Source organism: Glycine soja, chromosome 11 (assembly GCF_004193775.1).
Source record: "Glycine soja cultivar W05 chromosome 11, ASM419377v2, whole genome shotgun sequence".
NCBI lineage: Eukaryota > Viridiplantae > Streptophyta > Magnoliopsida > Fabales > Fabaceae > Glycine > Glycine soja.
This window is the reverse complement of record NC_041012.1, coordinates 37338874-37410962: the sequence shown is the minus strand read 5'-3', so window position 1 is coordinate 37410962 and position 72089 is coordinate 37338874. Positions and strand designations below refer to the sequence as shown.

General features: G+C 31.3%; 5 protein-coding genes across 7 annotated transcripts in view; 2 read left to right on the top strand and 3 right to left on the bottom strand.

Annotated features, from left to right (window-relative positions):
- Positions 1-8124: 8124 nt before the first annotated feature.
- LOC114373484 lies at positions 8125-12173 on the bottom strand. The gene is made up of 2 exons (XM_028330948.1): positions 11673-12173; positions 8125-8615 (listed from the first exon to the last, which is right to left on the bottom strand). Exons 1-2 carry the CDS (start codon positions 11958-11960, stop codon positions 8436-8438), a joined length of 468 nt encoding a protein of 155 aa, XP_028186749.1. The 5' UTR covers positions 11961-12173; the 3' UTR covers positions 8125-8435.
- Positions 12174-34293: 22120 nt separating this feature from the next.
- Positions 34294-43124, top strand: LOC114375266 (helicase-like transcription factor CHR28). 3 transcript variants are annotated; one of them, XM_028333044.1, is made up of 13 exons: positions 34296-34790; positions 36168-36246; positions 36428-36874; positions 36985-37155; positions 37291-38069; positions 38170-38241; positions 38732-38809; positions 38901-39783; positions 40117-40247; positions 40448-40669; positions 41097-41723; positions 41842-42051; positions 42646-43124. In XM_028333044.1, exons 1-13 carry the CDS (start codon positions 34659-34661, stop codon positions 42748-42750), a joined length of 3936 nt encoding a protein of 1311 aa, XP_028188845.1. In that variant the 5' UTR covers positions 34296-34658; the 3' UTR covers positions 42751-43124. The 3 variants fall into 3 exon arrangements, with proteins under 3 accessions (XP_028188844.1, XP_028188843.1, XP_028188845.1); XM_028333043.1 differs by having other exon boundaries at positions 34294-34790; positions 36476-36874; positions 36985-38069; XM_028333042.1 differs by having other exon boundaries at positions 34295-34790; positions 36985-38069.
- Positions 43125-44787: 1663 nt separating this feature from the next.
- Positions 44788-46063, bottom strand: LOC114375267 (caffeoylshikimate esterase). Its single transcript, XM_028333046.1, has one exon. It carries the CDS (start codon positions 45973-45975, stop codon positions 45001-45003), a length of 975 nt encoding a protein of 324 aa, XP_028188847.1. The 5' UTR covers positions 45976-46063; the 3' UTR covers positions 44788-45000.
- Positions 46064-59808: 13745 nt separating this feature from the next.
- LOC114374554 (serine carboxypeptidase-like 31) lies at positions 59809-64282 on the top strand. Its single transcript, XM_028332214.1, has 10 exons — positions 59809-60192; positions 60606-60713; positions 61045-61140; positions 61296-61388; positions 61490-61572; positions 62186-62473; positions 62887-63017; positions 63154-63249; positions 63431-63536; positions 63956-64282. Exons 1-10 carry the CDS (start codon positions 59859-59861, stop codon positions 64100-64102), a joined length of 1482 nt encoding a protein of 493 aa, XP_028188015.1. The 5' UTR covers positions 59809-59858; the 3' UTR covers positions 64103-64282.
- Positions 64283-65087: 805 nt separating this feature from the next.
- LOC114375850 ((E,E)-geranyllinalool synthase) overlaps positions 65088-72089 on the bottom strand; it is an 8002-nt gene continuing 1000 nt past the window's right edge. Inside the window, exons 1-12 of the mRNA XM_028333714.1 lie at positions 72079-72089; positions 71616-71808; positions 71278-71498; positions 70554-70677; positions 69976-70094; positions 67761-67987; positions 67466-67584; positions 67267-67365; positions 66940-67155; positions 66519-66651; positions 66169-66414; positions 65088-65690 (exon numbers count right to left, since the gene is read on the bottom strand). The exon at positions 72079-72089 is cut by the window's right edge and continues 1000 nt beyond it. Of these exons, the coding sequence (XP_028189515.1) occupies positions 65190-65690; positions 66169-66414; positions 66519-66651; positions 66940-67155; positions 67267-67365; positions 67466-67584; positions 67761-67987; positions 69976-70094; positions 70554-70677; positions 71278-71498; positions 71616-71808; positions 72079-72089 (2209 nt within the window). The 3' untranslated portion in view covers positions 65088-65189. The remainder of the gene's footprint in view (positions 65691-66168; positions 66415-66518; positions 66652-66939; positions 67156-67266; positions 67366-67465; positions 67585-67760; positions 67988-69975; positions 70095-70553; positions 70678-71277; positions 71499-71615; positions 71809-72078) is intronic.

The window sequence follows — 72089 nt, the reverse complement described above, 5'->3', positions numbered from 1 at the left end:
TGGTGGTCAAGTCTCTCAGGGTAGTAAGAAATAGGTTAAGCAAGGGCTTTATGAGTGAAAAGAGTCATAGATTCATTGCATGGTTTTAAATTTTGAGCCCAATAAGTTTCACCCATTTTTAAGACATGAGATAGTTTTTAACTCAAGTGTAACCCTTACGTGTTTATTTTTATGGTGGTATTGGAAAACTCTCATTAATTTCGGAATTCATATCAGGTTAATTTTCTTTTCTTTTTTACTTAATCCGTTCTAATTTGAATCTTTGTGCCCTTAGAAATTTATGCCCAACAAATCAGCTTTGATGAATATTTTGGACATGAAGTTTATAAATCAGCCAAACTCTCTTTTGAATGATAATTTTCAGATTGAAAGTTGATTCTTCATTACTCAAAGACCGAATCAATAAAAAAGAAAATATCCCAAGTAATAACTTCGTATGAGAATATGAAATTTGTTTTTTCGTTTATTTTTAAAACCTTTTTTCCTTTTTTAGGCTATGTCCTTTCCAGCTCCGATGCCGTTGTTGTTTTCATAAACATAATGAGTATAGAAGAAAAAGATGAATTATTAGTCTGGTCCATGTCATCCTCAGATCTGAAGAGGTAGTTAATTGTTTCCTTGAGCTTGATGAGTAGCAGTCACTTCTAAGAAAATAAGTGAGAAATTGAAGTCAAAACTTGTAGTTAAAATAGAATAATCTGATGTCAATTGATTAATGTACTTGGTGATAAAAAATAACGATTCTAATACAGAGGATTTAGCACTCACCTTTGCGGTGTGTTTGCTGTTGATTGAAATATGATTTATTTATGTTGATTCCACAGGTTCTTAAATTTTATGTTTGTCTAAGACAGAGGATATTAGGATAGTGAAATAAAAAAGAAAGAATCACGTACAATTTATTTATTTTACTTAAATATCATCCGTCTGATGCAGGCTGAGTCACTTACCAATTGCAAAATCTAATCTAGATTTATGGTTATACATATGACCAATCGAAAACTCTGACAAAAAAGTATTACTCATTTTTCTTCTTTTTATTGCGTGTTTGTGCACTTTCATTGGCCTCCTAGATTTCAATGCTTCGTTGGCAGGTAAGAAATTCCTTGTTACTACAAGCAAAACACATGCAAAGTGTGTCTTGTTCTTTTGTTCCTCCAAGAATCCAATGCATTGAATCAGTGATGAATGACGAGGTTTTCTGATTAGAACTTAGAAGTGTTTATCGTGATACTTCTAATAGCATATAGAATTTCACACATCAGGAACTCATGACCATGTTTAATGTTAATTATATTAAGAAAAAGAAAAATATTAACATCAAAATTAAAGGATGGCTTTAAGTAACCAACTAAAATTGATAATATTTTACTAGGAAAAACATTTATTACACTTTTTATTTTATTTTAAATATATTCTTCAATAAAATCTTATCTTTTAATTATTTAAATTAGTCATTAAGATTGATGTTAATGAAACTATAAGAAAAAAAAAACACTTTTTTAATATATTTTTTTCATAAATATCGGTCGTAAGAGATCGATAATTTTCTTGAAACAAGTAATTGAACATTTAGGAGTTTCCCCCATAAGGGTTTAATTATAATTAAACTATTTCAAAATAAAATAAAATAATCTAAACTAACACAATCTTCTTCCTTCTCTCTTTTTTTTATCATTTTCTATTCGAATTATCAGAAAATTCATTGTTCTTTTTCTACTTGTTGCATAGATGACAATACTAAGGACTAGTCTTTAGTTCCATGAGGAGAGACACCTCATGTTCAAAAAAAAAAAAAGAATTCACGATAGTATTAAAATAATTAGCTTTATAATTGTCTATTATTTTAATTTATTATAATCCAATCTTTGTTTAATAACATTGTAGGTATATGGGCTCTCATTATCATTGTACATCTCATCATAACTCACACGGGACGTTTCTGAGATTAATCAATAACCATTATCACTGAACTTATACCTTAAAATTGGACATCTCATACCTTAACATTCGCCGCACCTAATAGAAATTTGCAAGGCATAGATTGGGGCACAGTCACAAGCACCATATGGTAATCATCCTCCGCAGGAGGTTTTATTCACTCTTTTCCAATATTTAAGTACACTTTCATGAGAGCAGGGACGAATATCACGCACAAAACGACACAGTTGCCACCCCATGCCAAATCCATTTAGAAAAGAGTCCCGTTATTTGTTGGCTCAATCTATCCAAGTTCGTGTGCATTTAAACTTTTCCTCATTGTGTCTTGTCTTTGGTATTAAAATGTTTTTACTTATTATCCCCTAGAATTGTTTTGTTAGAGATCAAATGTATCTTTTCACACGAAAAGAAATTCTATTGGAATCAAATAACAACATTATCAATAACAAAACTTTTTTTTTTATTATTTAAGACAATTACACATTCAAAAACTTGAATATACTTATTAAATTGAAACCATTCATTGATTTACATATTTCATATTCCTCTCATAATACTGAAACAACTCATTAATTGATCTACCGCTATTCATTTGATAGTCTCTCACAATTATTAGTGTAGCCGATGGAGATCTCACAATAAATGCACCCTTCCTTTGACCCCAACAATTCACTCTCTTCCTTAACTAACATTAGCTGTACAACCTCTGCCATCAACAATGTTTTTCCTTTGAAGGAAACCCAACAACACTTGGTTGCTAATTGTGCTAGAATTCCAACACAGTAATGGGTTGTTGTGTGAGTAGTAGTCACAAAACCTCAACCTCATCACTAGCAAAATTCCATGATCCACCAAAACCTCTCACTAAACCTTCAGAAAGCAATAGTACTGTAGAGGAGACAGTGAAGGAAGTGCTCTTGGAAACCCCGACAACCTTTGCCAAATCAAAACCACAAAAGCCAAACCAAAACACAAACTTTCACAAGTTTATGGAAGAAAAAAGCAAGGTTGAGAAGAGGGCATTGACATTGTCCATTTACAAAGCCGAAGACACCACCACCTCAGAAGAAGTTTGCAGCTTGAGCAGAACCGTGTCCAGAGCTACTTCAATCACCGACCAGAGAGAAGAAATGCGCAAAAGGGTATATAGATCTCATCCCAAATTGCAGAAAAATCGTTCCTTTCCCGGTGAAAGAAGAGAGAGAACGGTGGTGCATGGTGCAAGGAACATTAATAATGTTGGGTCTGTGAGGTTGGTTCAGTGCAGAGACCAAACGAGTCAGAAAATTGGTAACGGCGGAACGGGTCGCCGGAGAGATGCCGCCGAGAATTATCTCCGGCGGTCAAGGTCGCAGGCCACCGTCGCCGGCGCCGGAGCAGCTAGGCCCGTCATGGGTCGGAGCCCATATGTGAGAAAACCTAACCGGTCCACTGCGAGTATCGGAACCGGAACGGCGGAGAACGGTGGCCGGAAAACGGAGAAACCGGCGACGACGGAGAAATGGCCTTATGCGGGTGAGTCACTGGAGAATCCACTTGTGTCATTGGAATGCTTCATCTTTATATAGGGTTTTGTGAATGTGTCCGGTGACGGTGGTTGTGGGTGGCGCCACAAGTGAGGCACCGTCATGTTGTTATTAGTAACTAGTCCTCATTATTATTTGTGTACTTTGTTCAATCTTGTTAATGGGTTTAATGCAGTTTTGGTGTAAATATGGTAAGTCAAAGGGCGAGTGTAGGACATTGTCTCGACTTTTGGGTTCAATTCTAGACATAATATCACTTGTGATGGGGTTAGTAAAAACAGAAAAACTGAGAGGGTAAAATGTACAACCAAAATTTTTTTATAAAAATAATTTTTGAGAATATAGAAAAAATTGAAAAAACTTGTTTGATAACAACCAAAATAAAAACTAGAAACAGACATAATTCTTCCCACTGTTAGTATTTTATAATGGCAAATGCAGTGTTTTGTGTACATGTTTGGTAAATAGACCTAATTAATATATAATTAAATTATTTATTTTATTTCTATAATTTCACGATTTATATATTTTAATTTTTATAATTTAAAAGTGATTTTTTTGTCTTTATAATTTATATTTTAATTTATTTTTAGTCTTTATAATTTAATAGTAATTTTTTTTATTTTTTATAATTTATATTTTAATTTTTTTTTAATCTTTATAATTTAAAAGGGATTTTATTTTATTTTTTCTTTTGTCCATGTTTATTTTTCTGCTAAACTTTATCTTTGTTTGGGCTCAAGGTTTCCTCCTAAAACTGAACTGAGTATCACGCACATGGATTTTGCATCTCGAGGCTTGCAAGCCCCAATGGTCCACTTTGATAACATATTTTATAGCACACTAGCTAGAACATTCCATAGACCATGCAGGAGAATATTTCCACAACAAAGCAACAATTCGGAAACTTTATAATTGCTTTTGAATTTTTGCGTGATTAAAATTTTATTGCAACAAAATTTATAATAAAGAGAGAAGTGAATGGTGAGATAAATTGATAAGATAAAAATAAATAAATAAAATAATATAGTAAAAGAATGTTGTATGTTAAGTTATTTTGTTTTTTAAAATTTTGATAATAGTATTCAATTCAATTTTGTTAATCATTGACCTAGGTGTAAGTGCAATGCTTGAAAAATTATTAAAACTAACAGCAATAGTGTATTAATAATATCTAATGTTTCATCTTTTAATAAAATAAAAAAATTATACTTGCATTTCTCTATTTACTTTTGTTAATGGAATGGCTAGCAAAACCATATAGAATTTGATTTGAGAAAGGAGGGAAACTATACACAGTGATGCTAGTGATAGTGGTCCTCATTTTTATTTATTTTTTATATCAAACAGTTACTGAGTTTTCTCTTGGTGGGATTCTACTATGGACATTATTTTATGGTGCAAATCCATATCAACCATTTTGGACACTTAGGTTTCATCCTCTTAAGCACAAGAGACAAATAGGTTATAATCTAACATCAATCATGTGGAATGATATGGTTATGCAGAAAGAAGGAATGTCCATAGGCTCAAAGTTCAAAACTCAACCCAAAAGAGTAGCAAAGTGATTCGATGATGGACAACTAAAAGAATTCTTTAATATTTTCAGATTCGTCAATATCTGCCTCCACTGAAATTCAAAAGGGTCACGATTTTGATTACTCCTGAAATGTACCTGTCCTGAAGAGTAGAATAGTTTTTGGAGAATGTAAATTAATTAATTAAATCAACCAAAAAAATGTTAATTATTTAACATTCTGAGAGATAAAAAAAAACAAAGAAAAAAGCTTCATAGTTTTCCAACAGTTTATAGGAAGTCAAATTCGCCACCATTGCTTTAGAATATAATTACATTGGGAAATTGTAAGAGATTAATTTAAATATATTGCTTTTGAGGATTAAAGAGATTTAAATATAATTTTTTTTATAAGAGACTTAAAACTAAGTTAGTTTAAAATTGTTTTGCGTCGTCTTTCAAATAAATGATACATAGTTCTGCAGAAAATTATTTGAAACATAATTCGACTCCTCTTTTCATGTTTCCTTGTTTTACAGTCTCCCTTCATAATTTTGAGCTGCTTTACCACGCAACTTCCGGTCATTTTCTCGGATTTATTAAGGCTTATTATAAATAGGTATACCACCCTTCTTTTTCACTTTTATTAACCTCAACATTTACAACATTTACAATATCCAGCATTAAGTTCCTTTTACTCTCTCCTCACTTCGCACAATAGCAACGACTCTGGTTTCTCAAAATTTGAATTCGTATTCAATCAAATTTAGAATTTAGTCCCACAAAAGGTCATGGACCTTATCTTGTTCGATAAAATATTTAAGGACCATTGAATCTACATTACATTTATTCCGTTTAGATTTCAATATATTGGCATATTCTGTAATAGGTTTATACCCTTGCTTTTGTTGTAATTATTTTCACCTTTATATTATATACTTGGGTCTTTGAATAGATTTGATTTATTGCATCTCAAATTTTCTTATTGTTCTAAGAAACATACACTGAAGCTTTATAATCTCGTATAATATATTTTGGATATATGTCATCTGTTTTATTACTTGTTAAGGAACTGAGTGTCTGAGTTTACTTTTTCTCCCTTTAACATGATTTTGTCTTGTATGTGAAAATAAAAAACAGTAACAGTTCATTTACATTAATTCACGCAATACCCTATTAACTCAACTATATCTTCCTTAACATGATATGAACAAGTTGGTAATTGAGACCATTTTAAATATTTTATTTTGTGAATGGGGATCCTAAAAACTCTATAAATCTCTAAACTTGAGAATTCTCTCCTTAACTAAATGGATTCACAATTTTTTTCCATAGGAACCCAAAATTAAAATGAATGAAAAACAAACTACTCTCTTACACAATAGAAAGTTCAATAGCCAACTCAACATAAAGCAAGGAAAAAGACTAACAAAAAAGAACGATCACATTCTAAAACATTGTTTTATATCAAAACTCATCCTCAAGATTCATTATTTGAAAAATAATGAACTAAACAACACAAAATTACTATTATTTGATTAATTTTAAAAGTGACCATGAAACAATTAAAACTAACCTATCCCAGTGCCTGAAGACTCTCACTATGCAAATATATGAAAGAGGATCATTATAAAAAGTATTATCCTTGTGCCTGAATTTAAACCTATAACCAACCAATCACCAAGATACAACTTTACAATTGTGTCAAGACTCCCCTCACCGTGAAACAATCAAAGCAGATAAAATTAAACATAAGAAAAAAAAAACATTAACATTATTAATAATAAACCAAGAGACAACTTTTTGTACCCCACATATGATTCCCATCACCATTATTACTCTCTTCATTGTTTTCAAACGATGGCTAGGGCGCACAAGTTTGAAAACTTGGGCTCCATACCAAAGTTTCTTATGAACGGTTAGATTTTTATAACTTTGAATTAATGGTTGTGATATTTTCTCTTTTTTATCTTTTTATTTCTCTTTTTATGACTTTCTTTCCCGATTTACCCTGTAATTATCCTTGATTCTCTCTTTTCTCTCACCACTCAAAATCTTTCCAAACCTTAATCCCAAAACCTTAATCCCAACCACATCCTCATCCTCTCCTCCTCCGGCAACTTCTCTACACTCTTCTCCGGCGACCATGTCTCTCTACCATATATGTCAATGGCTTTCATAAAACCAACAACAACACACATGAAACATAAAAAAAACTTCAAGAAACAAATCTGAAACAGAAAAAAAATGAAACTCAAACTACCATACAAGTCTTGCAGAAATGGATATGAATTAGACCACAAAAAAAACAAAACTTGAAGCACCGTAAAACCTGTGACACCCACCAAAGCGGCAAAGCCAAACGCCAACAAAACGAAACTCCACCCACCGCCACCGCCACTGCCGCGGCCACCACCACCAATGGCTCGCCTCCGAACTCAAACCGACAACATAACACTCCACTTCATCCCCTACCTCAGTGCTTCCGCGAACACCTTCGACGACGTCAACAAAGGCATCATGATGAAGGCGCAAATTGACCACCTCCACGCACCGCCTGCGACGCGTTACTCTTCTGTGTCGTCGTCATGAAGAAAGTGAGGGGTATTCCGGTGGCCGTGATCCACTTCTGGATCTGGATCGCAATTGGAAAGATGGTAGGTGAGACCGTGAGAGAGAAGAGAGGCAGGGACAAATTGGGAAAAACAAGAAAAAATCGAAAATGAAAAATAACAAAAAAATCTGAACTCTTTGATCAAAATGAACGGTTATAAAAGACTTTGGCATGGTGTCCAAGTTTTTTAACTTGTGCACCCTATCCTTCGTCTTGTTTTCATACTAAACTAAATAAACCACAATGGAAATAGTAGAGTTTTTGAATTTTGCAATGTTCTATTTAATACTTAAACATAACAAACACCAAATAAAACAAAGTAGTTTGTGTTGCGTATCAACCACTAAACCAAAAATTGTGTCGTGACTCGGTTGAATTGTGTGTTGATCTACTTCTAAAGTCTCAATGGGCATTAAAATCCACTTTTAGTAACATATAACCAGAGTTGGATTTTTTATCTTCACGTCTTACTTTCTATTATTAATCATAAAGAGATATATTCCTAAGAATACTACATAATATGAAGATCTTTGGAAATTAATGTGCTAGAGAGGATTTACCCAGTTGATGGGATTCAATCTATTGATAATTTGATTTACACAGGAAAACCCCCTGAAAGCTTTTCATGATTCATTTACTTCAAAGACAATGGATATCTAATTGCCAAACCCAGTTTGCCTAAAACTAAATCCTATTTTACATGTCATAAACTGTAAAGAGAGCTCCAGAGGTAAAAATGAATGGAAGGCAAACCCCAAGAAACAGCCTACTCTTCACAGAAAATGAATCCAGCCCTTGATGTAATATGCAGAACTTTTGTCTATGTTCAAATCTCCTCTCAGACTTGGTTGATAGTAGTAGTAGGGAGGGTGTTGGAAGAGGAACAAGGTAATGTGTTGTTATGCTGATGAGAAGGCCAAGAAATTCGTTCCGGATAACATGGAGCAGGATGCGCAATAAATGTAGGAATCTCATCTCCAGGCATTAGAACTGAAACACCACTGGCATATACACTCATCTGCAAAAGTTAGAAGAAAAAATAAAGAGAGGATGAAATTCATATATAATTATTACAAAAATGAAGTTATCTCCTGCAATAGATTAGTCAAATTCTGGGATTCAGTATGTGTAAGATGATTGAAGAAACTTGTTATACCAAAAGTGGACCAGAAATCAAACCGTTGTCCACTGTAAACTTTCAGAGGAAAGCAACAAATGCTTCTTTGGTTGCTCTATGTCTAAGGATGTGGTTTATGCAATAAACTCTTATTACATGATAGCTTATGTCATTATTTCAACCATAAACTTTATTGAATAAGTTAAAAAGAGCTTTCTTAACGCGGTATAACAAGAAGCTTAATAAAATAAGCTAAGAAGAACTTATGAGTCATAAGTTATTTTTATAAGTTCAAATAGATTATGTATAAACTCTTCCAAACACCCCTTTAAAAGCATAACTTTTAGCATCATAATAGAATAAAATGTACTATAAATGAACATGTGGAATCATTCAGGGTAGGCTATTTAGAGTATGCAATCATCTAGGTGGTGTTCATACACATTATGCATCTAGACATAGTAATGCAATAGCTGCATTACTATTTTGTAGTTTGACTTTTCAGCACAAAAAGCAAATTCACCAAGAGGAGCTGGTCAAGAAAAATAGAAGACAGTAACATATCAGAAAGGAGAAAGCAATTGATTAATAATTGTATTATCACCAATTTTTAGCTGAAGATTCGATCAGGTTAGTTGATTATGACGGCTTTTCAACGTAAAAAAAAATGCTCAGTTAAAGATAACATTCCACACAATATCAGACAAAGCAAGGCAGGTATGGATCTATTGGTCAGTGAATTGGTCGGTGCCATTCACAAATTTTTTATAGAAAAAAGTCGCTAAGATAAGTAGGTAAAACACCCTAGAGCCACCCAAATTGACTATTGTTGAACAGAATTTTACTGTGAAGTTATTTGCATCCTATGCTAAACTTGTAAACTAAGATCTAGCTAGTGAAATATATCACATCAGTCATCAAAGTGATTAAATCCAACTGTATAAGATTCACTAGGTTACACAGAATCTTTTCCTAGACTTCTAGTGGCTCATTTCTGTATAAGATGAAATGAAATAAAGTGACAAAAAATAAATACATTCATATCATATATTTGACAATAATATAAACACACAGACGAGACATATGGATCCACAGAAAACAAAGCATGGTACTTGGTAAAGTACCTTGGTAATAAATACAGAAAAGACAATTGTTAAAGAATCAATAGACAAAAGATTTTTTTTTTATGAAAAATCACACGCAATAAGATTATATTAGAAATTATGATGGAGTGGGTTCATAACAAAACATATATAAACTATTTTGATTTTTTAACCGGGCATTTGAGTGTTTCAGATCACTTGCTACTAAGACTACTCGATTAACAATTCAAGAATCACATGCTATATTTCTACCTTTCTGGGAGATTGATTCATATCTAATCCAATTTCCTTCTAGGTATGGTTTGTTACAGAAATGTGAAGCTAGCTTTTATATAAAGAAAATTCCAACACGGTCTCTGACTAATATCATTAGTCATTAATATAAACAATAAAAAAGAATCTCCATGTCAGAAGCCAAAGTGCGTGGAGCATTTTCACCAAAGTCCATATTCTGCAATCTATATTCCATTAACACATTACACTGAGATCCACCTAAGTTGATGAAAATGCCAAAAAAGTAAGCTAGTATTAAATTCTGGATTAGTTCCTTTCAAAATAAAAAAATTTGAATTTGTTGATGAGGGAGCTTTTCTCTCCAAAACCTCATTGGCCAAATACTAGAGAATCATTAAATTAAATAGTTTTGATAAAAGGTGAAAGAAACAAATCCATTAATGTAGAGACAGTGTCCTAATCAAAAAGTTGTGCCCTACTAGCCAACTGAGATTGGATAAGTAGGTGGGCCAGGCATGTTCCACCGAAGGAATGGCACAAGGCAGACAACACAATTGTTACATGGTACTGGTTCATCATAGGATGCTACACTACACTACATTAAAAGAACTAAAATATTATTAAAGTTGGTATAAGCCAAGAAGATATATATGTAGAATAAAATACAATATACCATGTGGTTACTTAATTTCTCTATTGTAGCATACAAGACTAGCATTTAAACTTTGACCAACTGTCTGAGACCACAAACACAAGCCACACACGGTTTCATCAAAGATTTTGAAGGTGCCGGAGCGGATGAACAACAAGGATAATGTGTGGGTCTCAAGTCTCAACTTTAATCACAAAGATTTATTTACAAGGACTCGTGGCAAGGGACCAAGTGTTGAGTAGAAAGCTTCCATGGAGGACCATCTCCTCATAAAACTTACAAGACAATACAGTTCAATCACAAATCATAACCAAGATAATTGACACAACGTGCAAATGCAGCATGAAATCAAAATAAAAAATGGTGGGGTTAGCTTAAAGCTATTAAATTCACTTTCCATTAAGAAAAAAAAAGTTGGGTTTGTCTGTGCTAAATTCAGATTTTTTACAGAAGGGAAGTTACGGATTAAGAATTTAAGATTAACCACCACAGCAAAGTAGCAAACTATTAGTACATATCTATACCAAAGAAAATGCATAAACGTTTGACAATTGAAAAAAGAGAGAAGAGAAGAGTCACTGTGAAAACCTCTAATGGAAGGTCAAAATTGTTGGGAATTCCAACATTGAATATCCAAATTCAAATTCTGAGAATGATCAAGTAAATATAGAAGATGGTGGTGATTGGGATGATAAGCACAAACACAAAAACACTATGAAATTAAATAAAAACACCCCAGAAGAAGTTTATTAAAAAACATAACAAAAAGACTAGTAATTTACAGAAACGCCCAAGATCCAGCATTCCGAGAGCAATTAAATTAAATTAAATCAAAATAAAAATGATAAAACGCTCCAAACACGCCACAGCAAGGAAAAAAAACAACTTTTGGCACGAAAAGGTAGAGGCTTTAACCTTGGAACGAGGGAAAATCACTTTTTTTTAATGATATTATCATTATTTACTTACTTTAGGGGAAGCGTGAGCGAGTTTGCCGGAAAAGCCGATCTGGGCCTCGACGTCGGAGGGGCTGCGTCGGCGGGTGGTGGCGGAGGGGGAGAGTGGCGGCGAGGTGGGGCGGAGGTAGCGCTCAAAGATGGCCATGACAAGGAACATGGAGATGAGAATGGCGGTGGCGACGAAGCCGAAGGAGACGGCGTTGACGGAGCTGTCAAAGTTGGTCCAATGCTCGTCTCTGTGGACGTTCAGAGGAGCACCGATTGGTGGCCACCCATTGGTCTGCTCTCCGACCACCATTTTTGTTGCAAACTAAGGTTGTCTTGTACCGCTATGCTTATGTTGTTGTTGTTTTTGTTGACATTTTTTGTGGCGAGAGAGAGAGAGTGAGTAAAGTAACAGTACTAGAGTGTTACTGTGTTAGGCAATGGAGAAAGAGAGAGAAGGGAGAAGAAGAGAGGAGAGGAAGTGAACTTTGGAATTTGGATAGGAGTATAGGACCTCTCCTTTTCTATATATTTTGAGAGAAACGATAAAAACAGAAACACCTATTTCACAGTTATAGTACTATAATTTTCCTTTCTATTTTTTTATTAGGATGTTCAATCATTAATGATGTGTTCCACCTCACAAATTTATCTAGATGTAAACTTAATTTTAATGAATTCGTGTTTTAAATTATATAAAAAATGTTTATTTTAACTAAGCTTTTATTAAACAGAGTTTAGTTTAATTGATAGAGTTTTTATAATTTTTTTCATATTTGAATTTAATTTTTATTTTTACAAATAAAAAAAATCTTGCTTTGATGAAAGTGAAATAGGTTGAAAAAGAAATGGAAGAAGAGATAAATGAGTGAAAACTAATATTTTCTACTTGATTGGAAAAGTGGGAAATAAATTGATTTTTTTTTTATAAACGTGATTCTGTTATGCATGATTTCTCCTTGAATATGTGAAGATAAGAGGATAAATGAATCGTGACAAAAGACACACGAACACACTCATGTTATTGTTATTGTTCGCTCATGCATGCACATTCTTTTTTTTCTTTATCGACAAAGTGCACCCTAGACACCACGCAAGCTACCATCCTTCACCGCCACAGTTTGCAACATACTACTAGACGCCAATGGAGTATCTATACATGGGGGACAATGATGCACAACAAGGGCGTTAGCATTGTCATTTTTGTTCGTTAGCATTGAGACACAAAAAAGAGGGATGAAACATTTCAAACCCGTATAGATAAAAAGAAATTTAAAAAAACATTAATAAATATATTTTCACTCTATTTCTCTTTCATGTCTCTTGAAGCAAATAATCTTTATTTTCACCCTATTCCTTACCTAATTCTTTTATCCATTTGATTCATCTCTTTTTATTTCCTTCCTCTCTACCAAGCGCACCTTTAAAGAGATTTAATTTTGTTTTGACCTCAAACATCATTAGGGTAACCTCATCTGGTGTATTGTTCACTACATCATTAGGGTCATTGCATCTAAGGAATTATTCTCTTTGATGTTGATTTGAGCCTCATGTTTTGATCCTTAAAAGGTTCATCAGTGGATTAAAGGAGAAAGATGCTTATAAATTGTCCTTAGCCTCGATCCCTAAGCAATATGAGACTACTTTGGTGTTTCAGAACAGTAGCCCTTTGTTGAGACTTAGGGGCTATAAGTCATGACAACCCTCATATTTGGTTTAGACCTTTCTTCTAGTGTCAATGTTCCAATCTCAAGTCAGCTACATTGTCAAGATCATTGCATCTAAGGTATTGTTTGCTTTGGCATTGGTCCAAGTCTCATAGTTTTTTTTTCTTCTTAAAATGCACCTTAGTGAGTTAAGAGATGTGAGTGCTTATAGTCTACTATTAATTTTGACTCCTTAGTGATGTGAGACTTTCTGACATACCAAAAAAGAAAAATAACTAGTATTTTAATTTGTGTATTATATAAGATAAACAAATTATATATTAAAATTTAGGTTAAATTACTTCGTAGGCCTCTAAACCATTTGATCATTTTGAGGAGTGTTATTGACACTTTTTTTAACACTATTTTTTCTAACACTCCTCATATGGTTGAATGAAATTTATTAAAAATTATCAATTTTTGTGGGTCTCACTTTACAAAATCAATAGAAAGTATTATTAAGTGAGAAATGGCATCCACCAAAGTTGGTGATTTCCAATGAATTTTAGTAAATCATAAATAAAGTGTTAGAAATAGAATGTCATTAGTTTTTTAACTAGATACTTAAACTATTTTTCTCAATTGGGTTTTGAACCTGCATTTGTTTTCAAATTGGGTCATTTTGTCTAACTGGTATTACAAAAAATTACACACAAGGACCTAATTAATCTCTATATTTAATATTGTCACTTCTGCAAGTTTATATCGAGTATTTCCACCTTTTCAGATCTCTGCAAGTTTAATGACTTGACTCATCGCTACGATATCACTATTCTAAAACACATAAATTTCAATTTTAAATGAAAACTCCATTAATTTGTTTATGAAAAATGAGAGTAAATTTTTCGCAATACACTATCATCAAACAACACACAAATACTTAATTGAATGTGTGTGTGTGTGTATATATATGTGTGTGTGTGTGTATTAACCCAATATACATCATTCACATGACAAAAAATAAATTAGTTTATATATATATATATAGATATATATATATATATATATATATATTTAAATATATGATTTACATCTCCAAATCAAAAAGAATTACGGAACCAACTACGAAGGAGTTGATTAACAAATTATAACTCTTTTCCCAAAATAATCTCAACGTCATCACGTTGGCTTGGTGGCTCCAACAAAAAGAATCTCCCTCCATGTAATCTATTGTTGTTCATTTGCTCCCACGAACGAAGGTTCGCAATCATCACAGGTATCAATCACATAGTACAACATTGCAAGGCTGAGTTTATTATAAAGAAAACCAACAATTATCAAATGACCATAATTAGCAAGAGAAATAATAACAAGTACCATGATCATACACAATTATTCATCAATTCAGCATACACTTAACAACTATTAATCAACTTTTCCATAATTCCAACCAATCATGTTCAGTATGATACATGCACCTGATCTCAACTCTCAAATGCAATGTGGTATCATTTGTCAGAAAATAGCTTGAGCGTGTCCACGTGACACTTATACTTAGGAAAACTAAGCAACAAATGTCGAGGTCACCCTATCATACATAGATAACTCTCTCCCCCCATGGTGATCATCAGTCTGAATCACAAAGGAGTTCCTAACTGAGTGACATGCCCCAAGTACAAATATTTTTCCCCGTGAAAAACTACAAGTACTTACTGACAAAGTTTATAATATTTCCATGTAGTATGAAGTATGACACATGAACATCATTAATGCACTAACTGTGGATCATTAAAGATTCTAAGTCATTCCTTCACTCCAAAGATGCTTAAAACTCTTTAACCACTTTATTTCCCCCACTAGAGATATCCAACTTGGTCATTGCACTCCCCATGTACATACACAACATACATCATTACAATGACATTATCAACATCAACAACATCCCACCTCAATGTCATTCTCAACATCAGCATCATCTCATCTCAATGACATTATCAACAATAATAACATCATCTTATATCAATATTATCATAAACACCAACATCCTCTCATATCAATTATTATCATCAATAACAACATCACCAATAATCACATTCCACACATACATACATGTAAATTTCATGTATGAGATTCACACTCCCCGGATCTTTAGACAACATAAGTCTAATAAAACGATAATGTCATTTATTAATAACAGATGTATCACATCTCATTAGTCGAAAACATTATCTTTGTTGAAAACCAGCATGCACAAAGATAAACATACATTTTCATAACTGACTTCCCTGACCCCAATTATGGTATCAAAGCCAAAAATTATAATAAACTCCCCTCACTTATGAATATCCCTCTGTCAGCTCTTCTCTACGTTGTTCGTTGGCCTCTCACGTTCACGTTCGTCGTTCCAAATGCATAGTTCTATATACCAAATTGAAGGCAATTTAGTATAGGTTTCAAAAACAAAGTTAATATCAACATTCAAGATCAAATATCCCTGTCAAATTAAAAGGGGCTAAGAGGTGTTTCAGGGCCTACCTCAAAGAGACGTTATTTTGAAATTTCAATCACACCAATGTAACCAAGGTTCAGCAAAAGTCACTAATACAACATCAATTTTATAAAAATGTAACTTTTACAACGTCTCATTTTCAAAGGAAGTGTAAAAATATCCTATTATGATACTCAAAACACAAGAGATACTAAGAGAAACTCAAACTAACTAGGAGAAAGTCATAGAAGTCAAGGTTACCTTAGAGAAACTATGAAAGAAATGATTGAGAGCTTGTTTCTCTACCGAATCCTTAAGGTGAATTCTGAGGATTCCACTCCGATTAAAATGTTCCTCTCCATGCGATGGTTTGGCGGCAAACAACATAGGCTTCTGGTGGCCACCGGTGGTCGTGGGTGGTGGAGAAGAAGGTGTTAAGGTTTGAGAGAGACTTTGGAGAGAACAAGAGTGAAAATTCGTATTTTTCACACTGAAAAACGTATTTATAATCTGCAGACCTCGCTAAGCGAAATTTAACTATTGGTGTTGAGCACGACATTTCACGTTGATTGCAATTTCTCTACTAGTAGTAATTGCGCTTAACGCGCTTGTCTCGCTAAGCGAGATGCCCAAAAGTATTATTTTGTAAATTCCAACGATCAAAGTGTAAAGACGTGGGTTATAAAACCTATAGTCCAAATTTAAAGATGATCTAATGGTTAACCAGTTTGTGATCACAATTTCATCAAAATAGTTTGGATAAAACTTAAAATCTCACAATTAAATATCGATTTTTAGTTAGCAAAATTTTAGGACATTAAAAAAGTTGTTAATCTAATATTCTCACCTTACTTTTTACATCTTAAATAAATGGATTTTTTTTTTTAGTTTGTAACATTTTTTAAAACATTACTTCAAGTAACATTTTTAAAAAACTATCTTTTAACTTCTAAATTTTCAAATTTATTATGTTTTTATTCTTAAAATATTTATTATTTTTTCTTTTTCTCCCTTTTAAAGTAAAATTTATTATTATTTTTATTTCTCTTCTTCAACTCACAAAGTAGGGTTTTATCATTGTTACCCTTTTACATATAAGGCGGACTTTCTTTTTTCCATCTTTTTATTATATCAGATATTAATAATGATATATAATAATTTTTTTCTTTTTATTATTATTTTTATATTATATTACATATTTAAATATCATACTATTTATTTTATAATGTCAACTATATGCTTCAAGATAATTATATTGATAAATGTCAGGTTCATTTTATTTCTTAAATTCTTTTATCATATTATTTATTTTATTTATTACACTGATCAACATAAAACAAAACTATGATGTCTACTTAAAAGCATTTTATTTTAAATTTAATTAAAAATATTTTAATATATAATATAAGATTAATAGTATAATGCATAATTAAAAAATATATAATACTTGGTGACATTATTTTTAAGAGCTAAATAGGTCGAGTGATATTTTTAGGAATCACATGCATCGGGTATATACAGTTTTAATTATTCTTAAAAATTAATATTAAAAATTCGTTTTTCTCTCTCAATTCTCATCTTTTTAGATTTTAGTGTGTATATTATACAAGTCAAATAATTGTTTTATAATTAAATTTTATTGTAAATAATTTTTTTAATATACAAGTTTTATGTTATATTTAGCATTTAGAGTAAATAATTTTAATTTTAAAGAATATTCATAAAGTGTTTACCTTTTTACCTTCCATTTTTGTTTTATGATAGCAGAGTCTCCAACGTGGGACATAGAAGTTCAGTACCCAGTGGCCAGTATACGAGATTAAGCTATATCTTTCATCAATTCAACTTGATAATGACGTGTATTATAATGATGGACTTAACTTTTATTATTTTTCGGTGGAAAGCTTATTTATACAATCATCTATCAAATATTTAAAGAAGTCTTATTATATGTTTAGTTTAATATTTATTTAGGAATAACTTTTTTAAACCAATTTTCAGAGATTTTTATTAAAAAAAATAATCAAATGCGTGTTTATTAGATAATTTTTACCTAATAAAGTAACCTTTTCAGTAATATGGTAATATAAAAATTACAATAATAAAGAATTAATTTAAACTCTATAATAAAATATGTAAAACTTATATTAAGCATTCCAACTTGCATTTAAAAAATATTATTTTTGTTTGCTAAATAATTGTATGAGGAAATAAAGGAACATATTAACCCTTTCGACCTACAATATCAACTTTTGAGTAGCTGCTGGAAAAAGAAGAAGTTAAAGGTTGTGTTTCCCTTGACATGATGAAGCTTTTTACTTTTGATCATGATTTGGACCTTTCCCTTTGTATTAGTGAAAAATAACATTTTTCATGTCTAATTTCTTTGTGTATGATTGAAGTTTGCATGCAAGAGATGGCTGAAGATTTTCCCAATAAATTTCTTCCTTTGAAAGTCTCAATTATTTAAACTTTGTGTCTAATCAGAAATCGACAAACTTTAATAAAACTTAGTGGCTAATTTCTTAATCATATCCAACAAAAAAAATGTCACTTGCATCTTCCTGTATCTGCTAAAAAAAATAGGACATGGAACATCTTATCTGTGAGTTCCCAGCAAAATAAAAAAGCCCAGCACTCAATAGTCAATACTCGTTTAAAAACGATTTCTTTAATTAATTGTACTTTAATATAATTGGAAGAAAGGAAGAAATGGACAAAATGGAATTTTATCTAGACTAATTTTTTAATTATTTTTATTTTTATTTTAATTCTTCAAAAAAATTGATAAAATGTAATTTGATGAAATATCATTTTTCAGCTTATAAAAAAATATAGTTATTATGTGTTAAAAACAAACTTAAATACATTTTAAGTGTTTATAATTTATTTTTTTTGTTTTTGTTCTTATAAATTATATTTATTTTATTTTTAGTCCTTAAGATACTTTAGATAAAAAAAAATATCATCTAAACTGTCTTAAGAGTTAAAAATAAAACAAATATAATTTACAAATATGAAAAATAAAAGAATATTTTTGTAAGAAAAAACATTAAACCTAAAAAGTACATGTGTTGCATAATTAAATTAAAAAATGTATTAGCGAAAATAATTGATTTGGAAAAAGTAGTAAACCATATCATTGATAAGGGCGCTTATGGCATTATTGCAAGAGTTTTATAATAAGGGAACAATCAGCCTTGGAGCATTTTAATGAGAATTTTTTAGTTGGGTGTTCAAGAACCATGTCCACCATATTTATTATTATTTTTTTTTTTAGAGTTTCTCATGTTAGAAGTTAGGTTCCAAGGGAATTTTTTTTAAGAAAGCTTATTTTTTCAATCATATTATTTTTTAATCATTTGAAAGAAAAAAAAATATTTTTTTATCAAATAAAATCCAATAATTCAAATTCAACTCTACCACTAAAGAAAAAGTAATAATTTTTTGATATTTTATATGATATCACGAGACTCATAAAAAATAATTTAAGAAATCAAAATAAATTCTTTCAATAAATTATAATGTCTTGCTTAATTATTTTAAGTCTGTACGATTATTAAAAGAGTTATCTCGTGTCATATTAGCCACACTAAAGAACCAATTTCATTTAGATGCTATATATATATATATATATATATATATATATATATATATATATATATATATATACCAATAATTTAATTAAAATATATTATATGTAAAAATAATTTTAATCATAAGTTATCATATAATAAAATTATTGAATTTATAATAATCATTTAAAAATATATCTAAACTATTTTTCACTGTAAAAAAATTATGCTACTAATATATAAAAAAATAAATTCTATGTTCTAATTTAATTCACACACAAATATATACAGGTGCTATACAATGCATACTTTCTTTAATTTTCGTTGCTGGCAATTAAATAAGCAAAAAAGAAAATTTTAAATTTCCTTCATCATTTTCACTTTTATTAATCAATTTTAAAAAATATTTTTATTCTTTTTCTCTTTCTTTTCAATTTCTTTACGTTGACTTTTTTTTATATATATAATGCAATGACATTTTCATTAATATTCATTAAAAAAAGTGAAAATATAATATACTTTTCTGAAGATGTACTGCGCAGTACGTGTGTTTTAGCCTCCAGGCATTGAGCATATAAATAAAGTTTTTTTTTACTATAGCATGTAAATAAAGTTTTTTTTTTTACAATAGAATATAAATAAAGTTAAGGATAAGGCAATTAATGTCAGAGAAAGAAAAAACAAAAAGGATTTATTTTGGAAGCTGTTTTGTTTTTTAATTGTTATTTGTAAAATGGTTTACTTTGAGAAGGATTAATCAGGACTGCCAAGTGATTACCACTGCCACCACCCGCAGAGGATATCAGTCCCATCATAGGTCCACAACATAAATTAATGAATAATTATTTTAATATGTTATAAATGAAAATTTTATACTATTATATAATTATATACCATGGATAAAATATGCTCAGACAAAAAAACACAGACAAAAAAGAAAGATAATTATAAAGTGTTAATTAATTAAAAGTAACACAATTATTGCCCAGAAAATAAATATTTTAATAATGTCTTTGATTAAACACTCGAATTCATATATTCTTTATTTTAAAATTATCCATAATTATTTTAAATTAACTTATTTTTTGAAATATAAAATAAGTTAATTTGAACTCAATAAAATATTTATCCTGGCGTGAATAAAAATTAAACTACACTAATAAAAAATGCCAGGGCTGACGCCTTCACACAATTACATTAAACTGTAGATAAAATTAAAATCCCTGACTAAAAACTTAAAGTTTACTTTATTATTATTAAATTAAAATAAGGTAAGTTTTTCTCCTACCATTCTTTCTATTGTTTATGGATAGAGCTAGGTATATAGATAAAAGCTCATTTATTTGTTAAAGAGTTTAACTCAATTAACTAATTAAGTAAGATGGGTGAGATATTATAAATTTGTTTGATAATATCTTTGATTTTTACCTATTAAAAAAATAAAAATAAAGCTCATCCATTTGAGCTTCTACCAGCATAACTCGTTAATTGTATAGCTCGTCTGTTAAGCATGTAAAATAAACTAGTTTTATTTAAAGAAGCCTGCAACCATACTGTTTAGCTTGGATAAGAAAAAATCTCAAAGGAGTTATATTTCATGACATCTGATGGGTAAGGCACTCTATTTTTTATGACTTTATTTGTCAAATTCTTTCTCTGTTATATTACACGATTAGCTATACTTATGAAAGGCCAAAGCAATTATATTACATGCCAAATTCTTTTATGACTTTATTACACAAATGACTATACAACTAAAAGCAAAGAACTATTATTTTACTTGTTGTATATTGAATGTCTAAGTTAGACACTAGTCTTATATTAATTGTGAACTTTGCAAACTTATGCAGGCTGTCACATGGTGGGTCAATTCCGTTTAATCCGCAGATTTAACGAGCCAAGCTAAAGAATTCACTTTTTTTTAATGATAATAAATATATTAAATTTTGATGAACAAATGACATTTATTAAGTGTTACAAAGTTTTATGTGTTCAATAATAGAATAGGTATTGTATTCTTCATATCAAAGGTTAAAATTATTTTAATTGAACATGTGTTCAATGTGACAAAGCTGGACTTAGTCCAATGCTTTCACAACTAAACATAAAATTCAATGCACTTATTAACTAAGTTGTGTCCAAAGCTTTATTGAAAGCTCAACATCTAACGCGTTGTTTGTTCTCGTCTAACCTTTGTTCAATCTCAATTCAACGTTGACCTCACATGTAAATAATTATGCATTGCATACTGCCATTTAAGGTTAAATCCAATTAAAAGTGATCTAATAAGTTTGAGGTAATTTGGACTTTAATGTATGTAATAGGATATGAGTCTTTAATGTGTAGAGACAATAAGGTAATTTTTATCTTTATAACAAGTTGAGATAGAAATATCCAAAATATAATCATGGGGTTATCTACAAAAACGATTGATCATCATGAATTCAACATGTATGCTTCCGCCTTCAATTACTTAATATTTATATAACCATAATAATAGGAAGTAACCTTGGCTTTGGAATAGGTATTTGGAGATATCTAGGATGTTACTTTTGTATATAAGTTGGGGTAGCCTACTCATATTTAAATAGTTTTTTTCTGATTAAAAAATCTAAGAAATTAATTTAATTCCAACCACGTTGACTAAGAAAATTTACATAATTTTTTTTTATCTACACTTCTTAATTTATTTTGAGAACTTGTTATTATTGTTGGAATTTTAGAGGGTCCTTATAAAATATTGATATAACCACTAAGAATATACTTTGTTAGATTATCAAGAAGAGTTTTAGAAATATCAGAATTCATAATGATTGATCAAACAAACGCAGTGAAATATGAATTTATATGTAATTTTTGATTTATATACTTCTCTTAGGATCTGTTATGGCTTGGTACACTGGGATCATAATTTTCTTATAGTGCATTAATCTAATAAGGTTCTCATTATTCTTCAATGGACCAATACTAACATCTGCTCATTTAAGTCTATACATTTGATTTAATTGTCTAACATACTCACTTAATTTAATAACATAAAATAAAATCCACTAATAATAAATCACTAATATAATTGTATTATAATATTAACTTACATTAATCATTAGAATAAAAAATTCCAACTAACAATTATCACTCCTATTCTTTGATATTGACTATAGTCTTTAAGATTGACTAATATAAGCTCTATCTTCAATGGAGCAGACAAAACAAGCACAACAGAACTTCTAAGAGATTTTCGAAGATTGCCATCAGTTATTTACGTTGTATTTCAAATTAAAACCAACAAATATATAAAGTCTATAGTAGGTCTTTTTATACACACTCTTCCAAAGAAAGAGAAAACACGTATATATGATTCGTTGGGTAGGGTATCCCCGACCCTATCCTGAATTCGATTCAAATTAAAAAAATATATATTTTTAAAGAAAATATTAAAAATTTGATTTTAAAAAAAATAAATTGATTTTTAAATATTTATTTTTAACTACTTATATATCAATAAATTTATTATAGCGTATGTGTCTACAAAAATCGTTAAAAAAAATGTTAAATTATGTAAAAATTCTAAAATAAAATTAACTAGTAATAAAAATTCTAGGTCTTTTGATTAAATTATACAAAAATTCTAAAAATTTTAAGTGGCGGGACGGGTCCGGATTCGGGGTCGAGGCGGATATAGTAATCTTATACTTGTACTCGACTTTTGATTATCAGAGAAAACCAAAACCTAATCAACTTAAATATTACCCATCAAAGTCGGAATGGATTCGAACGGATACTTATAAGTACGAATTTTCTTGTCATATATATATATATATGATGCCATAATGGAAGATGAGGGGAGAAAATTGAAAACTATTTTGATTGGTATCTTGCCAATGAAGTAGGTCACACCTGCACGGTTGGAACCTACAAATTGTCCTCATCCTATTTCCTTTCATGTGTTCATCGCCTTTTTGGTTTTTTAAAGAGTTCTTCTCTCTTGTGTATTCTTGTGCATGCCAGTATATATGATTTGTGGACAACTATTGTATTATTTTATACATTTGAGTGAATAGAAATTCATTATGAGTTTAAACAAGTTCTATTAATAGAAAAATACTACTTATTTATGTTTAACTTCACGAAATTTCCAGGAATATAATACGAATTGAAGAGTCATAAAATCACACGTATGATCATAACAAACAACACTGTTCAACGTGCAAGGGACCAAGGAGAACAATATGAATCCACTCATAATGCATCATGTCTTTGTGCCCCCTCTTATGCTTCACGTAGAAAATGCAAATGTTTGGAAAAACCGAGCACATGCACTTTGTCTTCCTCACATTAGAAGAATTATTATGAACTTTATCAATAATAAAATTCGAGAAATATTAATAATATATTTTCTAAACAATTCTTTTAAATTTTTTATTAAAAATCACACAACTATATAACTTTTCGTAAATGATAAAATCTTTTTAACGGGCATCTCAATAGCATATGAATAGCATAAGAAATTAATAAAAATAAATTTTATTAAAAAAATACACAAACAATTTAAAAGATCTTTAAGTTATCATTTGATCATAAATGAACATATATGATAAATTTAAGATTTTTTATAATATTTAAAAAAAAATCATGTATATCACATGATTTTTATTGATAAACAATGCAACTTTTTAGTGACAGTATATATAGAAATCAAATTCTAATGGTTTTTTTTATATTTCTTTTCTTAATCAATACTTTATTTTTTAGAGACCACATGTAGTTTTTATAAAAATAATCATACTTAAGCATGATAAAATTATTATTAACAATAAAATTATCTATCAAATTATTTAACACAAGTATATATATATATACTTAGTTTCGAACTCCATTAAGTTGAAACAACAGGTTCGGTTAATTTACGCCTTCGGTGGTTTCTTAATCAATAATTAAAATACACTTTTCTATTTAACAAATCTTATTCATAGTTTTGTCATTTTTAATATATTTTTATTAATAATAAATAAACATGCATTAAAGAGTATTTTTTAAAGCAAAATTTATACTTATATTTTTTGTTTAATATATAAATTTATATAAATGTCTTTCATTTTTTTTTAAATTAGTAATGTATTTTAGATCCCGGCTTAGACATGGAATCATAATTAGAGCCTAGAGGTATCACTTTACCTTAAAATAAACTGATTTGACAGAAGGGAAATCAATTAAATGTTAAATAAGAAGTCACAAATACCTCATGTTTAATAATAATAATAATAATAATAATAATAATAAAGTATTTTATATATGTACTTTGAATTATGCTTCTTTGGTTCTCTACTCAGGCAGTCACATACCTCTCCTGGCTCTAGGCCTTTTGGTGGCAATTTTTTTTCTTCTAATTTATTAAATGGGAATAAGTTTTGAATTATTTATTAACGGGAAAAGTCATATGGAAGGTTACAACTTCTTCTAAAGTTGTATGATTTTTGGGACTTATGTAGTTTTTAATGAAATCGTAAATTATTTTTTGACTTTATTTTATTTTATTAATATTTTTAAAAATTAAATGTACTAAAGTGGTATAGGACTACACGACTTTAAAATTGTTAATAATCATGTAACTTTAAAAGTCGTGAATTGTCCTCCAACTTTATAATGTTATTGACTAATTTAATTTTGACGATTAATCCTACCAAAAAATAAAATAAAATCTTTTAAATAAGAAAATAATTTACTAATAAAAAATTTCTTAAAATAAAAACAACATAATAATATATTAAAATAGAGAGAATAATACAAATTATCAACAGACATAAAAATAGGAAATACAAATGATATTAGGGGGTCAACTTACTTATATAAATAATTATTATTATTATATCCTTTAGTTATATATAATTAACATTTCTTTAAATTATTTAAAATTGATTAATTCATCTTATTATATAAATGATTAGAGATCGACTTTTTTATTATGAGATATCATCCTCTATTAATATTTTTCTTAAAACTACATGCATTACATTTTTTTAATTTAAGTATTTTGTTTACATTTTTTTTAATTCTCTTGCAATTAATAATTAATATTATTAGAAACATAAATATAGAAACTAAATAACTTACAAATAATTAGAAAGAAAAAATACAAGAGATAAACAATACAACTTTAAAGTCTAAAAAAATATATGATTAAAGTCGTGTGCTATTATGCACTTCAAAGTCCTAACATGAGAAAAAAATAATTAAAATCTCATAAATAATAAAAAATTAAAGTGGAAAAAACATATAACTTTTGTATCTCAAATGATAACCATCCCTACCACTTGCACCCATTTAATAAATAATTAAAAAACTATCCCCTTTTCTAAATTAGAAAAAGAAATTATCCCTAGTGATGACTGATCAAAACTCGGTGGCTCTTAATTAAGTAAAGTGTGAAGCAAAAGGTTCCCTACTCTACTCTTTTTCCACGTGTCCCTTACCACATCAGCTCAATATGTGTCGGGCTTTTCAGGCCCCAACCCAACATCTGGCCCACCATAAGATTGTCTCTTATATCCAACGGCTCTGATCGATTTGCAAACAAATCCCTGCCGTTGATTTTTTCTATACGGTGATCAAAGTGTGAGAGGTCAACAGCATCAGATCATCCATCATTGTCCACTGATGTTGAAGGGCTCACTCTGTCACACCTGCATGCCACCCCTCGCACGTGCAAACATCTTTGCGCATGTGTGCCTTCGCTCAACTCAACAGTGCCCACTTTGCTTCTCAACTTTCTCTTCTTTTCATGCCATCTTACAGCCTTTGATTGCTATTCATATGCTTTTGAGCCAAATTCAGAAAAAAAAAGAGAGGATAAAAACTAAGATAAATATAAATGAAAAATATATTTTATTTCTCTATTTAAATAAATAAGAGAGTCAGTGAAAATAAATAAATAAGTCATATACAAATCTTTTTCTATCAAATAAAAAATTAAGTTTATTTCAAACAAATTTAAATTTTTATTATATTATCTTTTAACCATCAATAAGTAGTTGACCCAAATAATGACTAATTTAGTAGTTTGTATTCTTTACTTGAGTGGTAAAAAATTTAAAAGTTGACTCTTATATATGAAGAAAACTTGGGAACAACTTATTTCAGTGCCTTCATATTCCTAAAAATCATAGTTTTAGTGAATAATCAAATCAAATATACTCTTTGTAATTATATGCTTACCCAAAATATTATTCTTTTAAAAATTGATTTACCGTCTATTTTTGTGTTAAAGAATTTATCTAATTTTTAAGAAAACAAAAATAAAAAATTAACTTCATTTTCTGTCTTTCTCTTCTATTGAGGGGGATACAATTTTTTCATTTTTTTAATAACATTCTTTTCTTCTTAACAATCCACTCAAACATATAGTAAAAAAATGATATTTTCATTATATTTCTTTTTTTTTTCCTTTTTATTTCCATTGAACTAAATAAATAGTGAGTCCTAACTACTTGATAGGTGAGGAAAGCTTAAGTAAAGCCTTTCAATGGGGCTGGGCTTTTGCACCTTTTCGGCTCCATGTGTGGGCTTCTAGAGTTCGTGTTTATGCCTACAACAGGCAGTGGGTGGAGCCCATAATATATGACTTGGGCCCACATGACAGATGGACCATTTTATGGGCTTGTCGTCAAAGACATGCCCTTGGTTGTGATGTTTGCTCACTTTGTTGAGAGCTTTAAGACCAGGCAATTAGAATCTTTCCACTTATGGCACAGTTAGTGTGACAGTCTCACAAACACTCAACAACCAAAAAAAGTAATTTACTTCATAATATTTACCATGCTTTTTTTTTTTATCTGAAATATTTATTTAGCATACATTCAACAGAGAGATATCATATGAGAAAAAAATATTTTATATAAGAGTAAAATAATTAAATTTAAATCGGATAATCATGCATGAACTGTCAAGATATAATATTACATAACCATTTAAAAAATCATATAAATTTTTAAAAAAATCACATTACTTTTTGATATTAAATATTAATTTTTCATACATAATTCAGATTTAATATTTTCACTCATATAAAATATTTCCTATATGTCTTCCCTTCCTCAGTGTTTAAATGGTCATAATACTGACGTTTAATGATGTACCAAAAATATACTAACTTTAATAAAGAAAAGTAGAAAACTCGCTCAAAAACGAATATATGTCTAACATAAATACCGAAGAATGATTCTCTAGAAAGAGCTAATCTTTGTGATTAATGATTTGAGATATCATAGATGCGCGTGCCATCTCGTGAAATCACCCAAAATATCAGCATTTTTAGCTTTGGGCCCAACCAAAAGTTGGAAACACATCTCCAATTCCATTTTCTTGTTATGATATCTTGATTCATCAATAAATCAAATTGCATTAATAATTCTGATACAAGCTGTATGGGCACACAAGCTCAGAAAGAGAAAAATAAGAAAAAAAAATATAACTAACATGGATAAAATTGCAACTAACTAAACTAACAAATACTAATTTTGTTTTAATGGATTTATTTCTCCACTCCATTGTATCTGTTTAAATGTTCATTATAAATTTCTAACATATTTATTCATATTTCATTAATCTTTGATTTAAAAATATTCCTTCTTGACAGTTGATGTTATCGATCATTTTTATTCTTTTTAGGTTCTGTTTGATAACATAAGTTGACATTGATTTAGTTATGAGCACAAATGGAATAACAAGGGATTAGGAGGGATAGTTTGTGGGGGAATAGCAAGAAAGTGGCTAGGGATATAGTTTGTCAGGAATTAGCGAGAGATGATTGCAATAGATTACTGCTCTTATGTTCAAAATTGACCAAATACGTACATATATATATAACTTATGCAATGTTTTGATGATAATATAAAGACTATAAGCATCACAAATGAAAACTGATAACATTCAATAAAAGTGGAACGAAAGCAATAAAAATGAAAAAGCTCAATATCAGGAGTGTAAGGATTCGAACCAGTTTTTTTGTTTAAAAATCTTGCATAAAAGTTGTTATCAATAAGCTATATTGATGGATCAACTATTAAAATAAACTCAAGATCTTATAAACCACCGATAATATATCTTTATAAGTTCTTCTAAACACTCTCACAAATATTTATAGTAAAAGATAAATTTAAATAAGTTGTTGATAAGCTCTTTCAAATGGGATCAAACTCTTCTTTCATCATGAAAATCTAATATAAAGGAATATATTCCCGAACATTTATGTCTGAAATTCAGAATGCATTGCCAACACTGATGCACATGGAGTTTTGAAAACTGCTATGGGGATGATTAATGTGCCAAGAAACATTGGCCTAGCGATTGATAACCAATGATTTGGAAGTTGAAACATTAGTTCATTTCTAATTAATTTCTAAACTTAATTAGGAGTCTTAATCACCGATTCCTCCCACGGTTCATTCTAACCCGTCCTTAAATGATGGCTAAATGAGTAGCCAATGATAATGATAATTCACACCCATTAGGTTTGAAATGATTTTGCTGAACGCAATTTAAAAATCTGAAATGATCCTAAGCATCTTAAAAGTCCTATATTCAATTATTCATTAATATAAAAAATTCTAAAACATAACATTCCAATAAATCCAAAAACTTTACACAAGATTTTTTCTTTCTTAAGAGATGAGAAACCAGGCAAAAGTCACGTGGTCATAATCATGCACAAATCCAATCAAAGACAGCTTGCCTTGCAAAATGCATAATAAAATTAGCCAAAAGTCACGCATTGATTATAACTTGTTGTCTACGAGTTAAGCATAAAGATGACTCCACGCGTTTCCCCTTAGTTCCTTCTCCTTGTCTTTTTTATTTTCTGCTTTTCATTTTTAAGGCACATGCATGCATGACAACAAGAGTTGCACAACGCAGCAAAGGCTACTATCTTTTTTTCTTTCTTTCTAGACAATAGGTATCCTTTGTTTAAAGTAATTCTATTCGAGCTAAATATGATGAATATAAGCAACAAAACATTCTCTCATAGCAACTTAAACTAGAAACCTCGTGATTAAATTGGAATAATCCTACACAATTGATCTACACGCTCAGGTGTTAGCAAAGGCTACCAATAAATTAAGTTCATTCTCACCCTACAATTAATTAATTTCATTGGCTCAAGGCTCTTCCACGCATTTGTTGTCGCTGATGTGTCAAAAAATATGGACAAGGGACATTATATTGTTCTTCCCTACCCCTTTGATCATTACTTACCCTGAAACCTGCCAAGAGAAATAATTGAGTCCCAATTGGTGCCATAGTTAGGTAGTCGTTGGTTGGGAGGCCAGTGATAACAGTTGGTCTCCATTGTGGAAAAGGGCTTGATTATGTGATCCATCAACTTCATTCCAAAGCTTGTCACCTTATGTCTCAACATGCCCCTTCCATGCATTCAAGCAATATGAATGTATATCCTCAGAACTGAGATAAGAAGCATTTATTTGCTGCAATATGATTATTTGACACTTCCAATTGCCACAAAGTCCCATCCTTTTGCTTGTTTGTCATACACCTAAGCTCTGAGTCTTTTTTATTTATTTATTTAAATCAGGATATTTTTTGATAAAAAATCAAAAACTAATCTCTCAAGATATTGAAATTCATGTTGATCTCTCCTAACAAGCTTTTTTCCATACCACACCTTGTTGGTTGAATCTTTTATTTTGATAATGAATAAACTTATTGTAACATTTTTGGTGGTTTTAATATTATTTTCTTACTAGTATATAGTTTATGTATCGTATAAGACAAACATTTTTTTATACAATTAAAATTTATAATAAATAAGTATTTTTAATATATGTAAGTTATATTTTGGATTTATAAGGAATAATTAAAATTATAATGCAAGGTTATTTTTAATTATTTATTTTTTTAAAAACAATATTAACATTCAATTTAGAGACAAAGATAAAAAAGATAAATTAAAAGAGATAAATAGTTAAAAAAAATTAAGTATATAAATAAATATAAAAAGGTAGTTTGAGATGATTGAGAAATTTTTTTTTGATTAATTATGAAGGTAACATGTAAAACGTACATACAAAGAAGATTGAGAAGAGAAGGGATATTAAAAATGTCTAATTGTGGGAGTGAAAAAAAAATGAAAATTTCAATCTCTAAATTATATATTCTAATTTAAAATACATAAATTAATTAGAATCAGGGTTTGACACTAATAAGTTACATAATAAAATTTGTATTATGAATTAGATGAGTTAAACCCTAATTTTAATTATACAATATTAAAAAGTTACAAAACTGCTTTAATTAAAGTTTTTTTTAACTATATGTACACATTCCCTATCCATGTGACATTACACATTTGTAATTGTACTGGCTAACTAGCCAAATGGGTCCACGTGTCAAGATCAGGATGGTCCACCTCAGCAAATAAGATTCTGGCAGCATTTGCCAACATAGACTTCCCCCTGCCACGTGGATTTTATTGTGACTAATGGTGCAGGAAAAATCATACCTGGCCACACCAAGTGGAAGTGGTGCACAATTGAACCATTAATTGATTGGTTCTTAAGTTGCAAGTGAGAACTGTTCTGTTTGTACAACTTGGATGCCTACATCAACCAAATCAGGTGATTTATCAAAATTAAGAAACCTCTCACTGTAACAAAATTGTCCACCAATTATGAAAATTGAATCTCTAAGGAAGACAGTAGCTAACCCTTTCATTTTCAAGTGACTGTTGCTTTCTGCACTTCCCAAGATATTTCTTGTACTCTTTATGGAATATTTTTTGACCTTTCGGATTCATCATTCTAAAATCCAAAAAAGAGAGTGCATTCCCAAATGTAAAATTACATTTCAGATTGACTATTTTGAAAAGCAAAATGGGAGTGCAGGAGGCAATAACTTTTTCAAGACTTGCCCATCCATTGGGCCTGGGATTGAGCTCACACTCCATCTGGTGTTGGTGCCGAGGGAGCGAACCCATTTGGGTCTATTTATGGGAGAAAAATGTAGTGCCACTTCCACTAATGGCTGTTGGCTTCTTTTTTTTGTTTCAATGGCAAGTGGGAAAAGTAATAAGAAAAAAAGTATGTAGCAATATTTCTTTTTCTTCAACTACATAGGGAGAAGGAAATAGTAAGAAAAAACAGAAATAAGTTTTTTCATAAGTTAATATTAATCTATACAATTTAAAAATAAACTTTATGAGAAACTAACGTGAGAAAATTTCTATAAATTAATTTGTACATAAGATAATTTTAACTTGTGAAAAAATTAATTCATTTTTCTTTTTTATTCTTACAAGTAACTTTTAAAGAAGTTTTTTCAACCACACCTAGAGGAGTCATGACATATGCAAGGCTGACAGAGAAATTTATGAAGATTTTTTTGCTTGTGATTTGTGAGCATCGCCTATGCATAACGCAAGGAAATGAAAAGGTGTTTTTGGTCATTTTTATTTTTATTGGTCCAAAATTTTATTTTCTGGTATTGCTTGTTTAGTTTTTCTTATTTTTTGTGCACCCTTTGTATTGGGCTTAAATTCTGAAATGACCCAAATCTAGAATTAATATTTATTTGTTAATAGGAATGAAAAACAAAGATAAATAGAACATATGAGACAAAATTGGATGTTGACATCTATTAATTTAATATATGCAAAATTTTATAATTATCTTTCATTTGATGATATGATTATTATTAAAAGTAAAGGAGCTTCTCTGGTTTTTTAAAAGATTTAGCCTTGGACAAATTGCTATTTTGTATTGAGAAATGATGAAGCTACTTTTTGGTGGTTTTAAGCTCACTACTAGTATTTTTACTAGAAAATGATGAAATTATTATTAATAATTTGAAATCAACACAAACTACTTTTTTTTTTTGTCAAATTTTTAATTCTAGGCCACCGCAATTTGTAAGGCTAAAAAAAGAAGAAAAAACAAATTGTGACGGAACATGAGATGAATCATAAAGAAGACCAAGTCTCGCGTGCGTGCTCTCGAAGAGAGAGGTACCGTACGCACCTCCTGTTTATAAGGTGTTGCACGGTACGAAAGTAATTAAGGCCGTTAGATATTTTTAAATTTTAATCGACGACTGATATATTTTTTTCATTTTTCTTTCTCACTTTCCTTATTTACCCTTCCTCTTCTCTATCTCGTTTCCTTTCACCACTCACCAACCTCCACCGCATAAAGGAACCATCGCACCGGCGCACTGCGACCATGACCCACCGTACGACGACGATGACCCACCACACGACGCCGATGATGTTCATCGCATTGCCGTTGAAGGTGCAACCCATTTATTCTTGTTCTCTATCTTCCTCCTTGTAGTTGCAACATCGGAGATTGTTGCGTTTTGTTCTAGGTCTGAGGAATGAGTTGTGGTTTGTCGATTTTTCTGTCTTGGATATTCTTATTTTAATAAAATACAAGATCTTTTCTAGTGTAAAATAAGTTAATGAAATTTAAAATCTTCTGTAAACTATTCAAAATTTCACTGGTAGACCAATTCCAGTGAGCTTTTACAAAATACAAGATATAATATTCAACCAATTAATATAAGTTGACACAAATCAGTAAGAAAAATAAATAAAAAAAATAGAATAATCTTCGATAGATATAATCGCAACGTTTATTTTTTTAATCTTGAGTCGTTTACGTGAACAATTGAAGATGGTTGAAGTGTTATTCTCAGTGAATATGTTTTAAAAAAGCACGTAACGTTGAAGGCATATTTTGCTTTGGAAATTGTAACGTCCTTTGGATATAGACAGAAGGCGAAATTAGAGAAGAGAAAAGGTGCGAATCCGACGCAGCAGCCACGCAAGGGCAACACAAATGATAGGAAAAGTAGCACATTTTATCCGAATAATTATAAAATAGTAGTGGGGTCCACACCACCAACACCACCGACTTGTCCATATTAAGCAACTAACACAAACACTGTTTTTTCCTTTCCTTTTGACTGGTAGCTAACTTCTGCACGTAAAACACCCGTGATCATTTTCCAACTCACCCTTTTCTTTAACCCCCATCCTTTCACACTTTCACCTGCCTTGCGTGATCTTAATAATAACGTCCCATAAATAACCATCTAAATGCTAACTTTTACTCAACAATCAACATAGTAAACATCTAAAAACAATAGTTTTGTTTTAAGGCTAAATAGTTTTAGTCATAATTTAGTTCGAGAAAAAAAATTAAAAAATTAATTTAACTATTTTGTCTTTCAACTTTAATGTTAATGACCAATTATTTTGACATTAAAGTATTAAATCTTTATACTAATTTGATATTGAAATTTCAAAGAGACTAAATGTGTTAAAATTGCCTCATACTTTGTGCTGAAACAAAATTTGTCAGAATTCCAAACACATACTCATGTCGTGCATACAAAATTAAGATGACACAGACAAAAATGCAGGGGAGAGGGTTTGATAGGTCATATTTTGATAGGAAATAAGTTCCTAGCTTGTAGGCATGAGACACTAAATGTTCAATTTTATTCATACTAATTTTTTTAATATTATTTATACTTTATTTCTTGTCTATTTTCTCTTAAAATAAATAAAAAAATATATCATTTTAATTTTACTCTATTTCTTCGTTTTCAAATGATTTCTGTTGTATCTTCATCTACTTTAATTTTTCTCATCTAAATCAAATATAACCTAAATTGTGACCTTATTATACTTTTAGGATGAAAGTCACCTGTCCCTTCAAAACAAATGAAAGTCGCCGTTTACCCATATATTTAATTTGGAGAAAAGAGGGCACGCGCGCATAGATCGCGTGAGGGAATCTGGCTGTATATTTCTGGTCAACAATATTGAACTAGCAGTGTGAAAAAACATCGTAAGCGAATTAGAAAAACAAGGGAGGGGAACAGACCAATGATAAGGAGCGGCGCACGACTTCTTAACATGCGCACCCTTCCGTAACGAACCCAAATCGTATTTAAACTGCGCACACTGCGTTCTTCACCTTCAACCACTCTCTCTCTATAATTTTTTTTTTTTTAATCTTTTTGATTTGATTCGCTTCTAGCTTTTTTCCTGACTCTAAATTGGGACGAAAAGTCGAACCTTCGAAGAAACTCAGAAAACTCAGAAACCATCGCTGACTCCGCAATTTTCGTCGATTCCACACACACTCTCTCTTTTTTTCTCCGCTATGCGATTCGATGAAGTGATTCTGAATTCGGAGCAAGAGTTTTTGTTTCTGCGGAAGTGTAACAGCTTAAGAAAGCGCTTTTAGGGTTTTTTTTTTGGTTGTTGTTGTGGTGGTGCTGTTGTGATGGCGGATGCTGATGTGGACCTTTCGGGATTGTTCACCGGTAATGCCGACGAAGACGACGACATGTTTTATATAGATATGCAGACGGTCCAGAAGGTTCTTGATGAAGACGACGATTGTTACTTTCAGGAGGTAGGGTTTCTTCTTTGCCAAAAACAGAGTGAAATTCCGAATGCTGTGATTGTGTAAGGTTTCTCTGAAAACCGAATCAGTTATTGAACCATGCCGAATGAAGTGTCTTGTGATAGAAGAATTGAAGCTTTAGTGCAGTGGCAACGTTAATTTAATTTTTTTCCTATTTATTTATTTATTTATTTATTTATTTATTTTACTCTTTTGAGTTGAAGATGTAATCTGCACAGAATCAATCCGAAGGTCAGTTGTTTTTAATTTTTTTTGCCACTAATAATTAATTTTCTTTAGATAACTATAGTTTAATTTGCTACTGTATTTGATTATTTATTTATTGTCTAGTTCATCTAAAGTAAGAAATTCATGGCAAGGTTATTAACAATGCAAAATTATATAGTTGGACTGAAGTGGTAGGAATAGGATCCAAACTTGTCAGCACTAAGGTTTTCTATTGCTGATTGGTATAACTCAATGAAGCATGCGGTGTGTATGACCTAGGAATGATTTTTGTAAAAGAAAAAAAATGGTCAATTTTCATGCAAGGACATGGAGTGTGTTTACCGCTAGGCAGATTTGAAGTGATTTTGTTTAGAAAGAAAAATGTGATGCACAAGTTATTTATTTAGTTTTTGAAGCTCATTGCTTCTGTATTTTATACTCACAGTCACTGGACAATGGGAAATGGCAGTGACGTGTCAATCTAGTGTCACTTAGTTCCACTTCAAGTGTGAAGGTCCTGATTACCTTCCATGCCTAAAACCATTTTTTATATTTAAGAAATGATAACTAATCCATGTAATTATCGTTACAAGTGAAAATGTGTTATAATGTCTCGGTCCTGGGTCATGTATGTGTTACTCTGTCAGGTTCAACATTTTGGATATCAGGGTATATTTCTTTAATATTGGGCTGTTAGGAAGAGAAAATGTTGTAAATTTTTTCACTCCTTTCATTCTTTTGAATTGCTTACTAAAACAATGAAGGATATTTGTTTTATAACTGTTTTGCCCTGCTGTCAAACTTATCTTTGCAGATGGCGTTGTGTGATCCTTGTAGCCAACCTCACCTAGTAGGATAAGGCTTTGTTGTTGATGTTTGTTGTTGTTTTCATATTGATGAGTTGGTGTTCTGCTTGGAGTTTGGGAAGCTGTATCGTCTATCACTTTATGTTATTCATAGAAAAATAATTGGGCCTATTTTGTATTTAATTTTTTTTATTTGAAAACAAAATTTAAAGGATTGTCTTATTTTAAATCCAATCCTGTGATTTTAGCTCTTTTCAGTATCATTTTATGCTTTGGTACTAGTTTTTTCAATTGCCCTGACTTTTGTATGCTTGATATTATCCTTATACCTTTTTATTTTATGTCCTAGCAGAGTAGTCCCGAGGATTCTTCATCAAAAGATGTTTCACCTAGTGAATCCGGCATTCATGACACTTTTCAGATACAAAATGGTATGTAAACTTCTGTGGTTTTTCCTGTAATATTATTTCATATACTTGTTGGTTGCAATTGGTCTGTCAATGACGAGAAATGCACATCTTGGTTCTTGAGTTAATTCTTATTCATGGATGTAATATGAGATTGCTGATATTAATGTCTTGATTTGGATTGATTCCTTTGCATATTCATTAGGGTCTCAAGTGCAAGAAGAACCTCATTTTTCTAGGTTGGGCCTTGCAGATTCAGTCACGAGCTGTTCTCCATTCTTCTCAGATGTGTCAGATTCTGGGGTCAGATGTTCAGTTGGTGTATCTGATTCTGCAGCAAATTCTATGCTAGATTGTGAACGTGAAAGTGAACGTGAAAACCGGGGACCTCAATCTCAGGCTTGCTCTTCCCCAAAAGCTTTTCCTGGTAATTTCAGTGACTCATTCTCTCCAGGTGAAAGTCATGAGGTTTTCTGCACAGAAAGGACCGGAGTTTTTAAACACGAGATACCTGCTTATAGTGTAGAAGCAAGTTTCCCCAAGGCACAGTCAAACAAAATATCAATTTGTGGAGATAATTTGAATCTGAGTATGTGGATTGGTGAAAATGAGAGTCAATTCAAGCATGTGGGAGAGGATGTTGAATCTGAACGTATGTGAAATCTTCACTGGGTTATCATTGTGAATACTCTCAAAATTTCACTTTAGATCATTGTATATCTGAAACTTGGGCAACAATCTGATTCAATTTTCTACTTGCAGATGCTTCACTCAGTTCTATTGTTGACAATGATGATGTAAATGCTGAAGACATCATTACCGGAGTTTCTGGGCAACAGGAAAATGACTCATGTACATCTTTTGAAGCATCATTTATGGATGCTGATAGATCTTTGCATGTCACTACCTCAACTGATTCTACTATTGGTCAAGGTTCCCATGTTTCCAGTGATTTCATTGACTACCATGTATCTTCAAACTGTTACCAGGGAACATATCATGGACCCTTTGTTGCTGACTCTTCTCTTGGTTTTGTGCCTAATGGTATTTATTCTCAATTGTGGCCAGATGAAGAAATGATGAATAACATTAAGGCTGAAAATGTGGAGTTAAATGCTGATATTGCATGTATGAGTAATGGCTTGCCCTCAAGCACTACTGGGTGGATGCCTTTTCAGGATAGTCAAATTATGTTAGCTGATAATGGTTATCCATCATTTCATTCTGGTAAAGTTAATGTTGATGACATGTCATCACTGTCTCTTTCAGCTTGTGCTTCATACATGTCATATGGAGACCATTACCAAAACAATTTTCACTGTGATGATGCTGAGTTCAATGTAGGCCAAGAGGTGAAAGAAACACCTGGTATTTTTTCTTCTGTAGGGTGTCAGGCTTACCAATGTTTTGAGAATGAGAATAATTTTGCAGTTATATCTGGGATATCCAATCAATATCAAGATAGCATTGGTGGAACGGCTAGTTTTCAAGGAAACTTGGACAATTTGAATTTAAAAGCTGCAGATATATCTTGGACCCATCCCCAAGCACTAATTACCAATGAGCAGCAGTTTGGTAGTGTTAAGAGCGAAGGAGGGATTCAACATAACTTTATTAATTCTCATCTTTCAAAAGGAAGAACTGAGAATTTCTATGTTGAGGAAGACCCTGATGTTTGCATTATTGAAGACATCAGTCATCCTGCTCCGACGAGTCGATCTGCAGACATTGGGAATTCCCTTAATATATCTCAATCTTCTAGATATGTTGATTCCCAGTCTTACACGGTTGGAAGTACAAGGATGAAGGCATGTGATGAACGGAATATATTACGAGTTGCATTGCAGGTTGGCTCTTTTATTTTATTGTTTTTATCCTTGGTAGCTGTTGGAAGATATGGGAATATTCTTCTCCCACTGCACATAACTCTTGTGTGGTTCATTGTAGGATCTATCTCAGCCAAAGTCAGAAGTTAGTCCACCAGAAGGATTGCTGGCAGTTCCTCTTTTAAGACATCAGGTTACTATTCTTGTCCGTTTTTTTATAAATATAAATCTTTTTTATTATTTATTCAATGAATGAATGAATCAGTCATATCGATACTTATGCTATGTCACACACTCACACACTTGAGCACACTCTCCTTGTGTTTAAAGATCTGAAATTTCTAAGTTGCCATTATCCTAAAGTTCATTGTCATGTACTTTGATTCAATTCCTTGACAATCAATAATTATTTCCTCTTATAATAAAAGAAAATCAAATTTTCTCAGGGATAAGATTGTTTAGAAAAGAAAATCATCATATATACATGTAAATTGTTTGGAAAAATTGCCTTGTTGGATTATATGTGACAAGAACTTTGGCGTACTTTTCAAGTGTCGAATTCTGACTGCTGACTGGATCCTGTGTATATTCAATCCCTTTTTTCCTGAAATGTTCTGATAACTTGCTTTATCTGTATATTTGGGACATCCAACATTTCGACTAATTGTAGTTGTCCTGGTCAGAGAATTGCTTTATCATGGATGGTTCAAAAGGAAACATCAAGTTTATATTGCTCAGGAGGAATTCTTGCAGACGATCAGGTTAGTTGCCTGCATTTTTAATGTGAGATTATAACTAATTGTTGATGTGATTTTCTTGTGCCTTGGTGAGTTAAAAAATTTTCTCTTGTAGGGACTTGGAAAAACAGTATCAACTATTGCATTAATATTAAAGGAAAGACCTCCATTACTTAATGGGTGCACCAATGCCCGAAAAAGTGAATTGGAAACTCTGAATCTGGATGTGGATGATGACGTGCTTCCTAAGACTGGTAGAGTAAAGGAAGAATCTAATATGTGTGAGGATAATCCAAGTAGATATCCAACCAAGAGCATGAGTTTGTTGAAGCAAGACAAGGGAAGGCCATCTGCTGGGACCCTTATTGTTTGCCCCACTAGTGTCCTGCGCCAATGGGCTGAGGAGCTGCGTAGCAAGGTAAATGGTCAGGCAAGTCTCTCTGTGCTAGTATACCATGGAAGCAATCGGACAAAAGATCCTTTTGAGGTGGCTAGGCATGATGTTGTCCTAACAACTTATTCCATTGTCAGCATGGAGGTTCCTAAGCAGCCTCCAGCTGACAAAGATGACGAGGAAAAGGAAATTTTTGAAGACCCTGCCACAGCAAGTAGGAAAAGAAAAAGCCCTTCCAATTCTAGTAAAAGTGGCAAGAAAAAATTGGATGGCACAATTCTTGAAGGTGTTGCTCGGCCACTTGCAAAGGTGGCATGGTTTAGGGTTGTCCTGGATGAGGCCCAGAGTATAAAGAATCACAAAACTCAAGTTGCAAGGGCCTGTTGGGGTCTTCGTGCTAAGCGCAGATGGTGCTTGTCAGGGACTCCTATCCAGAATGCAATTGATGATCTCTACAGTTACTTCAGATTTCTAAGATATGACCCTTATTCTGACTATGCATCATTTTGTACTAGAATTAAGAGCCAAATTACCAAAAACCCAGAAAATGGGTATAGAAAGTTACAAGCTGTTTTGAAGACAATAATGTTACGCCGGACCAAAGGTTAGATTTGATTTATCTGAATGCATGAATTTCACATTGCCAAATTAGTTGGCTATAATTATTAGTTATTTCCTCAGTTTGTCGTCTTAGTCATAAAGTATAATTCATTTGACTTTCCAATATGTTTATCACTTTAATTTGTATTCTATGCTTTATTACATTACATGGACAGAAATTGTAGGCATTGGATTGAATTATAGAATTTTTCATTTTATCGTTTCCTTTTCTTGTCTTGTTAGCTATTGCATTGTTTGTGGGCTCATTCCTCTAAGCAATCATCAGTTGTGCTAATTTTGAATTTCCCTGGAACCATGTGATGATCATTCTCTGTAGGTACACTTCTTGACGGGGAACCTATTATTTCCTTGCCGCCTAAGTATATAGAGCTGAAAAAAGTTGATTTTTCTATGGAGGAACGTGATTTCTATTCCAAACTAGAGGCTGATTCACGTGCACAGTTTCAGGTATGGTTTGTCTTTACAAAGGAATCTCATGTGACTTCTATAATATTTTATTTGTAATGTGGTTGCGCCTATTTTTCCAACTCAAATCAAGTGGGAGCATTTGATAATAGTATTGTTCATGACTTCATGTAAGTATATTTTCTTGGTAAGCTATTTTTGAAGTCCACTATTGACATGTGCATGATGTCATGTCATGTTAGGAATATGCTGATGCTGGAACTGTCAAGCAAAATTATGTAAACATTTTGCTGATGCTTCTGCGCCTTAGACAAGCTTGTGATCACCCTTTGCTTGTCAAGCGATACAATTCAAACTCTCTATGGAGATCTTCGGTTGAGATGGCAAAGAAGCTTCCTCAGGAAAAACAGATCTCTCTTCTGAAATGTTTAGAGGCTTCCTTGGCCCTCTGTAGCATTTGTAATGTATGTATTTACCATCCTTTAGTATTTAAAAATTTGGATTTGTGTGACTGCACATTTGTGTGTGAATTTGTTATTTGTTAGCTTGAGCGTAAACTGGTTAGTTGTAATTATATATTAGTTGTTAGGGTCATAGAGTCATAGGTTGTGCTTGGAATGGGTTAGAGTAACTGAAGAAGTTAAACTCAAGAGTTGAGTAAAAATGGATGGAGATGAAAAAGGTTTTGTTTGGTCTTGTATTATTATTCCCTTGCAGAAAATGGGAAAAGATGACTGAGGATTATTTTTATCCTCCTTGCTTACTTGAGTGTAAAGGACTTCTATAATTGTTGTATGCCTGTATCATCCACATCAACCATATTTATTGCCAAAGTGTATGTCCTCCCTGACTCCTCTGCTCTACCTTTCCCATCACTTGTTTTCTGGACAGGATCCTCCTGAAGATGCAGTTGTTTCAGTTTGTGGCCATGTTTTCTGTAACCAATGCATCTGTGAACATCTTACCGGCGATGACAATCAGTGCCCTGCTGCAAATTGCAAAAGTCGACTGAGCACATCTATGGTATTTTCAAAAACCACACTGAACAGTTGTCTTTCTGACCAGAGTTGTGATAATTCACCCAGTCGCTCTGGTTCTGAAGTGGAAGAATCTGAGCCTTGGTCTGAAAGTAAGCCATATGATTCTTCAAAAATAAAGGCTGCACTTGAGGTTTTGAAGTCATTGTGTAAGCCACAGTGCTGTACACCAAAAAGTACTTCTGAGCATGGCACTTTCAGGGAAGATAATGATTGCCCTAGGAACCCCTCCATTGCTAACAATGGGAAATCCTTAAAAGATTCTCTGGAGAGTCAAAATTTGTCTGATGAGAGTAGAAGCTCTAATGGTTCAGTTACTGTTGTAGGGGAGAAAGCTATTGTGTTTTCTCAGTGGACGAGGATGCTAGATTTGCTTGAAGCGTGTCTCAAGAATTCTTCGATTAACTATAGAAGGCTTGATGGAACAATGTCAGTTGTTGCAAGAGATAAAGCTGTTAAAGATTTTAACACTTGTCCCGAGGTTAGTAAAATTGTAGATCCCTTAAAATCATGATTGAATTTCTGGTTCCCATGCCATAAAATTGGTGGCAAGGTAGGTACATTGAGTGATGAGGTTTGACATGTTTCTTATCTTGTAGGTAACCGTGATAATTATGTCTTTGAAGGCCGCCAGTCTTGGTCTCAATTTGGTGGTAGCTTGCCATGTTCTTATGCTAGATTTATGGTGGAATCCTACAACTGAAGACCAAGCAATAGATAGAGCACATCGAATTGGGCAGACTCGTCCTGTGACTGTTTTACGGTTAACCGTGAGAGATACAGTTGAAGATCGTATCCTAGATCTGCAGGTAATTTTTTTGCCATATAAAGTTGCTTTTAATAATTTTACATTGTGTTCTAGATTTATATTGTTCTAGTTAGCACCTAAGTGACATGACTATGTCAAAAGCCAGTTTAATACCTGATATTTGAAAGTGTGTCTGCAGTTGGTTTATTAACCTAGAATGATTTGTTGTGGGGGAAGTTAGTGAGCTAAATAATGTTCCTGGCAGCGGATTAGGATGCTTCTGAACATACATCTGCACTTCTATATGAATATGCTTGTTTCACTATCAGTTCACACATGAAGACCTTTTTTGTTTTTTGGGATGAATGGCTTAAAATATATTATGTGTAAGGAATTGTATGAGCTGAATAATGTGTGCGGTCTTTTGCATAACAACGATTCTTAGTTGGAGCTGCTCTATCTGGGCAAATCTTGAGTCATGTGACGTGCTATCTGACAACTGTTTTGGTTTAAATGTTTTGATCCTTAAAATGCTAGTTCGCTAGCACACTCTTTCTACTGAAAATTTCGCTGCAACACATTTAGAATAGTTATAAAAAAAAGTGTAAAATGTAGTGTGGTTGCTTATGCAAGAAAATCTTACTTGTTCTTGCAGCAAAAGAAGAGAACGATGGTTGCATCTGCATTTGGGGAGGATGGAACTGGTGATCGTCAGACTCGGCTTACTGTGGATGATTTAAAATATTTGTTCATGATGTGATTAGACATACATATTTACAGATATAATTACATTTTTTGGATTGGTGATTTTTTGACCTGGGGACAGGTGTCATCTTGGGTGTCTTTCCGGTGACTGCTGAAGAAACAGAAACAGAAAGAAACAGAAACAGAAACAGAACATTTTCTAACAAAGGATTGGAAGTGGTAACAAGGTTGCATTTGACTTTTGACATTCAGATTATATGAAATGTTTATATGGTGCTAGAATGAGATGTTTCATTCTTTGACCTGGAAATTTTAGTTTAATCTCACATCTTTGTAGGATGTAGAGAGCAGTAGCATATATAGCAACATAGAAATTTTTTATGGATTGTTCTTTTCATTGTAAATAATATAGAAATTTTTGCTTTACCATTTTGCTCCTTTTTATTGCTCCATTTCGTGTCCAGTTTTTAAGTGCAATGTCGCAGGTGAAAATCGATATCACTGTTACCATTGTGTGTGTTGTGCCCGGGAGCGGGTTGTTCCAATCCAAGGTTTGATTGTTAAAAGGGTAATGCTCATTCAAATAGAATTATTGTTCAGAAAAAATTTATTGGGTTATGAATTTAATTTAAAACCCTTGTACATCTCCTTGCTCCATGTATACATTGAGATTACGTGGAGCTGAACAACTGAATGTTTTTGTAAACCTGCATTTTATCGAATAATTGTTGATTTATTGTTACTGGTTACAGGAGTTTTGGATAATTTTAAGTCACATTAGGAATTTCTTGTTAAAGAAAACTGGTCCAGATTTGGAATTAGTAGAAAATTAGCAGTAGTTCTCAGCTGAGATGCATCAGAAATGCATGCTACCAGCGCATGCGATTTCCTTGAGGGAAACATTACCTATATGAGTAATGACCCAACCACCTGAACAAACTTGGAAACCTGAAAGAAAGAAGGAACAAAAAGGAGAAAGGAATCTAATGCTTGTTGCTTGAAAAAAAGTAGGAAATAGCAATGAAAAGTAGTCTTAAGGACAAAGAAACGACTTGAAAGTTGAAAGGTGGATAACTTAAATTACATTTTTAATCCCCATATTTATGAGGGACTTTTGTCTCTATTATTCTAACATCTAATCCCTATGTTTTGGTGATTATACATTTTAATTAGAAAAACAAATTCTCTATTCCCAAGTGTCGTTCAATAATCAATGAGAAAATAATAGAAGTGTGACGTGGTATTGATTTATATAGGCTGATATGAAAAATATTAAAATAAAAATAGAAAATAGACTTCCACTATATTTTGAGCTTTTTTAATTTAAATTTAAATTTTTTATACAATTCTCTTTCAGTTTATAGACGTCTCGCTTTTTTTTTTCTTTTTTCTTTTTATAGAAGTTTATAAAAGTAAATATCACGTTTAAATGTAATTTCGTTATTCTACTATTAATTATTTAACAAAATTTGGAGTGAGGTACATCATAATTAAGAAACATTTTAATTTACTTTTATTTTTGAAAAGGGAATAGCACTTTTATTAGCTAGAAATAGTGCCATTCAAGGCATTACATCAACACGTGACAGAAGATCAACTTGATGTGTATGTCCTCAATCGCTGGAAGATAAAAAAAATTAAAAAATTAACTTATTAAATTAAAAAATTCCAATAAAATTAATTGTAAAATTAGTAAAAGTAAAAAATAATAAAATTATAATTTTTTTAAAAAAATAAAAAATAAATATATCAATGATAAAAGTAAAAAATAATATAAAAATTTAAAGATAAACACAAACATTTTAAAAAAAAATATTATTTCAGATAACATATATTAAAAAATACTAAAAAAATCTTACTTAGCAATAGTTAAATAAAATTTTCAGTAAATAAAAAAATTAAAAATTAATTAAAATAACTTATCTAACATAATTTTAATTTTTAAAATAGTTTTTTTAAAGAGATAATTAATAATGGAAGTTAACGAAATATTTCTACTCGAGAGTGATATACATTTGCAGTGAAGATCATATTGCCAAAACACGCACCACTTAGTCACCACCCACAACACAACATGCCTTCAAAACATGAATTCTGTACAAAAAAGACCTCATGTCTGTTTAAAAGTAACATTTTTTTCTTTCATAAATAAACAACAATATACAGACCATTCATCGTTATTAACGAAATTTCATCAAAAGCAAAATCACATTCACCCAATGACCAAACCAAATGGAGTAACAATCAAACAAACAATCCTTCATTCACTATTCAACAACTCTGGTTTGTTTTGTTTCCTCCTTTGTTACTTACACCTAGCAACCAACCACTCCAAGATATCGTTCCTAACAATCTCAACATTCTCATCAGTTTCCCCAAACAGCAACGAATGCATCATCTCCTCATAAACCTTAATCGTCTTATCGTCACTCCTCGCCTCACGGTAAAGCTCTCTACTCACATTAGGGTCAGTAACAACATCAGCACTTCCATGAAGCACAATAAACGGAAGACTCACATCACAGAGCCTCCGACTCAGCAAATCTGTGACTCTAAGAAGCTCCACCACAGTCCCCAACCTGGGCTTCCCGCGGTAACGCAAAGGGTTCATGTCGGCGATGACTTTTTTGTGGTCAACTTTGACGGACTTGTAGAGAAGATCGGGAGTGGGAACAATGGGGAGAGTGGGGAAGAATCTTGATAGGAAAGTGAGGATTTGCGGGATTGGCCATTTGGGTCGCACGTTGTCGGAGATTTTGCACATGGGGGCCACCAAAACGGCACCTTGGAAGGGTTGAGATTTGGGTTCCGTTTCGGAGTTGACGAGGTGGATGAGGAGGGAGATTGCGGCGCCCATGGACTCGCCGTAAAGGAAGGAAGGGAGGTTAGGGTTTTGGGTTCTGATGGAATTGAAGAAGGAGAGGCAATCGTGTGCGGCGAGGTGTACGTTAGGGACGTAGGCTTTGAGGCCCTGGGAGTGGCCGTGGCCCTGGAGGTCTAGGGCGAAGCATGAGAAGGAGTTTTGGGCGAGGAAGATAGGGGTTGATTGGAAGGTCCAGGAGATGTCGTTGCCGTAGCCGTGAACCATGAAGATTAGGGCACGGGGAGGAGTGTTAGGGTTTGGGAGCCAGGATCTTGTGAAGAGTTTCAGGCCTTGGGGAGTGGTGAAGAAGGAGCTTGTGGATGTGATTCCTTGTTGTTTGTAGTAGTCCTCTTCTGGGGTGAAGCCCCAGTAGTGGGGGTATGTCAGGAGCTTTTGGTCTTCTTTTTCTTCTTCCATTGTTGCTCTCTGATGATGCTGCCTTTGTGGCTGTGCTTTTGTGTATTGGTCGTGTCAATAGACAATTGAAAATTTTCAAGAGGACATTGTTTTTTTGTGCCTTTCGGCTGCCTAGAGTTTAACCAACCGGTTTGGATAATTGGATTCAGTTTTTCTGCCCTGTCAAGACTCACTTGGAAAGCTACTATTTCCACTACTACTTTTGCTATTTCGACTACAATGTTGATGAAAAGACATCTCTGTCCTTGCCTGTTTATCCCCCACATCCCCTCTCTTTGCCCTCTCTTCGTTCAACAATTCTCCCCACCCCAAATTTTCATTTCCATTTTCTCACCTCAAACAATTCCACCATGGTGTCACTTTTCCTATTGTTCAACCATCTTGGTGTCGCACCACTCCTCCTCCCCCTCTTCCAGATCCACTAGTGTCATCACCCTCCCCTGTCTAGATTCGAGCCTTCACCAATGTAGACGTCCAAATATGAGATTGTGGTGATGAGGGACATCAACGAGTTCTGTGTTGTGCCATGCCACACTATTGTATGTCGTCAAGATTCACACACCCCACTAGTGTTGATGTCTAGATTCGATCTGTCTCGAAGTTGCTTCGTTCAACCCACCCATGTTTATTGTTTTTGGATTTGTTAAAAGTTTTGTTGATGGTGATCAAGGTTTGTGGTTTCAGGGTGGTTGTTGTTCCAATATTGGGGATGTTGAGCCATGGGTTTGGGTTTTGGTGGTGTGGTGGAAAAAAATTAAAACAACAAAAATACAATTCTATTGTTATATTATTTTTCAATCCAACTATCTACAACAGAAACACAATTATGTTTTACAAGCAAATACTGAAATTGTGTTTCCATGGAAAGAACATTTTTCAAAATTAATAAAAAAATTTACCAGGTGGGTAGTGTTAATAGTAGCTCCCCACTCACTAATTTTAGAAACTAATTTTCAATGTAGAAAAAACTTTTGAAAACTAATATTTCTAAAAATATGTTCAAGGAAATTAATTTTCAGAAAAAATAATTTTATCCAAAAAAAGAATAAAATAGTGTGTGTGTGTGGGGGGTAGTCATTTTGGCCCATATTAACATATGCAAAAGCCCATATCATTTTGGCACATGTTCTTTCATAGTCTTCAGCCATAAACAATTAAGGAAGCAGATGTATTTCTTCTCTTCTTTCTTTTTCACGAAAATAAGTTATTTAACTTAATTTCCTTGGTAGGCAGTATACACTATAGAGTGAGTTGGATTGAGTAAAAAATAGTCAGACAATCAAACTGACCTAAGCCAATAACCTTTCAGTCTAAAGGAGTTTAGACTTTAGAGTAATGTAATGTAAACATTCAACGCAAAACATAATCCATGTAAGTTGGGTAACTTAAATGATATCCACATATCAATTATCTACATTCTTTTTTTTACCTCCAAGCTAACTATTGTTTGATAGTTCCATATTTAATAATCCCCACCCACAAATGCGCAAATGGTATACCTAAAACCTAAATATTATCCCTTTCTGGTCAAAGCATTTCTTTTATCATTATAAAGCACCTTCAAGTAGAATTATAGAGCTAGGTCAAGATGTGTATGACTCATTGATGGTGATTGGAGGCAAAATACAATTAATAAATTTCATTTTAACTTGTTTTCTACTTTCCTTTATATTACTGCCGATGCCTAAGGTGGACCACTGTGACAAGTGGTTCACCATGTATCATTATTGTACCATTTATTGATGACCTTTGGATAATCTTTAGTGCATAATCTTACCCTACACCCACCTCCACCAAATTATTTCTTTTGTGTCCCTCCCCCTCTCTCATCCGTTCCCTTCTATCGCAAACCAAAATCACCACCGCTCATCACTGCCGGAGGCGATTTTCCAGTGACAGTGAATCCCTTCTCTTTCTTCTTCTCCTTCCTTCACACTACAAAACTTTAGAGATGTCATTATTAACTCGCATGTCACGTGCCACCGAAGACGACGGTTAATGCAATGGAAAAGGTGATGGGTAAAAAATTAAGGAATAGTGAAAAGGAAAACACACTGTGGGTAAAATATTAAATGATTACATATTAACAACTATGAGTTTTTTTTACCAAAAAAAATCTCTCTCCCTCGAGAGTATGTGTGCAAAAGAGCTAATTTTGTTCGTACAACAAAAAAACAGAGGATAGAAGTAGATATAAATTAATTAATTTTAACCATATATATAACAAAATAATTTCTTTTACTTTCAAACACACTCTCTCTCTCTCTCTCTCTCTCTCTATTTCTTTGGTACAACTCTTAGAGCCACACTTTACAACTTTGCATATTCACGTTATGTCTTTTTTGTACTTTAATATATATTTTCTTTTTAACAGAACAATTGATTATAACTTCAAACACAGCTAATTTTCACTTGCAACACAATTGTGATAGCAAAATTGTACAAATGGCATTACTATTCTTTGTTGACTTTGGATTTGATAAAAAGAAGTGTTAACAATGTTTTGCTCTGTTTGCAACTTCTATTCTCAATTGTAATTATTTTCATTTATATGGATATGAAGGATAAGAGCTGATAGTGTGATAGAGAAGTTATCTGATTTTCCATTATCTGGTCAATGCAGATCCTCACGCACAGTTTGATCCTCATGTGCAAAATGTGTCTTTTCGTGTGTCAGATTGGTCAATATGACAGCCACTTAGAGACATTTTAATATTACTTTTCAAATAGGATCATAATAGTGCTCAAGAAGTAGTACTAACTTGTGATGACAAATCATGTTGATTTTTATATTTGTCTAACTCACCACACTATATATGTTGCTTTGTTAGCTACTAGATACTTTTTTCCTTAGGATGAGTCGTACCTTGGTTTGGAAAAATCATTTCTAATTAATTAAATTGGTGGCATGTACTTATAGACCTGTTTAACAAACCCAAATACCTTTGTGGGTTAGGATTTGATAAATTAATGTTAATAGAATTATTATTGAACTGTTAAATGTGATTGAAATGTATTTAAAATAAAAAATGAAAAATTGAAATTTGAATTTTGTGAGAACTAAAATCAGCTGTGCATGAGTGTCTTTAGGTTCTATGCCAAGAAATCCAACCTAACTCTCATGTCTATATATATTACTGCCACTGTCTTAGATAAGTCACCCGATAGAATTCTTATTACTCAATCGTCCAAGTATCTTTAAAGGTATCTATCCATTTTTTCATAACATCTCAGCTATGTCGGAGATCCAAACTCAAGAAAACTCAAATGATTTATCAAAGTACATCAAAATCAACCTCCTCAAAAGTGATCATTCTCAAATATTTTATTAATTAAAGCTAGAGGTGAGAACAGGTTATCAAACATTTGAATTTTTGAGGAAAAGTTGATCTAATTAAAGTGTAAAGTAATCTTGGCTTTCGACTACGGAAAACTCCGAATGAGGAAACATGTCTTTCTCTGAGTGTGGTAGGAATCTAATTTCATTTAAAATTTCTACTTTCAGAATATAAAATCTGTTATCTATAACCTGTGCAGGGTTGTAACTAAATTAAATGGATGAATTACTCCTGATACTTCAATTTAATCATATTTTTCTATAAAATCTATTTTTTTTAAATGGATGAAGCACTCCTGGTACTTTAATTTAATAAAGTATTTAAATTTTAAATTAAATTATCAACACAAATTTTACTAAAAAAATATACATATAGAAGAAAAGGACTAAAAATTACTTCACAAATAAAGTATAAAAAAACTTCGTATCCCATTGCCCAGAGGCTCTTCGCTATGCGAAGGTATGGGGGAGGGATGTTGTACGCAACAAAAATGAAGGACTATGTAAAATTTTAAATACTCGTTTTAGTGAAGAAAATAAAAGCAAAACTGCTACAAGAGTAGAAAATTTTGTTTTTAAACATCATGTAGGCAATATTTCTTCTTCTGTTTTGATGTCTTAATTGAATTTCTATAACTTTTGGGAGCCTCATCACCCCCTTGTCATCAACAAAACTCGAGCATTGCATTCGGACACCTTTTTCTATTAGAGTTGTGTATGAACTTGAAAAGTTTTGGGCATGTTCCACCATATTGGGTAATTAACTCGCTTCAGAAAGGTTTTAATTATTATGACTGAAACACAACACAATTGGAATAAGAGATGTGGGGTGGCACACATGTAGAGTAAATCATAAAGGTTATCAAGGTTAAAAGTGGATCACATGTTTCATAAATCTCACTAAATTTAAGAAAATGTGTTGTTAAATATTTCTTTTATATATATTGATTCTTGCCACTTTTATACCATACCTTTTTTGTCCATTATTATTCAACCTGAGACTTCTTTCACACTCTTTCGTGCTTGTATCGCGTTCATGTTGATCCCCACTAGCTTCCTTCTTCCCCCAGCATGCAACCCTTTTCTGCTTGGCCATTAACTAATAAGAATTTTTAATTCATTTGACCTAATAAGTAATAAGAAATTTTAATTAATTTGACTCCACTTCCTGTGTGGATAAATTTATCTCAATCCTATCTCGTTAGAAATTAAGTTCACAGACCTGATCACTGAATAAAGTTGTTAAATAAAATCTTAATTTTTTTTTGAAAAATTATGAAGAGAATATAGAGGTCAAAGCCTATACACAAGGTTTTAGATATTCGCATTATGGCATCGTGATGTTGGTTAATATCATAGTAAATTACAATCAATGTAATTCCAATTATGATTTTGAATAATTAAAAAACTTTAATGTTGTGGCCTAAATAACGGTCATAGATAATTTCTTATAACCTTGCACCACTAAAGCAAACCAACTCTGACCCTTGACAAAGTACTGTAACACTCATGTTAATTAGTGTCTAGTTGGCATGCGAAGACGTGTCACCTTTTGGATCAAGTTAAATGGCCAGATAGCAATTTCGGATGTTGCATTTTTCTCAAAACATTAAAAAAAGCCAATGAGCTTAACACTGATTGCATTTTTGTGCAATAATAATAGTCCCTCTTAGTGGTGCTGAATCGATCAAGATATAAAATAATATTAAAAAATTGAAATTACTGTTGGAATAGGTGGATATCTATTGGCCAATAAATGCTTAAGTTGAAAGTTATGTGTGGCAAATTCTTTGTTGCCCTTTTATGGTAGGTTTGGCTAATGTGTTTGATATAACTCATTTCATTACTATACACCTAAAAGACATATAACTTGCCCACTTACCTGAGGATTGAGGTAAGAATCAATACCGTCACCTAAGATTGTTCTAAATGTCTCAAATTAGATAAAACTTACCAAACTAGCTTTGCTTTCACATCTGTCATTTTCGTCGTTATTCCGTGACAATCGAATTGAGGAACTATACTTTAAATTCAAAAAGCCAAATAGAAGGGCAAAAGGAAGAAAATTAATTAGAAAAGAATATAATAAAAGATGATATGCATGATATCCTATTATTCAACTTAATAAAGTTGGAATCCAAGTCATTCTTCAACAACCAACTTGATATTATTTCTTCCAATATGCCTCTCATCAGCACTTAGGTTTTTCTCCAAGTTCAAGAGTCATAACGCACAAGGTTCGCCACAAAAACCCTACACCTTTCTACTTTGTGATGATGAGATTCTCGAAAGCGCACATCTATAGCTTTTTTTTAAATTTTTTTCCCCTTTGTTATATATATATATATATATATATATATATATATATATAGAGAGAGAGAGAGAGAGAGAGAGAGAGAGAGAGAGAGAGAGAGAGAGAGAGAGAGAGAGAGAGAGAGAGAGAGAAGCGACCATTTTGGAATATATACCACAATGCATTTGCCCTTCCGTGATATGATCACAGACCAACAAGAATATGGTCATTGGTCAATATATATAGAAAGATAAAATTAAGATATATATTGCATGCACTGTGATCTTGTGTAGTCTTTTCAATAAGACTTCACAGAATAAAACTTCGCGAACATTGCTAAATTTCATTAAAATTATTACAGAGTTCTTTTTGGCTGTAATGGATAGAGTTGATGTTATTCACTTTCCTAAGATAGGGAGTATCATAAAACCAATTAAAGAAAAAGGATTTTGAAGGTAGAGAATAGATCAAATCCAGTTCATGCTCAATATTATCTCTAGAATTAGAAATACAAAGTACCTTACGTAATCCAGGGACAACATAACTGGGTTTAGAACTTTAATTTTAACTTGCTATCGTAAAATTATTTTTTTAAAGATTTATATAGGCTGTGATATTTTTTTTGAAAGTTAGTAGTTTGTTTTCTAAGTATTATATATGATTTAAATAATTCATATTTAATTAATTAAACAAGTTAGAGCTTGTTGCGAAATATTTAACCATGCTGCAGCAAAATTTGAAGATTGAGTATGTATTTTTATTTTCTTTTATAATTAATTTTAATTAATATATTTAAATTGATCATGAGTAAAACAAACAAACCTCTTCTCACTATGCTGTTGTTGTTGTTACTTTTTTTATATATTTATTTATTAAAATATATATGGAGATACTAAAGATGTGGAAACGGATAAAAGGTCACTTCTAAGAAGCCACATCTGCAACGTTAACTACACTTTGATATTAAATATTGCGAGTGTTATCATGTGAGCAATTGCATCATTGACTTCTACTGTGTAAAGGAATGAATAGAAAAAAAAAACACATTTTGGTACATATGCTATCAACCCTTCTTACATATGGGAATACGTATGCACGCGTAAAAAAAAGCTGAATTTAGACCTAAAAAAAAGAGGTGAAATTAACAGCAATTACATGACAAATGTGTGTAGGTATATCTATTAAAATAAACGAGAAAAGCTAATCTCTAAATTGATAATTGATACAATTTATTTATCAAAATTGACAGAGATTTCATTAATAATCGGGAAAAATACAAATTACTTAACCACACGTACTCTCTCTCTCTCTCTCTCCCCCCCCCCCCAATATACATTTTTTTCTTCATTAAATAGAATCACAACAATCCTGTTTATTTAACATATTAAATTCGAAATATACATGTTATAGCGTTGAAACACCAATCGCCCTATCATCATTATTAAATCTGAAGAAGGTTACAGTGTTAATTCATAACAATAATAAAATAAGTTACCAATAAGTGATTTTCATTTTAAAATCCAACTCATACAGATGACATGATCATTTGGGGATGATCCCTGAATCCTGATGAGCCAACTCCCCTTAGCAAACGTATATATAACATACCTTTTTCATGAACAATTTTTTATCAGCAAACATTTACATGAAACTTAGGATTTGAATCTCTTCATAATAAATATGTAGTATATTTTTTAATCAATATATATATATATATATATATATATATATATATATATATATATATATATATATTATTGAAAAGAGTATGTTTGAAATTTTTTTCATATAAGTATACATACCCAACATTTTGTTATATAAAGTTATAGATGAGTATGTAATAATTTGATATGTATGTTTTGAAGAATGAAATGTTCCATTATTTTTAGAATTGAGAAGTGAAATATTGAATGATTATTAATGGGTGATAATTAATAATCATTAATGAGTGATAATAACTATTAAATATATTCTTGATGGTAGAATGTCTATACATAACACAAGTATTTGATCCTTCAGCTCACCTGTTCTAATTTCGTCTCATACATCCTCTACAGAGAGACTACTGAGAGCTTGAAAAAATCAAAACAAGATAGCTCTTTCATAGATATTTTAACATGCACAAGCCATTGGATCATTGAAGGTTTTTCAATATATATTTGTTTTTTATATATTATATCCTCATTCTATTTACCTTTATAATTTATGAAATTTTAATTTACTTTATGCATGAATATATTCTAAAAAAAATTTATTCTATATATATATATATATATATATATATATATATATATATATATATATATATATGAAATCAAATGCATAATATTATGTTTCAATTATGAAATTATATATGAGAATTCTATTTATCATTGTATTATATCTTTGATCTTGAAATGCATAATATGATTTTTTTTCTCATATGATTAAGTTTTATGTCTAAGTGATCTTTATAATTTTGATTAATTATGGATTAGCCACAACATCTATAATTTGATTAAAATTATATATTAAGTTGTTTAAAGATCATATAAGGAATTAGACATAATATTGTGATTAATTGTATTTTATATAATAAATTTTATCCCAAAAGAATTTTTATTATATTTGTATAATTAACTGAGATAAAATGACATTATTTTTCATGGTTTACCCACAAGAATGGCGAGGTATGTATAATTTTTCAATTTTATTATAAAATAAATATTTGCGATAGAAAATTAAATTATTTTCATGTTGTACCCGTAAAACATGAATTTGAGTATGTAATTTGATTATTCTATCATAAGGTTTAATTGTTTCTTATTGAATTAAAAAATTAGTCCACATGCAATTTTTATGTCACAAGATTCAATTTGCTAGTATATTTACATTAGTAAAAGACACAATTAAGATTAATATGCCTCAAATTTTGACATAAGCCTTTGGGTTTTACAGCTTCTCAAACTGTTAGTTTTTCTAATATTCAATGTGATGTTCCCAAATTCAAAGGAGATAACTATAAGATATGGAAAGAGAGAATTCTTCTGCAATTGGGGTGGATGGACATAGACTATGCTATAAGGAAAGACAAATCACCTGCAATCACGGATGAAAGTAGCCCAACTGATGTTGCGCTATATGAGCGGTGGGAGCCAATGGCTCAGCGTGATGTTCATTAAGAGCAAAATCTCGACTGGGATACATGGTTCTGTCGACCAACATGAAAAGGTCCGAGACTTGTTAAAGGTCATTGATGATCAGTTCATCACTTCAGATAAGGCTTTAAAAGGCACCCTGATCATGAAGTTCTCCTTTCTTCGGTTCACCAATGTGAAAGGTGTGCATAAGTACATAATGCAAATGTGAGATTATTCAGCTTAACTTAAGAAACTAGAGGTTGATATGCTTGAGTCATTCCTGATGCACTTCATTTTGAACACCATTTTGTAGGAATATAGGCTGTTTAAGATTTCCTACAACACACATAAGGACAAATGGTCTATCAATAAATTAATGACCATGTGTGTTCAACAAGAAGAAATGCTTGTAATGAAGATGGGTGAGAGTGCATTGCTGACAACTGCTTGTGGGAAGAACAAAGTAGCTAAGTCTCAAGCTAATAAAAAAGGTAATCGTAAAATACCACCTTAAGCTGATACTAAAAAGGTGACAAAGTATTTCTTTTGCAAGAAGAAGGGACACATGAAGAAGAATTGCCCCAGATTCCAGAAATGACTTGAGAAGAAAGGTAAATCAATCTCATTATGGAATCAAGAAATGCCAAGTTTCTTGAAAATGACTTGATCAGTGGGAGTGATCAATTGAGGGACTTAGGTTTTGAAATTGATTATATAAAGTCTCAACCTTCCACATTAAGTGAAAGATTGATTGTAATTCATGCCCCTCAAGTTCAAAGGGATGATGAACAACACATGATTGACATTCCAAAACCTGTTGCTGATAATCCAGTAGATCAAGTTGATAATCAAATTCCTAAAAATGATGAACAACCAGCTAAACAACATGATCCCCAAGAAAATATTGATGCAACATTAAAGAGTCTACTAGAGTAAGAAAATCAGCTATTCCTAGTTATTATATTGTATATTTACAAGAATCTGACTATAATATTGAAGCTGAAAATGATCCCGAAACTTTTGATCAAACCATGAGTTGTAAAGAGTCAAATTTATGGTATAATACCATGAAGGATGAGAAGAATTCCATGCAGAGTAATGGAGTTTGGAACCTTGTAGAGTTTTCTAATGGGGCAAAGGCCATTGGTTGTAAATGAGTTTTTAAGACCAAAAGGAATTCATTAGGTAACATTGAGAGATACAAGACAAGACTCACTGCTAAGGAATTTACTAAAAAAAAAGGAATCGACTACACATAGAATTTTTTCCTGTATCTAAAAAAGATTCTCTTCGTATTATCTTGGCATTAGTTGCTCATTTTGACCTTGAGTTGCAACAATTGGATGTGAAAACAACTTTTCTTAATGGTGATTTAGAGGAGGATGTTTATATGAAACAACCTAAAAGCTTCTCCTCTAGTAGTGGTGAATATTTGGTTTGCAAGCTTAATAAATCTATATATTGTTTAAAACAAGTCTCCCATCAGTGGTATCTTAAGTTTCATGGGATAATTTCTTCATATGGTTTTGATGAAAACCCCATGGATCAATGCATATACCACAAGGTTAGTGGGAGTAAAATATGTTTTCTTGTTTTATATGTAGATGATATTTTACTTGCAGCCAACGGTCGAGGTTTGCTACATGAGGTGAAACAATTTCTCTCTAAGAATTTTGACATGAAAGATATGGGTGATGCATCTTATGTCATCGACATTAAGATTCATAAAAATAGACCTCGAGGTATTTTAGGTCTATCATAAGAAACCTATATTAACAAAATTTTAGAGAGATTTTAGATGAAAGATTGTTCGCCAAGTGTTGCTCCCATTGTGAAGGGTGATAAGTTTAATTTGAACCAATGCCCAAAGAATGACTTTGAGAGAGAACAAATGAAAAATATTCCTTATGCTTCAGTTGTTGGAAGCCTCATGTATGTCCAAGTGTGCATAATGCCTTGCATTGCTTTTGTAGTTGGAATGTTAGGAAGATATCAGAGTAATCCAGGTATTGACCATTGGAAAGTTGCTAAGAAAGTGATGAAGTACCTTTAGGGGACCAAAGATTACATGCTTATGTATAGGCAGACAGACAATCTAGATGTGATTGATTATTCAGGCTCAGACTTTGCTGGCTGTGCTGACTCTCACAAATCAACATTTGGATGCATTTTCATGATGACTGATGGAGCTATTTCGTGGAGGAGTGTTAAGACGACTTTGACTGCTACTTCTACCATGGAAGCTAAGTTTGTCTCTTGTTTTGAGGCTACATCCATGGTGTATGGCTTAAGAGTTTCATTTCTGGGCTGAAGATAGTTGATACTATTCCAAGGCCTTTGAGAATTTTCTACGATAACTCAACTGTTGTCTTTATGGCTAAGAAATACAAAAGTGGAAGTCGAAGTAAACACATTGACATTAAGTACTTAGCCATAAGAGAAAGAGTAAAAGACAAGAAAGTGATCATTGAGTATATAAGCACTGAGTTGATGATTGCTGGTCCTTTAACTAAGGGCATGCCATCGTTTAAATTTAAGGATCATGTAGAAAGAATGAGACTTGGTTCCACTTTATGATTGCATACATACAGGTTAGAGTTAAAACTTTTATATTGTCATATTTTCTCATATTCAGGTGCATATTGATTTATTTGAGAAAAAATATGTTTTGGATCAAGAATAAACATTGGGTTTATTCATTAAGTTTTATTACCACTTTGAGTATATTGCTTGGGAAATTGAACATATTGTAATACATGGATGATATTACTCGTTATAAGAGGAACTGTCACTATGATTTGTATATTCATTTCTTAAGAAGATTGAGCATTCACATATTTTAATCATTGAGTCAAAACGTTTGGACCAAGTAAGAAAATGTAATAATTTAGTTTGTACGTTTTGGAAAATGAAATGTTCCATCAGTTTTGGAATTGAGAAACCAAATATTGAATGACTACTAATGGGTGATAATGACCAATAATGAGTAATAATGACTACTAAATGCATTCTTGATGATAGAATGTCAATATATAACACATGTATTTGGTCTCCGAGTTCACCTCTTCTAATTTCTTCTGATACACCATCTATAGAGAGAGTGAGAATGTGACAGAACCAAAGCAAGACAATTCTTTCATGACAATGGTTGGAAGTATATTTTGATTTTTGTTTTTCTGTATTTTATTAATGACATATGTTTCATTTTGTAATTTGTAACATTACATACTAAATTTTTTAGTCTAACATAGTATTAGTACATAACACACTTACAATGCATACTCTGTCAATTTTGATAAATAAATGTGATATAAATTATTTTCACAAAAAAACATATGATTTGATCTTTATGAACATTTTTTTCTTAACGCTTATTAAAAATATTGTTAGAAACTTTTGGTAACATTTAAAAAATATTATCATATATGAATATATGCAACAAAAATATTTTTGCGATATTTTATCAAATGTTATACATAATCTATATTATTAAAAGTTTTAACAACAAAGACTATACATAACATTTGATCAAATATCGTAAAAATATATTAATAATATTTATTTATATTTTACAATATTTTCTAAATGTTGTAAAAAAAATTTAGTAATATTTTTAATAAATATTAGATAAAAAAATATTACTAAAGATTGCACGTGTTTGCGGTGAACAACTAATACTACTAATTAGTAATTACAGCATTTCTTATACAAGGAAGAACTAGAACTAATTACGGTCAAATTCCAACCAATTACAAATAGATTCTCCTTTGCTCATGTCGATCATGCTTGTCCATTCTTATTTGCTATTCTTACATCATGGAATCATTTTGGAAAGCAATAAAAGTAAATATATTTTGGAAACCATTTGATGGATTGATTACGGAATAAAAATAAGAATAAAACTAAGAAGGAAAGATGAATTATGCTATCGGATACAAATACTATAATCTAATTAATGAGGTATATGATTTTGAAATTTTCTCCACGAAGCTCCTTTGTTCCTTTTATTCTCTTGGTCATGTGGCAATTTTTTGGTTCCAATATTTTGATATATGTTTTTCAATTTGGCTGTTTGAAAAAAACCACTTGATATATGTAATAACAAAAGTATACGTCCTTCCTAAAAAAAGTATATATCCATTGGTTATTAAATTTTCTTTTGCTGAAACTGTTCTACTGTATTTGTACCAAAGAAAAAGCGAAACCTATTAATTCCAATATATGACATACTATCGAATCTATTTGGATGGATAAGAACAAACAATCATATCATTTTTTTTTTACGATCAATCATATCATTTAATATATATGATATGAAATATAATTGTTTTACTTCTAAACTTTATTTTAAGACAGAAGTGACACTTTTTTTATTAATAACCGATGAAAAATTAGAAGGAAAGACTGAAATATACATTTTAAAAAATACAACAAATATTCTGATATCTATACGTTTTTAAAGTTTAAAGGCCAACCAACACACATATCACATATGACAAATTTGACTTTTCCATTTTTTTATTTGAACAGTAATTCAATCTAAAGTGTAACTATAATAATACTGTATATCTATCAAACCGAACGAATTGGAGTGTTAATAAACCTGATCTCTTTAAGTAAGATATCAGGTTTAAGTCTTCTGAATGAAAATAAATATAATTAAAATAAGAGATTTTATTAAAAAAAAATCAATTAAGTTTTTCGATACGAAAGATTAGTCATTAATAAAATTATATAGATACTTCATAATAATATCATGAGTATCAAATAAAAATAAATTTATTCATGTATGAACATGATATTCATGTTCAACCACCCATATTATCACAATTGGTTGTTCCACTCACTCTTGTTCCATACATGAATATGATCTCGAAGCTACCTAAAATCCATGAAAAACGTCACATAGCATCTTGAGGCAAAAAGGAGAAGAGAGATAAAGATGTGTTGCCAGGTAGGGTGCTCTCATCCTATCTACTTTTTTTCCCCAAAATTTTCTACCCATCATGAGGCATAGTGGAACCAAGTAATTAGTATCCTCCTTTATCACTCATTATAAATAGATATGTAACTCTCTTTGTCCTCCAACCAATTTTCCAATCAAAAGTGGAAAATCTCTCAGTCTCTTATAGTGATGAGTTTCCATAATATTATGGATAACATTGTATTAAAGATGACTAGTTTATACACCTTGGTTCTCCTACTTTTTCTTTTTCTATCTTATAGACCTGCTCTTTCATTTTCTTCTAGACATAGGCAATATTGGGGTGGTGGTGGGAGGATATTGAGCTCTGGTGAGCATAATGGTGATCTTGTGACTAATTTGCCTGGTCAGCCTAGGGTGAATTTCCAGCACTATGCTGGATATGTCACAGTCAATGAAACCAATGGAAGAGCACTCTTTTACTGGTTCTATGAGGCTATCACCCAGCCAAAAGAGAAACCATTGGTGCTTTGGCTTAATGGAGGTAAAAAAGCAGATACTAATTAATGTGTCTTTGCTTTAATTTGATGTGAGGAATTTTAACATTCGAACTTTGGAATTGGAGATAATTGTGATAACAAAATTTGAGTGAATAGTGTGCATGGAAACAGATTTATGATGAAACATGTCATAAGATCATTCTATATAACTATATGTCACATCTTTTGTTAGGGTGGCTGTGACATTTCACTTGAGTCATTCGAATGTTTAAGGAGAAAGCCATGTCCTTATCAACAATTATAATAAGTAATTAATAACCTCTAGATTTTCATTTTCTTTTAATTTTTCTTAGGTGGCAGCTAATCATAGAGGGTTTACAACACTTGTGATTTCATTTGCTGTTTGTTAAGTTGTTTATGTTCTCTGCTAAGGTGACAACATGATTTTATGTTACAGGTCCTGGGTGCTCTTCTGTGGGATATGGAGCAACACAGGAGATTGGTCCATTTTTAGTGGACACTGATGGCCAAGGCCTCAAATTTAATAACTTCTCTTGGAACAAAGGTATGATGATGATGACCACTAGTACTATATACACACTTTCTGCCACAAGCTCACTTTTCTTTTCTTGCCATAATGTATAAAATTCTGATGGTGAACCACAACTAGTGCTCCATTATTGGTCCCCACAAAATAATTATTAACTGTGATGTGTTATTCATGTAACAACTCTAACAATAGTTTATATAACACTTTCTGTCTTTTTATGTTACATCATTTATCACATCTTATACGCTTCTTTCTTTAAATTCTCTTTTAGTTTAAAATGTTATATAAATAACATTTCTCTTACTAATTGGTGTGCTATGAAATCATGATATTTGTGATGTTTCAGAAGCCAACATGTTATTCCTGGAATCTCCTGTTGGAGTTGGCTTTTCATACTCAAATACAAGCAGTGACTATGACCAATTGGGAGATGAATTGACAGGTCATTACTTAATCTTAATGTTGCTGCTGCATAATGAGCAGCAACCACTACGCCATTTTCTTTAATGTGGGTTGCATTTTCTATTATTTGAAGCTTATGGAAAGCAGATCTAGCTCTGACAAGTTCAATTGCGCTCCTTCTATTATTTGTGACAGCTAATGATGCTTACTCTTTTCTTCACAATTGGTTTCAAAAGTTTCCATCATATCGAGGGAGGACATTTTACATAGCAGGGGAGAGCTATGCAGGTATTGAAATAATTGAAATTTGAAATACCTTTTTCTTCATAAGTAATTTTTTGTCAATTATTCTAATTAAATTAATCATTAATACAACTATTTATTTTCAGGAAAGTATGTTCCAGAGCTGGCTGAACTCATCCATGATAGGAACAAGGACCCCTCCCTCTATATTGATCTCAAGGGTATTCTGGTATGGTCCTACACAATTTAAAAATCAATACAAAGTGCTTAATTAAAAACATGACATAACGAATCTTTCTTTACTAAGAATATTTCCCATCTAGCCTAGCTAGCATTTCTATATTTTAGTTCAACAATAGGATTTGCAAATAGACCTCTTATCCACATCATGTTCCACTATCAATAGCTGTGATATTTGTAAAGTTAATTCTTTACTTGTCATCACTATAATTTAAAGTTTCCATTGTGATACTTTATGGATTGAACCCTCCTCATTGACCTCTCTTATCATCACCATTTTCACAGTTTTAGCTTTTTATAAGAGTGCAATTCCGAATTGAACATGTCACCTGGAATCACACTTCAATTTATTTTCTTCGAAAAAAAATTCTAATATGACAATCAAGTCGCAAGTCAAATTTTTGGTTTAATCTGGTCTATGGTTAAAACAGATCTAAGCCGGCCAGTACATATTTTTAGAACAAATCTGTTTTGAAAATTAATTTGTAAAAGTGACTCAAACGGATCAATCAACCATATCAAATTAGTAGGATGCAAATAATTAGTTACAAAAATATGAAGGACAAATTAAGTATTATTATTATTATTTAATTATTTTGCAGTTGGGTAACCCTGAAACATCTGATGCTGAGGACTGGATGGGTCTGGTTGATTATGCTTGGAGCCATGCTGTGATATCTGATGAAACTCATCAAACAATCAAAACAAGTTGTGACTTTAACAGTACTGATCCATGGCACAATGAAGATTGTAGCCAAGCTGTGGATGAAGTTCTCAAACAATACAATGAAATTGATATCTACAGTCTCTACACCTCTGTCTGCTTTGCCAGTACAGCAAGTTCTAACGATCAATCCATGCAAACTTCCACGAAGCGTTCATCTAAAATGGTGCGTGAAGAAAAGTTGTTATCCATAGAACATAGATGTGATGTGATGTTGGATAAATAATTTAAATAAGTGTTTTATACAATAAAAGCTAATCAATTTATTTTGATAAGTTTGACTATATATGAAGTTTTTTTTATATAAATTGAAAAGCTAATGAATTAATAAGATAATAAGTTCTTTTTATAATACCTATAAGATATAAGTTTCAAATACTCGTACTTTTAATGTTTATTTATTTGACATAAAAAATACCTATATTGCAATATAATTTATCATTGAGAGGCTGATACATATATATATTTTTATTATTGAGAGTAATTTGAAACCATTTAAACAAAACTTGTTTGATGGCAAATTGATTTGAGAGGATTTGACTGTTCTGTCACACTTACCTATTTAATTTGGTTGACTAGATGCCAAGAATGTTGGGTGGCTATGATCCATGCCTTGATGGCTATGCTAAAGCATTTTATAATAAACCAGATGTTCAGAAGGCTCTTCATGCCAGCGATGGTCACAATCTAAAGAAATGGAGCATTTGCAAGTAACATTTTACCCTTTCATAACTTTAAAAATGCACTAATCCAAAAACATATATTATTTGATTTATAATATTATATTTTCTGTCTTAAGTTATCTTTTGCTAAATAATTTATAATTTAATTATTAATTAAATGCAGCGACAAGATATTCAATGACTGGGCCGATTCAAAGCCATCTGTTATTCCAATTTACAAGAAGCTTATTTCAGCAGGACTTAGAATTTGGGTTTATAGGTAAATATATATATATATATATATACATATATATATATATATATATATATATATATATATATATATATATATATATATATATATATATATATATCAACCTTAATATTCATGGAATAGCTGCTGCATTTTCTTGTAGCTTATTTTCATCATTTAATTGCATGTGTTGTTGAAATGTTTTCAGTGGAGATACAGATGGTAGAGTACCAGTGCTTTCCACAAGGTACAGCTTAAGCTCTCTTGCGTTGCCTATCACTAAATCATGGAGGCCATGGTATCATGACAATGAGGTAATTAATTAAGAGACTATGGAAGCAAATTCGCTTAATACTTTTACAGAAAAATCTAGTTCCTTATGTAAAAGTAGCACGTTATTAAATAGAATCAGACACATGCTTCACCAGAAGGTACCAACTACTTTATTGATAAAAATATTCAGTGGAGGAACAATATCTAACTAGTAATAATTGGTTAAGAAATTTCGAAGAGTGGTTAGTAAGTAATCACTCATTTAGTTAGTTGCCTAATTAATTACGTAATTAGTTATTTTTAATATTCAAACGAAGATAGTTTTGGTAGAACTTTTTTTTGGTATATTTATCGATGTCATTAAAGTTCCTAACCATTATATATATTGAAAGAGGATGGCCTTAGCATCAAGCCTTTTATTTTATTTAGGTTTTAATGTTCTATGATCTCATTGGAACAGGTTAGTGGGTGGTTTGAAGAATATAAAGGGCTTACATTTGCAACGTTTCGAGGAGCTGGGCATGCAGTTCCCTGTTTTAAACCAAGCAACTCACTTGCGTTCTTCTCCTCCTTTCTCAATGGAGAATCACCACCTTCTACAAAATAAGAAATCTGTATAATCATATTGGGTGCTCTTTGTGTGACCCCCATATGAAGATTTTGCTCTTACATTAGCAATAGCTAATAGTCCATGTTGTCAAAATGAGAAGCAACCCTATGCAAATGTAATGAATAAAAGAGTTCTGCTCCCTATTCACCAAAGCAAAATGAGAAGATAGTTTCTATATACCACTTCAAGTACATTAAACAAAATTATAAAAAAAAGTGCATTAAAAAAAATCCAGTAGAAAAATATTTATCTTTGAATGCGATTTTCCTTTTTTTTTTTGGGTTCTTATTTATAAGAAATATACAGTACTAATTTCAAGTGTATTTATTGTTAAACTTTCCTTTTATTCCTAATTAATTATGAGATCTATTAATAATAACAATCATTTTCATGAAATTGAGTGTATTATTGAACTATTAATAAAACAAAATATACTTATTGGTTTAAAAAAATATATTTTGAAAAATATTCCTTTCTTAAACAATTTAATATCATGGATAGTCTTAAAATAAAATTAAAATTTATAATAAATTAATCTATTCAAATATTTTTATTGATCTTGATAAATTAATTATTTTTTATTTATATATAAATTATGGGAAGTATTAAAAATAATGTTTTAGTTATTGACAACTTTTTGTCTACATTACTAAAATTAATAGGCAATATTTTAATTTTTGGCATTGAATGCAGAGAGAGATTTGTTTCTTATATAGGATCAGAGATGCTAATTAATTTTGTGAGCATTATTCCATTGAACGATTATACAATTGTTCCTAAAATTAGTGAAATACTTCACCGTACTATATAAGATACTTATGAATAGCCTAAACCTATTTTACAAAATATATCTCTGATAACAAGAACTATTAATCATCGAAGACAAAAAAGCTATTGATTACTAGATATATGATATATATACAATAATTCTTCAACAATTTATACAACATTATTTTATGTATCTATTTCTTTCTATGATAACATTTATTATATTTTAAGTTTTTTTCTTTTTTGTTATAAGATTTGTACTACATGATGTTATTGTACAAATATAATTTCTCTAATTACCAGCACTTTGTTCAGCTTAGATAAAGCCCGGTATTAAGGCTTTCGGATTGAAGGATATTATCCCATATCCATTTCTTAAAGCAGGTGGAGAAATTACTTGATGCACACAAAAGCTTCTATTGTGTTTAAAGGACCAATTGAACCGTGGCCTCTGAATACTTTTATCTTTCATTTTTGGCATTGAACGCAGCTGAGAGAGATCAATCTTGGTGGTCTTTGTGTTTCTCCGTAGAGGAAGATAAATTGCTTTATTAATATCCTCAAGCAGTTGTGTGTTAGAGTCAAATGCATTTCTAGAGTTGTAAAACAGATGAAAAACTTTCAAGCATGTCAGATGCAGCAGCTTGCAAGGCTTGGGCAAATCACTTTGACCATTAACTAGAACATGCTGAATGAACTCTTTCGTCCTTTCATCTATGATCTCTCTCCCCAAAGCAATTGAATCTTCCATCCCAAAATTTGGGTTCTTCATCAAATTGAGCCCAAGAAAATTCCACTTTCCCTCTTCAGTTTCCCTCTGTTATATACACATAAAATGGGACTCATGTCAGGATTTTTTTTAATATATGGCAACTGATTAGCTACTTCTTCTTTATTATTAGGGTTAAATATATTTGTAGATCTTCATGTTTTAGTTTCTTAAATTTAAATTTATTTTTTATTTCTTTAAATTTTTAAAATACTTTTTTATTCCCAATCTATATACGTGTCATATAGGAAATGTTGAATTTGTAATTTTGTAACATTCTTTTATTACTAAAATTTGATTTTTAAATTACAAAATTAAAAGTCTGACAATAAAAAATTATGAATTTTTTATTTCATGCTCACTACTGACATATATATGGTGGGACGAAGGACTAAAAAAAAATTTATGAAATTTGAGTGAATCGGACTAAAACATTAAACTTTAATTTGGGAGACTAAAAAATTATACCCATAATTTGAGAGATTAAAATTATATTGAAATCTTACTATTATCATTACTTAAGTACCTTGTAGGTCTGTATATCATTTAATAGACGACATATAACCATTAGTAGTTTAGTGATGGGTTCATATTGAGCCGGCCTGAGATTCTCGTATGACAAGCTGGGATTCAAAAAACATGAAGCTGGAAGAATCATGGTGTGTATGGCAATAGAGATCATCCCATTCTTCAGGTAGTCATCAATTGATGGTGCCTCTCCCTTTTTGTTCCACTTTGCTTCCGTTAGCCACGAAAGGAAAGTTTCATACCACTTAACAAAAGTAATAACACTCCAGTGTTAATTATGAATGATTAATAATTGGTTAAGAATTAAGATTAATTATATACTAAACATATTGAAGTTAGAAAGCTTACTAGATCTTGTAGACTACTTTGTATATCATGAATCCCTCCTTGTTCGACATATTTTCCAGAAGCTTCACTCACGAGATTATCAAGAGCTTCAAATATGACTTTGCCGTGGCTACTTAAGCCCTTAGAATCCCACCTGTCACACACACACACACACATATATAAAAGGTTAAAAATTAATGTGCATGTTCTAAAATAATTTTATATACTTTTTCATGTATAATTAATAGTGTCTCAAAATTATAAATTGAAGTAAAAAAATCACATTGATAATGAACTCAACACATATATAACTTTCTTATTTAGATTAATATAAGTAAAAACAATTATTTTAAAATTTATTTTAGATTTCACTTTTCCTTGACTTGATAACTCCGTAACAAGTTTAAAGAGAAGGAAAATGCATGGTAACAATTATGTATACCTTCTAACTGCATTCATGAAATCGTTCAACTCCTTGAATGATCCTTCTGCGTCAAAGAAATCATCCGCAACTGTGATCATTACAGCACTCTTTGCCACTAACATTCGTACGTAAGTGTCATTTGGATAGGTAGTGGCAGCAGCTATAGCATAGTAACAATATGTGGTCTTCTCTCTTCCAAATCCCATATTCGTTAGACCGCAATTTTGGGCCCACCTGTTACAATGATCGTAACTTAATTTGTGATGAGACATGAGTTATAACAAGCTACGCTATGTTATTCTTAAATACGTTCACCAAAAAAATTCTAAAATTAATAAATCAGACCTCATCAATTCTTTTAATTCACTTTTGAAAATTGATTGCTTAAACTCGTAATTTTGCATGGCAAGTTGAAGGAGATCAACGTTGTGAAAGTGTGAAATCCTACACCAGAGAGTTGTCAAATGAGTACTGTGGTCATGTGAAATTAATGCTAAGCAACTTTTTTTTAAAAGGAAACAATTTACATACGAATTAAACGTACCTAACATGCGAGGTCTTTCCTTTCCATAGGAAATTGACTTCTTCATTTTCTTCTATCCAGATCCTATGATCCAAATGATCCATGTGAGCCAGCCACGGAATATTCAATTCACGTTGAACCTGTTTAATTTGACCAATTGAACAATAAATGTTTTAAGGTGGAACTATTTCAATATTGGACGAGGATAATCTTTGCATATTTAAATTAATATAAATTTGTTTAAAATGAAACTTCAATGATGATGCGACAGTCTTTGCATGCATGATGGTCAATATTATATAGATATTAGCCATACCATTTGCTGGAATTGGGACAATTTCCTCTGCGTTTCACCGTTTTTAGTTACCAAGCTTCTCTTTAGTAGATCCCTCGTGAAAGATTTGACATCCTCAAGTTCATTTTCCCCACAGAAAATAAGGTTTGAGGCTCTGTACATTGAAAGCATTGTAGTTGAAAAGTGTTCGGGTTCCTTTTCAACTCGTGTTCTAATCTCTTCATCATCAAGAAACCAACGAAACAGTACTGCATATTGCATTAATCGGGGAACTTTAATGAGTAAATTTTTTATATGGCAGCGTGGAACAGTCAGAGTCAGGTATTTGGTGCAAAATCAAGTTTCTACGTATGAGGGTTAATTGAGTAAATAATAGAAGTATTATTGTGGGAATTTTCTATGGATGCTAATTCAATTATTGTCAACTGTTTACTGTGGGCATCTTCTATTGGTGTACGAGAAACAATTTGCTCATGGTTAAGTAGTTGTATAGCACTGTAGGCATGGTATTGGCAGGTTGCATATGCCTCATAGGTGTTGTGTACGGATTACAATGGATAGAATCTGAATATTATAACACCCATCTTTGTCTATGCTTGCATTAAAAAAATACTCATACCCGATCCTAAGCACATGCAGGTAAGAATTTTAATCTCTATATCTTTTTATCTGTTGAGTACTTTTATATAAAATCAATAAATTAATAAAAAAAAATATTAATTAAAATAATTATTACAAGTAAATAAAAAAATTACTCTTAAATCACCCAAATATAACATTAAAATTAAATAAACATAAATTTGAGTCATTCAAACATAAGTCAGAACCAAACAACATTATACACTTAATCATCTAACACAAAATAAAGAATTACGCATTCACTCACTTGTAACAAAATAAAGAAAAATTTTATCAAATAAAATATGAAGTCTAATAAATTTGAAGCTGTAAAAATATATTAAATGAACATTTTGCTTCTACCAATGTTATACATTCATTTATTAAATTATTAACTTAATGAATAAATAATTAGTTGAATTCGATAAAAAAAATATTCGCACATTAAACAAACTAAAAAACTAGCCAGACCTTTGTAGACTTTATGGAGTAGTTAGTCAGATAAACATCCACATAATTTCAAGACATAATTAATCCCACCCCAAATGAGAGTATTTGCAAGGATATAATATCCGTACTTGCATTTGTTCCTATATTAAATTAAATTTCGTGGGTAAGTATTTATCTCGAATTCATTCTAAATAATCAAATAATTACCTTACTTATTTGCAAATATTGTGTGAGTATTCATAAAATTTGGATATACATTATTTTAAAATATTGTTTAGATTGATAGATATTATATGTAAATCATGAATTTATTTTCTGTTTAAAACTTAGGATGTTAAGTTAATAAATAAAGGTTATTGAGATGAAAAGAATCATCAAGTTAAAGAGGAGATAATCATCCTAATTGCGAGAGAAGAGGGAGGGGGTGGTCATGTGAAAGGAGGGTTTTTCAAGTTTTCCCAAGAAATACTTGTAATGATGATGTGGATGTAAGAACAAGTGTTAAAAGATGCTGAATTAAGTTAAATAAACTAGTGCCGTAGATGTATGAAAGGCCAAAAAAATCACATTAAATGAATTTATGAGGAAGTGTATGTTTTTTCCCAACAATCTTTGTTTTTGTTTTTTTACATAGACCAAGAAAACTAATAAATAAATGAAAAAAGTATAATACTATTCAAAAAAATCTTATAATGGTAAATTCATTTATAAATTTTGCTATCTCTATCATTAATATTATTAGAGATATAAATAAAAAAAATTAATATTATATTAAAAAATCAAAATGAAACTTATTTTAGAACATATTTTTCCTCCTAACACGATATTTATTGTGAGATAAAGGTATATTGAATTTTTATAGGTACTAAAGTCAAATTTCTAGATATTTTGAGAGCAAGAAAAAGATATTAACATGGTCATGGTGAATTGTAATTACATGATTATAAAACTTTTTATACTAACAAAGTGTATATATAATCTTTTTTCTCTCTCTATATATGTATACCAGTGTCTTTTAATACTCCTAACAATAAGTGTAATATATTCTTACAATATACTTGTTGCTTATAAATAGGATTAGAGACTACATGACTAGATTGTTTCTAAAAGCAAGCTAGCAATATGTGTGTGTAAAATATACTGTAGTTAATTGCAACGGATGCCATACATGATGGTGATACGCTGTATCCATGCATCCTTAGGAGATGAAATGCCAAGGAGTCTTTGTGAAGTTGAGCTGCCACCATATTGGTAGGTTTTACCCATGATTCTTGCTCCACATAGTTCCTGTATGTTTCGGGCGAAAATGAAGATAACAGGATAATTAGGCTGACGGTAATATATACAAGAACAATAATGAGCAACTTTATAGATCATTGTGGGGCTGTTTATTTTGGACTGATATATATATATATATATATATTGATCACTAGATTAAATGTATTAATTTATTGTTATTTTTTTATCGGTGATTAATTTATTGTTAATAATCATGTATCGTAGTAAGAACAAAATTTAGTTCATGTTTTTAAATTGTTGTCATAAGTTTTTGATTTCTAGCATGTAATTGCCTCCATCATGAATGAATACTATTTAAAAACTTATGATTTGAACTTTTTAAAAAATGTCGTTTACAACATCTAGAACTTTGTCTAGAGATTGCTATTTTCCTTTGTCATTATATCATGCAAAATAGTCAAGTCTGCCTTAATTATAGACATATTTCCCCCTATTTACGACCTTTACCTGTAGACCTTGGCCAAAATTTCATCAATCTCTTCAACGAAGTGCTCAGCCAACCCTAGCCTTTGTAATTGGTTTACCATGCAAAGCTTTATAAGTTCCTCGTCCATGGGGTACGTTTGTGGAACTGTAGAAACCAATGTTAAAGATTTTTAAAAAAGAAAATCAAACAAACATTATCAAGCTAATACTCCCTTCGGCTTAATTATAAGATTATTTTTAAAAAGTTGTTTATTCTTTTTTATTTTTAATTTCTAGTTCATTAATTTATTTTCTATATATTCTTATTTAATTATTTACTCTTCAAACATTAATAAAAAAATAAATAAGTGGATAAATAGAAAGAAAAGAAAAAGATAATTTTGAAATCATAATACAAATAATTGATAAATTTAATGCGATAATTATTTTTTTTAAGAAAGTGAATTATTTAAAAAAAATCTTATAATCAGGGATAAATATAATATGTACTCTAAAGACTGCAAAGTGTTTTGATTTGCTTATTAAGTGTTTACACCATAAGTCTACCCGCATGAAATTCAGTTTAATCAAAATTAGGTGCTACCACCAACAAGTTGGATTCGAAATTAGATTTTATCTAGTTATATAAAATATTAGGTTCAAATATTATGAATAAAAAAAAGTAATTAACATAAGAGATCTTATTGTAAAGCTGATTAGTTAGGTTTCTCAAAAAAATTAACCAATTAAAAAAAAAGATTCAAACCTCCATCAGGACATCTTTGAATTAGAGACTGTAAATAGGCCAGACACTCAATCTTCCCAGTAGCCATGAAAGCTTTTGCAGTAGCAGAGGGTGATTGGAACACTGAACCATCATCACTGAGATTGCTACGTATATCTTCTTCACTTATTGTATATGTAGGTGGCAAAGCTTCAAGATATGATAACAGTGGTGGGAAGCAATGCTTCCCCACAAGTTCCTCCCTATTCATACCAATATAGTATAATTAGCAAGGTAATTTCTTATCATGAATCCAGGAATAGTCAAAGAGAAACTAGAACAAATTAAAATACTTGGAAGGAAAGATTCCATAAGTATACTTGTTAAGAAGATATTGTTGACCGTGAAAGATCCTTGACACAGACCCTGTCACTGCATCTGGGAACACAATTTCTAAACCAACACTCTCTGAAAGTTGAACCATGGCTGGAAAAACAATCCTAAACCAACGAGGACAATTGTTGTCGATATCCTTGAGCAGCTTTTCAATATTTGTTTCAATGAAGACCAAACCTGAGATTAAAAAACCAACAAAGATATGTAAGTAAAAAAAAATGAGTCCAATTTTTTTTTTCTTATGAATAAAAGGAGAATTAACCCCCAAAGAGCACTAGAAGCCACGTTGAAAAGTGGTAAAAGATAAATCTGGCATGACATCACTAAAAATAGAAGATGTAACAAAATAAAAAATACATAATTAAACGGTCATCAATAGAATGAGTCCACTGAGTAGCAATGCAATACAACAATTTGGAAACCATGAAAGTTATTAATATATATAACCTGTGTCTATC

Bases quoted from the DNA above. Each gene is read 5' to 3' on its own strand.
- LOC114375266 (XM_028333042.1), top strand. From the start codon at position 34,659: ATGGCGGATGCTGATGTGGACCTTTCGGGATTGTTCACCGGTAATGCC. The intron at 38,242-38,731 runs GTTACTATTCTT...TGTCCTGGTCAG, and splicing joins TTCCTCTTTTAAGACATCAG to AGAATTGCTTTATCATGGAT. The intron at 42,052-42,645 runs GTAATTTTTTTG...TTGTTCTTGCAG, and splicing joins ATCGTATCCTAGATCTGCAG to CAAAAGAAGAGAACGATGGT.
- LOC114374554 (XM_028332214.1), top strand. From the start codon at position 59,859: ATGAGTTTCCATAATATTATGGATAACATTGTATTAAAGATGACTAGT. The intron at 61,573-62,185 runs GTATGGTCCTAC...ATTATTTTGCAG, and splicing joins TTGATCTCAAGGGTATTCTG to TTGGGTAACCCTGAAACATC. The intron at 63,018-63,153 runs GTAACATTTTAC...AATTAAATGCAG, and splicing joins AAGAAATGGAGCATTTGCAA to CGACAAGATATTCAATGACT.
- LOC114375267 (XM_028333046.1), bottom strand. From the start codon at position 45,975: ATGGAAGAAGAAAAAGAAGACCAAAAGCTCCTGACATACCCCCACTAC.
- LOC114373484 (XM_028330948.1), bottom strand. From the start codon at position 11,960: ATGGTGGTCGGAGAGCAGACCAATGGGTGGCCACCAATCGGTGCTCCT. The intron at 8,616-11,672 runs GTAAGTAAATAA...TAACTTTTGCAG, and splicing joins TCGCTCACGCTTCCCCTAAA to ATGAGTGTATATGCCAGTGG.